General features: G+C 43.5%; 2 protein-coding genes across 2 annotated transcripts; one reads left to right on the top strand and one right to left on the bottom strand.

The window, feature by feature from the left end:
* Positions 1-23258: 23258 nt before the first annotated feature.
* On the bottom strand, positions 23259-29349 carry LOC129835528 (uncharacterized). The gene is made up of 2 exons (XM_055901203.1): positions 28524-29349; positions 23259-25767 (listed from the first exon to the last, which is right to left on the bottom strand). Exons 1-2 carry the CDS (start codon positions 28524-28526, stop codon positions 24880-24882), a joined length of 891 nt encoding a protein of 296 aa, XP_055757178.1. The 5' UTR covers positions 28527-29349; the 3' UTR covers positions 23259-24879.
* Positions 29350-29452: 103 nt separating this feature from the next.
* On the top strand, positions 29453-45036 carry ccnb3 (cyclin B3). Its single transcript, XM_055901201.1, has 11 exons — positions 29453-29541; positions 30359-30495; positions 30926-31009; positions 31710-31822; positions 32263-32392; positions 35802-35993; positions 36130-36267; positions 38305-38460; positions 41964-42113; positions 42499-42629; positions 44273-45036. Exons 2-11 carry the CDS (start codon positions 30412-30414, stop codon positions 44337-44339), a joined length of 1245 nt encoding a protein of 414 aa, XP_055757176.1. The 5' UTR covers positions 29453-29541; positions 30359-30411; the 3' UTR covers positions 44340-45036.
* The last annotated feature ends 27053 nt before the right edge of the window (positions 45037-72089 follow it).

Genomic DNA, 72089 nt, shown 5'->3' with positions numbered 1-72089 from the left:
ATTACAGACTGTACTTTTGCTGCAAAAGTTTTGCTGTTATACTGTGGTTACGAATTGGCGACCTTAAACTGTTAGGCTATACGTGATTTGTCTATAAATAATCTAACACAAATAACATGTTTGCCCACTGTTGCTAGAGAGACATTTAACCCTATTACATTTTGCGTATTGTACGCACAAGCAAAATCCATAGGTCACACCATTTCCTGACACTGTAAAATCCTGCGTAAAGTTCATCCACACAGGGCTGGAAAATCGTCAACAAATTTCATCAAGAAACTTAGTTCCAGAAGTTTGTGTTGCATGTAAATGTCCGCGGCAAAGCCAACTGTCTGCGGCCAAGAAAACACTCCTCTCCCTTCATCCCGTTTCCTTCATTGCCCAATCTCCTGAACAAAAACAAACTCCTTACCTGTGATATCGACATATTCAGGTAGACGAACAGACCTGTGGTAGAAGCAATCTGTAAAACGACCACCACAATCACCACCATAGCGACCCACATCTTGGACGGCGCGGCATCGCGACGCGTGTTTGCCGCTGCCGCCGTGGCCGGGACCATCATATACGTGGTGGATTCGCTGCTGACGCTTCTGAAGTAATCCTGCTGCTGCTGCTGAAGACTGTTCGGCGTGGCCATGGTGGCATTCCCGACGCATGAGTATCCTTAAAAAAAAACACAACAAAGAAGTGGCTGACCGGACGGGTAAATGAAATCAATGCCTAAGTTAAACGAGTGTGTCTCCTGCTATTCCGATTCCGAAAGAGTCCTTCCATTCACTTTTGAGTGGGAGGAGAAAGCAGGGTAAAAACTCCTATTCCTTTCTCTTTGGCACGATGACTGCTGTGCAAGGCGAGTTGAGAAAGAAAGTTGTCTGGTGCAAGCCACGTTCGAGAGAGAGAGCGAGAGAGAGAGAGCGAAAGAGAGAGAGAGAGAGAGAGAGAGGCAGAGAAAGTGCAGAGTGCAGAACTGAGGAAGAGAGCGAGATAGAGATTTAAAATGTCTTCATTCTTTTGGAACTTCTGAGTGTAATGTTGACTGTAAATTTGTGTTGTTTATCTCCCTTATGTTTATTATCTACTCCACTTGCTTTGGCAATGTTGACATATGTTTCCCATGCCAATAAAGCCCTTAAATTGAATAGAATTGAGAGAGAGAGAGAGAGAGAGAGAGAGAGAGAGAGAGAGAGAGAGAGAGAGAGAGAGAGAGAGAGAGAGAGAGAGAGAGAGAGAGAGAGAGAGAGAGAGAGAGAGAGAGAGAGAGAGAGAGAGCCATGCCAGTGCTCTGAACAGATTGGACTAGAGGAAGACAAATATTTAGCCAACTGGTTGGTTATTCATTTAGAAAACTTGCCTTGATTAAATATTTGAACTTTCCTGAAAACATTACATGCCCCTTGACAAAAGCTTATATATTATTGTTAGTAGGTGGAAATATGTATTTGAAATGCATGGGGACTTTTTTTTTTTATACCCATGGTCATTTAAAAGTGTTTCATCTAACATTGATTTATAAGCCCAGATGATCTGTTTAGGCCTTGTAAAGCCTAGATGATCTGTTTAGGCCTTGTAAAGCCTAGATGATCTGTTTAGGCCTTGTAAAGCTTAGATGATCTGTTTAGGCCTTGTAAAGCCTAGATGATCTGTTTAGGCCTTGTAAAGCCTAGATGATCTGTTTAGGCCTTGTAAAGCCCAGATGATCTGTTTAGGCCTTGTAAAGCCTAGATGATCTGTTTAGGCCTTGTAAAGCCTAGATGATCTGTTTAGGCCTTGTAAAGCCCAGATGATCTGCTTAGGCCTTGTAAAGCCCAGATGATCTGTTTAGGCCTTGTAAAGCCTAGATGATCTGTTTAGGCCTTGTAAAGCCCAGATGATCTGTTTAGGCCTTGTAAAGCCTAGATGATCTGTTTAGGCCTTGTAAAGCCTAGATGATCTGTAAAACTAAAAGGAAACATTTACAGGAAAAGAAACATCTTTCATCACAAACACATGAACTCTCAATGAAGATATAAAGTTGCATTTGAAAGGACTGATAAAGATGCAAAAAGATGGGAACAGAGAAGTGACTGCTTTTAGTGGTGTAAATACAGTTGAAGTCAGAAGTTTACATACACTTAGGTTGGAGTCATTAAAACTCGTTTTTCAACCACTCCACACATTTCTTGTTAACAAACTATAGTTTTGGCAAGTCGGTTAGGACATCGACTTTGTGCATGACACAAGTAATTTTTCCAACAATTGTTTACAGACAGATTATTTCACTTATAATTCATTGTATCACAATTCCAGTGGGTCAGAAGTTTACATACACTAAGTTGACTGTGCCTTTAAACAGCTTGGAAAATTCCAGAAAAGTATGTTATGGCTTTAGAAGCTTCTGATAGGCTAATTGACATCATTTGAGTCAATTGGAGGTGTACCTGTGGATGCATTTCGAGGCCTACCTTCAAACTCAGTGTCTCTGTGCTTGACATCATGGGAAAATCCAAAGAAATCAGCCAAGACCTCAGAAAGAAAATTGTAGACATCCACAAGTCTGGTTCATCCTTGGGAGCAATTGCCAAACGCCTGAAGGTACCACGTTCATCTGTACAAACAATAGTACGCAAGTATAAATACCATGGGACCACACAGCCATCATAGCGCTCAGGAATCAGAAGGGATCTGTCTCCTAGAGATGAACGCACTTTGGTGTGAGAAGTGAAAATCAATCCCAGAACAACAGCAAAGGACCTTGTGAAGATGCTGGAGGAAACAGGTACAAAAGTATCTATATCCACAGTAAAACAAGTCTTATATCGACATAGCCTGAAAGCCCGCTCAGCAAGGAAGAAGCCACTGCTCCAAAACCGCCATAAAAAAAGTCAGACTACGGTTTGCAACTGCACATGGGGACTAAGATTGTACTTTTTGGAGAAATGTCCTCTTGTCTGATGATACAAAAATAGAACTGTTTGGCCATAATGACCATCATTATGTTTGGAGGAAAAAGGGGGATCTTGCAAGCCAAAGAACACCATCCCAACCGTGAAGCACGGGGGTGGCAGCATCATGTTGTGGGGGTGCTTTGCAGCAGGAGGGACTGGTGCACTTCACAAAATAGATGATATCATGAGGACGGAAAATTATGTGGATATATTGAAGCAACATCTCAAGATATCAGTCATGAAGTTAAAGCTTGGTCGCAAATGGGTCTTCCAAATGGACAATGACCCCAAGCATACTTCCAAAGTTGTGGCAAAATGGCTTAAGGACAACAAAGTCAAGGTATTGGAGTGGCCATCACAAAGCCCTGACCTCAAACCTATAGAACATTTGTGGGCAGATCTGAAAAAGCGTGTGCGAGCAAGAAGGGCTACAAACCTGAATCAGTTACACCAGCTCTGTCAGAAGGAATGGGCCAAAATCCACCCAAATTATTGTGGGAAGCTTGTGGAAGGGAACCCAAAATGTTTGACCCAAGCTAAACAATTTAAAGGCAATGCTACCAAATACAAATTGAGTGTATGTAAACTTCTGACACACTGGGAATGTGATGAAAGAAATTAAAGCTGAAATAAATAATTCTATCTACTATTATTCTGACATTTCACATTGACATCTGACATTTTCACAAGTGGTGATCCTAACTGACCTAAAACAGGGGATTTTTACGAGGATTAAACGTCAGGAATTGTGAAAACATGAGTTGAAATGTATTTGGCTAAGGTGTATGTAAACTTCCAACTTCAACTGTATAGTCTAGTGAGTGTGCATTTAGTCAAGTGAGTGTGCAAATAGTCTAGTGATTGTGTATATGGTGTGTATATATAGTCTAGTGAGTGTGTATGTAGTGTGTATATGGTATTGTGAGTGTGTATATAGTCTAGTGAGTATATTATGTGTATATAGTCTAGTTAGTGTGTATATGGTCTAGTGAGTGTGTATATAGTGTGTATATATAGTCTAGTTAGTGTGTATATAGTCTAGTGAGTGTGTATATAGTGTGTATATATAGTCTAGTGAGTGTGTATATAGTGTGTATATATAGTCTAGTGAGTGTGTATATAGTCTAGTGAGTGTGTATATAGTGTGTATATATAGTCTAGTGAGTGTGTATATAGTCTAGTGAGTGTGTATATAGTGTGTATATATAGTCTAGTGAGTGTATATATAGTGTGTATATATAGTCTAGTTAGTGTGTATATGGTGTGTATATATTCTAGTGAGTGTGTATTTAGTCTAGTGAGTGTGTATATAGTGTGTATATATAGTCTAGTGAGTGTGTATATATTCTAGTGAGTGTGTATATAGTGTGTATATATAGTCTAGTTAGTGTGTATATAGTCTAGTGAGTGTGTATATAGTGTGTATATATAGTCTAGTGAGTGTGTATATAGTGTGTATATATAGTCTAGTGAGTGTGTATATAGTGTGTATATATAGTCTAGTGAGTGTGTATATAGTCTAGTGAGTGTGTATATAGTGTGTATATATAGTCTAGTGAGTGTGTATATAGTCTAGTGAGTGTGTATATAGTGTGTATATATAGTCTAGTGAGTGTATATATAGTGTGTATATATAGTCTAGTCAGTGTGTATATGGTGTGTATATATTCTAGTGAGTGTGTATATAGTCTAGTGAGTGTGTATATAGTCTAGTGAGTGTGTATATAGTCTAGTGAGTGTGTATATATAGTCTAGTTAGTGTGTATATGGTGTGTATATATTCTAGTGAGTGTGTATATAGTCTAGTGAGTGTGTATATATTCTAGTGAGTGTGTATATAGTCTAGTGAGTGTGTATATAGTCTAGTGAGTGTGTATATAGTCTAGTGAGTGTATATATAGTCTAGTGAGTGTGTATATAGTGTGTATATATAGTCTATTGAGTGTATATATAGTCTAGTGAGTGTGTATATAGTCTAGTGAGTGTGTATATAGTCTAGTGAGTGTGTATATAGTCTAGTGAGTGTGTATATAGTCTAGTGAGTGTGTATATAGTCTAGTGAGTGTGTATATAGTCCGGTGAGTGTGTATATAGTGTGTATATATAGTCTATTGAGTGTGTATATAGTGTGTATATGGTGTGTATATATTCTAGTGAGTGTGTATATATAGTCTAGTGAGTGTGTATATAGTCTAGTGAGTGTGTATATAGTCTAGTGAGTGTGTATATAGTGTGTATATATAGTCTAGTGAGTGTGTATATAGTCTAGTGAGTGTATATATAGTGTGTATATATAGTCTAGTGAGTGTGTATATAGTCTAGTGAGTGTGTATATATAGTCTAGTGAGTGTGTATATAGTGTGTATATATAGTCTAGTGAGTGTGTATATAGTCTAGTGAGTGTGTATATAGTGTGTATATAGTCTAGTGAGTGTGTATATAGTGTGTATATATAGTCTAGTGAGTGTGTATATAGTCTAGTGAGTGTGTATATAGTGTGTATATATAGTCTATTGAGTGTATATATAGTCTAGTGAGTGTGTATATATAGTCTAGTGAGTGTGTATATAGTGTGTATATATAGTCTAGTGAGTGTGTATATAGTCTAGTGAGTGTGTATATAGTGTGTATATATAGTCTATTGAGTGTATATATAGTCTAGTGAGTGTGTATATAGTCTAGTGAGTGTATATATAGTCTAGTGAGTGTGTATATAGTCTAGTGAGTGTGTATATAGTCTAGTGAGTGTATATATAGTCTAGTGAGTGTGTATATATAGTCTAGTGAGTGTATATATAGTCTAGTGAGTGTGTATATAGTCTAGTGAGTGTGTATATATAGTCTAGTGAGTGTGTATATATAGTCTAGTGAGTGTGTATATAGTCTAGTTAATGTGTATATAGTCTAGTGAGTGTGTATATAGTCTAGTGAGTGTGTATATAGTCTAGTGAGTGTGTATATAGTCCGGTGAGTGTGTATATATAGTCTAGTGAGTCTGTATATAGTGTATATATAGTCTAGTGAGTGTGTATATAGTGTATATATAGTCTAGTGAGTGTGTATATAGTGTATATATAGTCTAGTGAGTGTGTATATAGTGTATATATAGTCTAGTGAGTGTGTATATAGTGTATATATAGTCTAGTGAGTGTGTATATAGTGTATATATAGTCTAGTGAGTGTGTATATAGTCTAGTTAATGTGTATATAGTCTAGTGAGTGTGTATATAGTCTAGTGAGTGTGTATATAGTCTAGTGAGTGTGTATATAGTGTATATATAGTCTAGTGAGTGTGTATATAGTCTAGTTAATGTGTATATAGTCTAGTGAGTGTGTATATAGTCTAGTGAGTGTGTATATAGTCTAGTGAGTGTGTATATAGTCCGGTGAGTGTGTATATAGTGTATATATAGTCTAGTGAGTGTGTATATAGTCTAATGAGTGTGTATATAGTGTATATATAGTCTAGTGAGTGTGTATATAGTCTAGTGAGTGTGTATATATAGTCTAGTGAGTGTGTATATAGTCTAGTGAGTGTGTATATATAGTCTAGTGAGTGTATATATAGTCTAGTGAGTGTGTATATAGTCTAGTGAGTGTGTATATAGTCCGGTGAGTGTGTATATAGTGTATATATAGTCTAGTGAGTGTATATATAGTCTAGTGAGTGTGTATATATAGTCTAGTGAGTGTGTATATAGTCTAGTGAGTGTGTATATATAGTCTAGTGAGTGTATATATAGTCTAGTGAGTGTGTATATAGTCTAGTGAGTGTGTATATATAGTCTAGTGAGTGTGTATATAGTCTAGTGAGTGTGTATATATAGTCTAGTGAGTGTGTATATAGTCTAGTTAATGTGTATATAGTCTAGTGAGTGTGTATATAGTCTAGTGAGTGTGTATATATAGTCTAGTTGTCACGCCCTGGCCTTAGTATTCTTTGTTTTCTTTATTATTTTAGTTAGGTCAGGGTGTGACATGGGGAATGTTTATGTTTTGTTGGTGTTGGGTGTTTATATGGTAAAGGGGTTATGGGGTGTAGTATATGGGTTTGTGTTGAGTGTAGATGTCTAGCGTTGTCTATGTATGGTTAGTTATCTAGGAGAGTCTATGGTTACCTGAATGAGTTCCCAATTAGAGACAGCTGATTTCTGTTGTCTCTGATTGGGAGCCTTATTTAGGGTAGCCATAGGCTCTCATTGGTTGTGAGTAATTGTCTATGTCAGAACGTTTGTAGCCTGTTGTATGTGCACGACGTTTATTAGCTTCACGGTCGTTTTGTTGTTTTGTTAGTTTGTATTAAGTGTTTTGTGTTTATTTTTTCGTCATCTTTAAAAATAAAAGAAGATGGCTTATTTTCCTAAAGCTGCGTTTTGGTCCATCAATCCTCCACACGATCGTGACACTAGTGAGTGTATATATAGTCTAGTGAGTGTGTATATAGTCCGGTGAGTGTGTATATAGTGTATATATAGTCTAATGAGTGTGTATATAGTGTGTATATAGTCTAGTTAATGTGTATATGATGTGTATATATTCAGTGTGTATGTAGTGTTTATATAGTCTAGTGAGTGTGTATATAGTGTGTATATAGAGTCTAGTGAGTGTGTATATATAGTCTAGTGAGTGTGTATATAGTCTAGTGAGTGTGTATATAGTCTAGTGAGTGTGTATATAGTCTAGTGAGTGTGTATATAGTCCGGTGAGTGTGTATATAGTGTATATATAGTCTAATGAGTGTGTATATAGTGTATATATAGTCTAGTGAGTGTGTATATAGTCTAGTGAGTGTGTATATAGTCTAGTGAGTGTATATATAGTCTAGTGAGTGTGTATATAGTCTAGTGAGTGTGTATATAGTCTAGTGAGTGTGTATATAGTCTAGTGAGTGTGTATATAGTGTGTATATATAGTCTAGTGAGTGTGTATATAGTCTAGTGAGTGTGTATATATAGTCTAGTGAGTGTGTATATAGTCTAGTGAGTGTGTATATGGTGTATATATAGTCTAGTGAGTGTGTATATAGTCTAGTGAGTGTGTATATATAGTCTAGTGAGTGTGTATATATAGTCTAGTGAGTGTGTATATAGTCTAGTGAGTGTGTATATATAGTCTAGTGAGTGTGTATATATAGTCTAGTGAGTGTGTATATATAGCCTAGTGAGTGTGTATATATAGTCTAGTGAGTGTGTATATAGTCTAGTGAGTGTGTATATAGTCTAGTGAGTGTGTATATAGTCTAGTGAGTGTGTATATAGTCTAGTGAGTGTGTATATAGTCTAGTGAGTGTGTATATATAGTCTAGTGAGTGTGTATATATAGTCTAGTGAGTGTGTATATAGTCTAGTGAGTGTGTATATATAGTCTAGTGAGTGTGTATATAGTCTAGTGAGTGTGTATATATAGTCTAGTGAGTGTGTATATAGTCTAGTGAGTGTGTATATATAGTCTAGTGAGTGTGTATATATAGTCTAGTGAGTGTGTATATAGTCTAGTGAGTGTGTATATATAGTCTAGTGAGTGTGTATATATAGTCTAGTGAGTGTGTATATATAGTCTAGTGAGTGTGTATATATAGTCTAGTGAGTGTATATATAGTCTAGTGAGTGTGTATATAGTCTAGTGAGTGTGTATATATAGTCTAGTGAGTGTATATATATAGTCTAGTGAGTGTGTATATATAGTCTAGTGAGTGTGTATATAGTCTAGTTAATGTGTATATAGTCTAGTGAGTGTGTATATAGTCTAGTGAGTGTGTATATAGTCCGGTGAGTGTGTATATAGTGTATATATAGTCTAATGAGTGTGTATATAGTGTGTATATAGTCTAGTTAATGTGTATATGATGTGTATATATTCAGTGTGTATGTAGTGTTTATATAGTCTAGTGAGTGTGTATATAGTGTGTATATAGAGTCTAGTGAGTGTGTATATAGTCTAGTGAGTGTGTATATATAGTCTAGTGAGTGTGTATATGGTGTGTATATATTCTAGTGAGTGTATATATGATGTGTGTATATAGTCTAGTGAGTGTGTATATAGTCTAGTGAGTGTGTATATAGTGTGTATATATAGTCTAGTGAGTGTGTATATAGTCTAGTGAGTATATATAGTGTGTATATATAGTCTAGTGAGTGTGTATATAGTCTAGTGAGTGTGTATATATAGTCTAGTGAGTGTGTATATAGTGTGTATATATAGTCTAGTGAGTGTGTATATAGTCTTGTGAGTGTGTATACAGTGTGTATATAGTCCAGTGAGTGTGTATATGATGTGTGTATATAGTCTAGTGAGTGTATATATAGTCTTGTGAGTGTGTATACAGTGTGTATATAGTCCAGTGAGTGTGTATATAGTGTATATATAGTCTTGTGAGTGTGTATACAGTGTGTATATAGTCCAGTGAGTGTATATATATTCTAGTGAGTGTGTATATAGTCTAGTGAGTGTGTATATAGTCTAGTGAGTGTGTATATAGTCTAGTGAGTGTGTATATAGTCTAGTGAGTGTGTATATAGTCCGGTGAGTGTGTATATAGTGTGTATATATAGTCTATTGAGTGTGTATATAGTGTGTATATGGTGTGTATATATTCTAGTGAGTGTGTATATATAGTCTAGTGAGTGTGTATATAGTCTAGTGAGTGTGTATATAGTGTGTATATATAGTCTAGTGAGTGTGTATATAGTCTAGTGAGTATATATAGTGTGTATATATAGTCTAGTGAGTGTGTATATAGTCTAGTGAGTGTGTATATATAGTCTAGTGAGTGTGTATATAGTGTGTATATATAGTCTAGTGAGTGTGTATATAGTCTAGTGAGTGTGTATATAGTGTGTATATAGTCTAGTGAGTGTGTATATAGTGTGTATATATAGTCTAGTGAGTGTGTATATAGTCTAGTGAGTGTGTATATAGTGTGTATATATAGTCTATTGAGTGTATATATATAGTCTAGTGAGTGTGTATATATAGTCTAGTGAGTGTGTATATAGTGTGTATATATAGTCTAGTGAGTGTGTATATAGTCTAGTGAGTGTGTATATAGTGTGTATATATAGTCTATTGAGTGTATATATAGTCTAGTGAGTGTGTATATAGTCTAGTGAGTGTATATATAGTCTAGTGAGTGTGTATATAGTCTAGTGAGTGTGTATATAGTCTAGTGAGTGTATATATAGTCTAGTGAGTGTGTATATATAGTCTAGTGAGTGTATATATAGTCTAGTGAGTGTGTATATAGTCTAGTGAGTGTGTATATATAGTCTAGTGAGTGTGTATATATAGTCTAGTGAGTGTGTATATAGTCTAGTTAATGTGTATATAGTCTAGTGAGTGTGTATATAGTCTAGTGAGTGTGTATATAGTCCGGTGAGTGTGTATATATAGTCTAGTGAGTGTGTATATAGTGTATATATAGTCTAGTGAGTGTGTATATAGTGTATATATAGTCTAGTGAGTGTGTATATAGTGTATATATAGTCTAGTGAGTGTGTATATAGTGTATATATAGTCTAGTGAGTGTGTATATAGTGTATATATAGTCTAGTGAGTGTGTATATAGTCTAGTTAATGTGTATATAGTCTAGTGAGTGTGTATATAGTCTAGTGAGTGTGTATATAGTCTAGTGAGTGTGTATATAGTGTATATATAGTCTAGTGAGTGTGTATATAGTCTAGTGAGTGTGTATATAGTCTAGTGAGTGTGTATATAGTCTAGTGAGTGTGTATATAGTCCGGTGAGTGTGTATATAGTGTATATATAGTCTAGTGAGTGTGTATATAGTCTAATGAGTGTGTATATAGTGTATATATAGTCTAGTGAGTGTGTATATAGTCTAGTGAGTGTGTATATATAGTCTAGTGAGTGTGTATATAGTCTAGTGAGTGTGTATATATAGTCTAGTGAGTGTATATATAGTCTAGTGAGTGTGTATATAGTCTAGTGAGTGTGTATATAGTCCGGTGAGTGTGTATATAGTGTATATATAGTCTAGTGAGTGTATATATAGTCTAGTGAGTGTGTATATATAGTCCAGTGAGTGTGTATATAGTCTAGTGAGTGTGTATATATAGTCTAGTGAGTGTATATATAGTCTAGTGAGTGTGTATATAGTCTAGTGAGTGTGTATATATAGTCTAGTGAGTGTGTATATAGTCTAGTGAGTGTGTATATATAGTCTAGTGAGTGTGTATATAGTCTAGTTAATGTGTATATAGTCTAGTGAGTGTGTATATAGTCTAGTGAGTGTGTATATATAGTCTAGTGAGTGTGTATATAGTCTAGTGAGTGTGTATATAGTCCGGTGAGTGTGTATATAGTGTATATATAGTCTAATGAGTGTGTATATAGTGTGTATATAGTCTAGTTAATGTGTATATGATGTGTATATATTCAGTGTGTATGTAGTGTTTATATAGTCTAGTGAGTGTGTATATAGTGTGTATATAGAGTCTAGTGAGTGTGTATATATAGTCTAGTGAGTGTGTATATATAGTCTAGTTAATGTGTATATAGTCTAGTGAGTGTGTATATAGTCTAGTGAGTGTGTATATAGTCTAGTGAGTGTGTATATAGTCTAGTGAGTGTGTATATAGTCCGGTGAGTGTGTATATAGTGTATATATAGTCTAATGAGTGTGTATATAGTGTATATATAGTCTAGTGAGTGTGTATATAGTCTAGTGAGTGTGTATATAGTCTAGTGAGTGTATATATAGTCTAGTGAGTGTGTATATAGTCTAGTGAGTGTGTATATAGTCTAGTGAGTGTGTATATAGTCTAGTGAGTGTGTATATAGTGTGTATATATAGTCTAGTGAGTGTGTATATAGTAGAGAGTGTGTATATATAGTCTAGTGAGTGTGTATATAGTCTAGTGAGTGTGTATATGGTGTATATATAGTCTAGTGAGTGTGTATATAGTCTAGTGAGTGTGTATATATAGTCTAGTGAGTGTGTATATATAGTCTAGTGAGTGTGTATATAGTCTAGTGAGTGTGTATATATAGTCTAGTGAGTGTGTATATATAGTCTAGTGAGTGTGTATATATAGCCTAGTGAGTGTGTATATATAGTCTAGTGAGTGTGTATATAGTCTAGTGAGTGTGTATATAGTCTAGTGAGTGTGTATATAGTCTAGTGAGTGTGTATATAGTCTAGTGAGTGTGTATATATAGTCTAGTGAGTGTGTATATAGTCTAGTGAGTGTGTATATATAGTCTAGTGAGTGTGTATATATAGTCTAGTGAGTGTGTATATATAGTCTAGTGAGTGTGTATATATAGTCTAGTGAGTGTGTATATATAGTCTAGTGAGTGTGTATATAGTCTAGTGAGTGTGTATATATAGTCTAGTGAGTGTGTATATATAGTCTAGTGAGTGTGTATATATAGTCTAGTGAGTGTGTATATATAGTCTAGTGAGTGTGTATATAGTCTAGTGAGTGTGTATATATAGTCTAGTGAGTGTATATATATAGTCTAGTGAGTGTGTATATATAGTCTAGTGAGTGTGTATATAGTCTAGTGAGTGTGTATATAGTCTAGTGAGTGTGTATATAGTCTAGTGAGTGTGTATATAGTCCGGTGAGTGTGTATATAGTGTATATATAGTCTAATGAGTGTGTATATAGTGTGTATATAGTCTAGTTAATGTGTATATGATGTGTATATATTCAGTGTGTATGTAGTGTTTATATAGTCTAGTGAGTGTGTATATAGTGTGTATATAGAGTCTAGTGAGTGTGTATATAGTCTAGTGAGTGTGTATATATAGTCTAGTGAGTGTGTATATGGTGTGTATATATTCTAGTGAGTGTATATATGATGTGTGTATATAGTCTAGTGAGTGTATATATAGTCTTGTGAGTGTGTATACAGTGTGTATATTGTCCAGTGAGTGTGTATATGATGTGTGTATATAGTCTAGTGAGTGTATATATAGTCTTGTGAGTGTGTATACAGTGTGTATATAGTCCAGTGAGTGTGTATATAGTGTATATATAGTCTTGTGAGTGTGTATACAGTGTGTATATAGTCCAGTGAGTGTATATATAGTCTAGTGAGTGTGTATATAGTCTTGTGAGTGTGTATACAGTGTGTATATAGTCCAGTGAGTGTGTATATGATGTGTGTATATAGTCTAGTGAGTGTATATATAGTCTAGTGAGTGTATATATAGTCTAGTGAGTGTATATATAGTCTAGTGAGTGTGTATGTGATGTCTATATAGTCTAGTGAGTGTGTATATAGTCTAGTGAGTGTGTATATAGTGTGTGTATATAGTCTAGTGAGTGTGTATATAGTCTAGTTAATGTGTATATGATGTGTATATAGTCTAGTGAGTGTGTATATAGTCTAGTTAATGTGTATATGATGTGTATATAGTCTAGTGAGTGTGTATATAGTCTAGTGAGTGTGTATATAGTGTGTGTATATAGTCTAGTGAGTGTGTATATAGTGTGTGTATAGTCTAGTGAGTGTGCATATAGTGTAGTGAGTGTGTATATAGTGTGTATATATAGTCTAGTTAGTGTGTATATAGTGTATATATAGTCTAGTGAGTGTGTATATAGTCTAATGAGTGTGTATATAGTGTGTATATAGTCTAGTTAGTGTGCATATAGTGTAGTGAGTGTCTATATAGTGTGTATATATAGTCCAGTGAGTGTGTATATATAGTGTGTATATATAGTCTAGTGAGAGTGTATATATAGTCTAGTGATTGTGTATATAGTGTATATATAGTCTAGTGAGTGTGTATATAGTGTGTATATATTCTAGTGAGTGTGTATATAATGTGTATATAGTCTAGTGAATGTGTATATAGTGTGTATACAGTCTAGTAAGTGTGTATATTGTGTGTATATACTGTGTATATATAGTCTAGTAAGTGTGTACATTGTGTGTGAATATTGTGAATATACACTGCTCAAAAAAATAAAGGGAACACTTAAACAACACAATGTAACTCCAAGTCAATCCCACTTCTGTGAAATAAAACTGTCCACTTAGGAAGCAACACTGATTGACAATACATTTCTCATGCTGTTGTGCAAATGGAATAGACAACAGGTGGAAATTATAGGCAATTAGCAAGACACCCCCAATAAAGGAGTGGTTCTGCAGGTGGTGATCACAGACCACTTCTCAGTTCCTATGCTTCCTGGCTGATGTTTTGGTCACTTTTGAATGCTGGCGGTGCTTTCACTCTAGTGGTAGCATGAGAGGGAGTCTACAACCCACCCAAGTGGCTCAGGTAGTGCAGCTCATCCAGGATGGCACATCAATGTGAGCTGTGGCAAGAAGGTTTGCTGTGTCTGTCAGCGTAGTGTCCAGAGCATGGAGGCGCTACCAGGAGACAGGCCAGTACATCAGGAGACGTGGAGGAGGCCGTAGGAGGGCAACAACCCAGCAGCAGGACCGCTACCTCCGCCTTAGTGCAAGGAGGAGCACTGCCAGAGCCCTGCAAAATGACCTCTAGCAGGCCACAAATGTGCATGTGTCTGCTCAAACGGTCAGAAACAGACTCCATGAGGGTGGTATGAGGGCCCGACGTCCACAGGTGGGGGTTGTGCTTACAGCCCAACACCGTGCAGGACGCTTGGCATTTGCCAGAGAACACAAAGATTGGCAAATTCGCCACTGGCGCCCTGTGCTCTTCACAGATGAAAGCAGGTTCACACTGAGCACGTGACAGACGTGACAGAGTCTGGAGACACCGTGGAGAACGTTCTGCTGCCTGCAACATCCTCCAGCATGACCGGTTTGGTGGTGGGTCAGTCATGGTGTGGGGTAGCATTTCTTTGGGGGGCCGCACAGCCTTCCATGTGCTCGCCAGAGGTAGCCTGACTGCCATTAGGTACCGAGATGAGATCCTCAAACCCCTTGTGAGACCATATGCTGGTGCGGTTGGCCCTGGGTTCCTCCTAATGCAAGACAATGCTAGACCTCATGTGTCTGGAGTGTGTCAGCAGTTCCTGCAAGAGGAAGGCATTGATGCTATGGACTCGCCCGCCCGTTCCCCAGACCTGAATCCAATTGAGCACATCTGGGACATCATGTCTCGCTCCATCCACCAACGCCACGTTGCACCACAGACTGTCCAGGAGTTGGCGGATGCTTTAGTCCAGGTCTGGGAGGAGATCCCTCAGGAGACCATCCGCCACCTCATCAGGAGCATGCCCAGGCGTTGTTGGGAGGTCATACAGGCACGTGGAGGCCACACACACTACTGAGCCTCATTTTGACTTGTTTTAAGGACATTACATCAAAGTTGGATCAGCCTGTAGTGTGGGTTTCCACTTTAATTTTGAGTGTGACTCCAAATCCAGACCTCCATGGGTTGATAAATTTGATTTCCATTGATCATTTTTGTGTGATTTTGTTGTCAACACATTCAACTATGTAAAGAAAAAAGTATTTAATAAGAATATTTCATTCATTCAGATCTATGATGTGTTATTTTAGTGTTCCCTTTATTTTTTTGAGCAGTGTTTAATCTAGTGAGTGTGTGTATATATGTTTTACGCCAACCCATGTACCCCGACCAACCGCGCTCCACTTACGTACCCTACTAAATGACTGTACACAAAATTGCGCACTTTTTCGTGTGCCTGACACGGTGTTGGTGGTAATGCAAGAATGGATGCTCTTCTTTGTTCGATAATTCCTCCATCTATACATCCTTCTGCTGCGATCCCCCTTCTCCCCTTCTCCTCCCTTTTTCCTTTTGGCAGCCCACCCCCTGACACTAGCACGAGTGGTTCTCCAGATGCAGTGTGTGTGTGTGTGGGGGGGGGGGGTGCTCTGAGTATTTTGTCCACCTCTCCTCTGACACCACAGCTGGCGGCCCAGCCCTACATGGGTGGGTGTGCGTGTGTGTGTGTGTGTGTGTGTGTGTGTGTGTGTGTGTGTGTGTGTGTGTGTGTGTGTGTGTGTGTGTGTGTGTGTGTGTGTGTGTGTGTTTCTGCCCCTGCCGTGAAGCCTACTTTTCCAAACCTCTATGCGTTTCCATGTATCCGTCTAAACCTGGCCTCTTTGTATATACATTTTGCCTGTATGTTTGTGTGTGTATGTTCCTGTCCGTGTGTGTGTGTGTATATGTTCCTGTCCGTGTATGTGTGTGTGTGTGTGTGTGTATGTTCCTGTCCGTGGGTGTGTATGTTCCTGTCCGTGTGTGTGTGTGTGTCCTGCGGTGGGGCCGCCCTGTGGCCAAATATGGGAGGCAAAAGTTCACAATCTACATTCCTGCCATGTTAGGTATCTGAGCAGGGGGAATACATCAGCAAAACACACACACACACACACACACACACACACACACACACACACACACACACACACACACACACACACACACACACACACACACACACACACACAGTAGTTGAACTGGAGAACTAGACGAGGGGTCTTGATGGGACCCTATAGGCTTCCCAGTGGGCAGCATACAGGAAGGAGAGAAGGAGGGAGGGAGGGAGGAGAGAGGGAGGGAGAGAAGGGGGGAGGGAGGGAAGGAGAGAGGGGGGAGGGAGGGAGGGAGGGAGGGAGGGAGGGAAGGAAAGAGGGAGGGAGGAGAGAGGGAGGGAGGGAGAGAAGGAAGAGAGAGGGAGGGAGAGAGAGAAGGAGGGAAGGCGAGAGGGAGGGAAGGAGAGAGGGAGGGAGAGAAGGAGGGAAGGAGAGAGGGAGGGAAGGAGAGAGGGGGGGAGAGAGGGGGGAGGGAGGGAGTGAAGGAGAGAGGGAGGAGGGAGTGAGGGAAGCAAAGAAGGAGGGAGGGAGGGAGGGAGGGAGGGAGGGAGGGAGGGGGGAGAGAGGGAGGAAAGGAGAGAGGAGGGAGGGAGGGAGGGATAGAGGGAAGGAGAGAGAAAGGGAGAGAGAGAAAGGGAGAGAGAGAAAGGTCGAGAGGGGCTGTAAAGGGACAAACCTCTCACCTGCGAACTGGACATGTTTTATTGAAGGGCTCAGCAATTATTAGAAACATACACTGATGAATTACATTTCATACTTGGGGATACGTCTCAAATGGCACCCTATTCCCTATTTAGTGCACTACTTGGCACCCTATTCCCTATTTAGTACACTACTTGGCACCCTATTCCCTATTTAGTGTACTACTTGGCACCCTATTCCCTATTTAGTACACTACTTGGCACCCTATTCCCTATTTAGTGTACTACTTGGCACACTAATCCCTATTTAGTGCACTACTGGCCCTGGTATATATGGAATATTGAGCTATTTGGGACCCAATGCAAGAGTTTGGATTTTACGCTAAAATCATTGTTTTTTCTAGTCCGAGTTTTCTTGTCGTCTCAATACGCCTCCCTGTCTGAGTAACTCCACCAAAACACACAAGAACTATGGTCAGAACGTGACAACGCCTCCCTGTCTGAGTAACTCCACCAAAACAGGTCAACAGAGAGAAGAACCCAAAACACACTGACCTCATCCTCTCCCCCACTCACTGTGGCAGCTGTGGAGAGTTTGTGTGTGTGTGTGTGTGTGTGTGTGTGCATGTGTGAGTGAATGCATGAGTGATTGAGTGAGTGGGTAAGTGAGTGAGTGAGTGCATGAGTGAGTGAATACATGAGTGAGTGTGTGTGTGTGTGAGTGCATGAGTGAGTGAGTGAGTGAGTGAGTGAGTGAGTGAGTGAGTGAGTGAGTGAGTGAGTGCGTGCGTGCGTGCGTGCGTGAGTGTGTGTGAGTGCATGAGTGAGTGAGTGAGTAAGTGAGTGTGAGTGTGAGTGATTGTAAGTGTGTGTGAGTGCATGAATGAGTGAGTGAGTGAGTGAGTGAGTGAGTGAGTGGGTGAGGTGTGTGAGTGCATGAATGAGTGTGTGTGTGTGTGTGTGTGTGTGTGTGTGTGTGTGTGTGTGTGTGTGTGTGTGTGTGTGTGTGTGTGTGTGTGTGTGTGTGTGTGTGCATGAGTGAGTGAGTGAGTGTGTGTGATCGCATGAGTGAGTGAGTGAGTGAGTGAGTGAGTGTGTGTGAGTGCATGAGTAAGTGAGTGAGTGAGTGAGTGAGTGAGTGAGTGAGTGAGTGAGTGAGTGAGACCATGAGCAGTTCCTTCCCTTCTCCATACTCTTCTCCTCCCATCATCCTGGTACAAGTTGATCTTGGTTTCATCTGACCATAGGATGCCGTTCCAGAACAGTACAGGCTGTTTTAGATGTTTTTCAAACTCTAAAGTGGTCTTCCTGTTTTTGAGGCTTACCAATGGTTTACAACTTGTGGTAAACCCTCTGTATTTACTCTTGTGAAGTCTTCTCTTGATTGTTGTCTTTGACACAGATATGCCAACCTGCTGGAGGGTGTAATTCATCTGGCCAACTGCTATGAAGGGGGTTTCTTCACCAGGGAGAGAATTATTCTGTCATCCACCACAGTTGTTTTCTGTGGTCTTCCAGGCCTTTTGGTGTTCCTGAGCTCGGCAGTGTGTTCTTTCTTGTTAAGATTAAGAATGTACCAAATAATTGATTTGGCCACACCTAATGTTTTTGCTATCTCTCTGATGGGTTTGTTTTGTTTTGTCAGCCTAATGATGTCTTGCTTCACTGGCAGTGACTGCTCTTTGGACTTCATGTTGAGGGTTAACAGCAACAGATTCCAAATGCAAATGACACACTTGAAATCAACTCGAGACCTTTTATCTGCTTACTTGTAAATGAACTAATGAGGGAATAACACACACCTGGCCATGGAACAGCTGAGCAGCCAATTGTCCAATTACTTCTGGTCCCTTCAAAAAAAAGGTAGGAGGGGGGGGGGGGGGGACCACATATAAGAAGTGCTGTAATTCACCGTTCACCTGATTTGGAGGTAAATACCCTCAAATTAAAGGTGAAAGTCTGCACTTTCAGCTCATATTCATTATTTAATTTCAACTCCAATGTGTTTATGGTAGACAGCTAAAATAATAGTAACTTGGTCAATGTCCAAATATTTATGGACCTGATTGTATGTGAGTGTTAGGCTGACCCAATGAAGTGAATGAAGCTGAACCAATGATGTGAATGAAGCTGACCCAATAATGTGAATGAAGCTGACCCAATGAAGTGAATGAAGCTGACCCAATGATGTGAATGAAGCTGACCCAATGATGTGAATGAAGCTGACCCAATAATGTGAATGAAGCTGAACCAATGATGTGAATGAAGCTGAACCAATAATGTGAATGAAGCTGACCCAATAATGTGAATGAAGCTGAACCAATAATGTGAATGAAGCTGAACCAATGATGTGAATGAAGCTGAACCAATAATGTTAATGAAGCTGAACCAATGATGTGAATGAAGCTGAACCAATGATGTGAATGAAGCTGAACCAATGAAGTGAACGAAGCTGAACCAATAATGTGAATGAAGCTGAACCAATAATGTGAATGAAGCTGAACCAATGATGTGAATGAAGCTGAACCAATAATGTGAATGAAGCTGAACCAATAATGTGAATGAAGCTGAACCAATGAAGTGAATGAAGCTGAACCAATGATGTGAATGAAGCTGACCCAATGAAGTGAATGAAGCTGACCCAATGAAGTGAATGAAGCTGAACCAATGAAGTGAATGAAGCTGAACCAATGATGTGAATGAAGCTGACCCAATGATGTGAATGAAGCTGAACCAATGAAGTTGTTACAGACGAGACAAACACCTCTTCTATCAACACTGCAAAGTTGTTCCTGAGACCTGGAGATAAATAGTTTTAACCACTAACTCTAACCCTGTGTAATATCATCAGTGAGTAAACTAATACAAAGTCAGTTAGGTTTAATGTGAGGTGAAGGCTCAAGGTCATCAGTTCTGACATATTTGCATCTTCTGTCCAATTTTCACCACTAATCAACTCTAACTTGGATATATTGTCACTAGCAAGCAGTAAATCGTTGGATCTGGTTCATTTCATTATATGCAATTCAATATTTGAAGATTGCAGCCATATTACAAGAAATGCAAGTTATTTATGGAAATGATTAACAAGCCATTGTCAACTTTCTGTCATCTATGGTTATTTTGCTCGCCGTCACCCTATGTTACATATGATTGATTTTTGTTTGCAAATGCGACTGGGGCCATGTAAATAATGGCTTTGAATCCACCTGCCCCTACCTACACCTTACCTTGATAAGGCACTTCACCATAGAAATATAATTACTATTATATTGCATAATTAATTGCCTGGTAACTTGGAATTTCCAGTCAGTCCATCATTCTACAGATTCAAAATTGGTCTACTTCCTACATTATCTGCATTATGACAGCTGAATCCCCATAGTAACAGTGGCATTATGACAGCCACGTAGTAACAATGGCAAAATGACAGTCCCTACCTAATAACTGCACTGGAACACAATCATTTCGCTAAACCCGCAATAACATCTGCTAAAAATGCGTATGTGACCAATACAATTTTTGTTGTTGTTGATAACAGTGCCAATATGATAGCCCCATAGTAATAACAGTGCCATTCCAAACATGAAAACCGTGAAAATAAACCAAAATCCACAACACAGCGGAATATAAAGTGCGTGGCCAGCGGTGGCGCTTGTTTTGGTCCTAAAATGAAGAACATCTATGTGAAATGGAAGGAGTAGCCTTGACCGTCCCGCAGCTGAAAGACTTACGGTATTAGACTATAGCTAATATCGATGATTTAGCTACCATTTATAATGGTTGGATCTTGAAATGATCCTATAAACGTTATAGGCCTACTTTTTAAACGAATGAGAGCCCCATCCATGTATTTTCCCGTGTCTATTCCTTTGGTTGTCAGTGTTATAGCTATAGGTAAACGTTATGAATTAATGATTTGACGATTATATTATAGCTATAGTAAACGTTACGAATGGATGACTTGCTGTTTATATTATAGCTATAGTAAACTTTATGAATTAATGATTTGCCGTTTATATTATAGCTATAGTAAACGTTACGAATGGATGATTTGCCGTTTATAATGGGTGGCATCCAACCGTTGGAAGGAACGATTGTAGGGCTATATGAGTTCAAACTAACTATAATGATGCAATGCATCTGACTTGACTGTTGATGATAGAATGTGTCATTGTTTTAAATAAATACATTGTTTTAATGTATGTATTTATTAGGGACCAATAAAATGACTCAATGTTTTAACAGGCTAAATATGATTATCTAGGCTACGTATCTATAATTAACTCTACTGCCTAAAACTCTTCCTTATAAACCATCTAATAATAAAAAGTCAAAGTCATAACAGTTTTAGTTAAAAGCCCATCTTTTATTTAAGCAGACTTTACTAACATCGCTACATTACCAGGGTTCGGGAGGGAGAACCGGCAGGGGGCGGTTACGTCAGGTAGGTTGCCCGGCCTGTCTTAACGCCTCCTGCGGCCTCCTCTCCTGCGACGACGGGACACCCTAGGGCGGCGGCGTCTGCGGACAGGGCGGCTGCTTGATCTGCGTCTTCTGGGCATTGTGATTGATAGATAATACTATGAATGACTTTAAGACGAGCCGGGGGTCCATTTTATAGGGCTGGAGGGGGCGGGCGTGACGTCACCATGGGTTAAATGATGACGCAATAATTATTAATGACTGTTTGAATTTTGAAAACTACTGTCTTCAGTGACGTCATAGTAGCATTGGCAGGATGACGCAATGGTGATCTTTTTTGTTTTGCAAATTTAAATAGTGTTTGTTCTTTGTCATTCCATCAGTTCGGTGCCTTTTGAGAAGTGTTACTTTTCATTTCAAGTAAATGTAACATACTGTCATAAAGAAAACATGTTCAACTTCAGAAAAAACATGTTTTCCCATCTCAAGAGGGTCAATATACAAATGAGTAACAGGTTAGACATGTGCTCAGTTCTCCACCACAAAAATCCCTAAAAGTGTAGAGCCAGCTCACCTGCTTTTACACTTGATTTGATTGTTCGATGTTCAATGTTTCTGTTGAAAATATATATATTTTAATCGAATAATGTTAAGTTTCACCATATTAAAACGAGAGTTCAGTTCACGTAACAGGGTTGACTTTAAAATGAGGGAAATATACACACTCCCGTTCAAAAGTTTGGGGTCACTTAAAAATGTCTTTGTTTTTGAAAGAAAGCACATGTTTTGTCCATTAAAATAACATAAAATTGATCAGAAATACAGTGTAGACATTGTTAATGTTGTAAATGACTACTGAAGCTGAAAACAGCTGATTTTTAATGGAATGTCTACATAGGTGTACAGAGGCCCATTATCAGCAACCATCACTCCTGTGTTCCAATGGCACGTTGTGTTAGCTAATCCAAGTTTATCATTTTAAAAGGCTAACTGATCATTAGAAAACCCTTTTACAATTATGTTAGCACAGCTGAAAACTGTTGTTCTGATTAAAGAAGCAATAAAACTGGCCTTCTTTAGACTAGTTGAGTATCGGGAGCATCAGCGTTTGTGTGTTTGATCACAGGCTTAAAATGGCCAGAAACAAAGACCTTTCTTCTGAAACGTGTCAGTCTATTCTTGTTCTAAGAAATGAAGGCTATTCATGTGAAAAATTGCCAAGAAACTGAAGATCTCGTACAACGCTGTGTACTACTCCCTTCACAGAACAGCGCAAACTGTCTCTAACCAGAAAAGAAAGAGGAGTGGGAGGCCCCGGTGCACCACTGAGCAAGAGGACAAGTACATTAGAGTGTCTAGTTTGAGAAACAGACACCTTACAAGTCCTCAACTGGCACCTTCATTAAATAGTACCCGCAAAACACCAGTCTCAACGTCAACAGTGAAGAGGCGACTCTGGGATGCTGGTCTTCTAGGCAGAGTTCCTCTGTCCAGTGTCTGTGTTCTTTTGTCCATCTTAATCTTTTCTTTTTATTGGCCAGTCTGAGATATGGCTTTTTCTTTGCAACTCTGCCTAGAAGGCCAGCATCCCGGAGTTGCCTGTTCACTGGGACTTGTAAAAATGCTGAATTTTGGCAATTTAGCAAGTCTTTATTCATATAAATAAATCAGATTTATTGAATTCTCCACATGTTCTATATTAAAGAGCACTTCATATAATATAACTGACTTTTAAAATGCAATACTGATGCACAGTTTCTATTTACAACATCAAAGGGCCCTCTTTACATGGAATAAATTGACCCTTCTGTTTCTTTGAACCCTGGAACAAATAATCACTCAGGGCCTAATCACTCAGGGCCTAATCACTCAGGGCCTAATCACTCAGGACCTAATCACTCAGGACCTAATCACTCAGGGCCTAATCACTCCAGGGCCCGGTTTCCCAAAAGCATCGTTGGGCTAAAGATCCTATGGTTCTAACAATGAATTTATCCTTAAGGTGCTTTTGGGAAACCGAGCCCAGGGCTTTAGTGATTTGGAATGTAAAGTCAATGAGCATTATGGGTAAAATGTACAAAACACAACAGAAGAGGACAACACTATTATTTTGATCCTGAAAGGGATCAAATCTGAGCCAAACTGTAGAATATCATTTTTGGTTGTTGTATAACCCATATACGTCAAGCTCATCAGTTCTGACAACATTGTCCGACCACTAACTCTAACCGTGTTGCATCGTCAGTAAGCAAATATAGCGCTACAATAAATGATCTTTTAATTTTGGGTTGAGCTTATTAAACTCTAAAGTTCTATCAACTTTGCAAAGTTGCCCCTGAGACCTGGAGCTAAATCATTTGAATCATTAACCCTAACCTTGTGGTAATATCGTCAGTGAGTAAACAAATACAAAGTCAATTTAATCCCAGGTTTAGTTTGAAGTTCAGGTTATGGCTCAAGATCATGGATTAAATTTAGTCCAATTTTGACCACTAACTCTAACCTTGTGGCAAGCAATATTGTCAGCAAGCAATTATACATAAGCAATGCTATAACTCATGAATATCAAGCTCATCAGTTCTGAAAACACTTATCCAACAGTTACTGCAGGAGCTGAATAACTACCGAGATGGCGCCCTCTTGTGGTCATTCTGTGTCATTACCACCAGGCCTCCCACTCAGTGTAGTTCAACCACTCTGGAGAACTATGTCAATCAATCAATCAAATGTATTTATAAAGCCCTTCTTACATCAGCTGATATCTCAAAGTGCTGTATAGAAACCCAGCCTAAAACCCCAAACAGCAAGCAATGCAGATGTAGAAGCACGGTGGCTAGGAAAATACTCCCTAGAAAGGCAGGAACCTAGGAAGAAACCTAGAGTGTAAAATATTTCTAGTTTCTATTGTCATGTGTACAAGTACATTGAAATGCCTTTATTGAAACTCTTTACCAGTAATCAATATGAGTAGTACTGTAAAGTAAAACAGAACGTAAACAGAGAGAACAGTCTATGGCTTGGATGGCTGGAGTCTAACCATTATCCTGGCCTTCCTTTCACACACCGCCTGATATAGAGATTGTGAATGACAAGGAGCTCAGCTCTAGTGATGCACTGGAGATAAAGAGTACATATGGCCACTGAACTACATACACTGCTGCCTTTTGGGGGCCCTAAGCTAGATTTGTTTGTGGGCCTTATGGGCAAAACATTTTTGTGGCCCCCTCTCTTGACGGCGGAGAGAACACTTTAAGTTTTAAAGTGAATTTCCTGAAATTCTACACATTCGGCCATGGGGAGTAGAGGACATTTTGCAGTTTTAAAGAAGGTGTTCTGCAATTCTACACATTTTGCCATGAGGTGAAGAGACATTTTTGCAGTTTTAACATACAGAAAATGGGTCGGGGCCACCTAGTGGCCAGGGGCCCTGTCACTTATGCCACAACACCTCACCACAGCTTAGGCCAAGCACTCAACAGCGGAGTGACTGGGATGAAGAGTGGGATGAAGAGTGTGCTGTCATGTTGGGGGTCCGATCTGAATTCAACTCATAGGTTTTGGGTGAACCGAGCTGGATTCTGGATGACTGGCTGGGAGTGGGTAGACAGGGATATGGATAGACAGTGGTGTGTTTAGGTCAACGTTTGTCCATTGGACTTGGTTCCCCTCTCCCCTTCTGCTCCTGTTGGAGAACCAGGGAGTCATGGAGAGAGGCCCTCTTCAGCTCCGCTCTAGCCAGAGAGAGTGCACCGGAGACCAGCCTTCCAGCATAGTTGGTGGTTGGATGTAGAACCAGGGTGTCCTGGACTGAGGCTATCTTTAGCTCTCTCCAACCCAGGGAGAATACATCCGAGACCAGCCTTCCAGCATACCCCCTCAACCTCACCTCAGTTAATAACGACGTGATGATGTCATCAGACAGTTGATCAGCTAACAGACAGAGAGCGTCAATATTTGTTATGTTATTGTTCAGCCATGTGATGATGTCATCAGAGATCGCCTCTGCGTACGTCATCAGCTTGGCACTCCTTCCGTGGAGTCTTCGCTCTTCATAACTGACCTCGCCGGAGGAGTGGGTGCCCTTGGAGGGGCGGAGAGTGGAGCTGGAGGGTCCAGAGGAATAGTACTTGATGGTCCCGTTGAATTGATGTGTCTCACCATTCCCACTCATCTCTGTATCCATATGAACCTCCCTTTGTCTTGTACTGTGTAGAACCGTCTTCCTTCTATCTGAGGGTGAGCTGGCATTGCAATAGGACAAAGATCTTGTGCTGAATGAAGAGGGTATGTTGGACCAAAAGCTCTCACTTCCAACTGCTTCCTTAAAGGCAGCTATGATGGCCAGAGAGGCTAGCTTCTCAGCCGATCTCTCCCTAACTGGAAGACAGATGAATGAGGACAGGTAATATGTAGCTGAGTGTACTACATCTTCAGCCATGGTGTGGGCCAAACAGTGAATGATCCATCCATTGTCTTGGCTGGGTTCTAGAACATTCTGGAACCCACTCATTGCCTCCATTGGAACCTATAAGAGAACAACGAGAATCCAAAAGAGACACATTTGTTTCAATTTGTATTATATGATTATGTTATAATAGGCCTATATTATTTCAATTTGTGTGTAGAAAGACCATAATTGAATGTTTAAGTTGTCTGTGTGTGTTCCTGGCTTCAGACCAGGTGTGGAAGCCAGGAACACACACGGAAAGCACAGCCACTGTGTGTGTCTATGTGTGTGTGCATGGTGCGTGAAAAAGACACTGGTTGGAAACCCAGAGCCAGACTGCCAATCACCACATGAGCTCTCAAGGTTCCAGGAAGTCAGAGAGTCACATGACAGACTGACAGGAAGTGTTTGATTTAGATCAAAAGACGAAAGAGAACCCGTATGGCCTTCTGTAACTGCCAGAGAAAGTCTAATGAAATGTATATGAGAGAACACAGAATTGAATTGACACAGTCAGGCTGGTAATTCCCTTCTATGTTCTTACAGGGAACTGACCTGGAACCCAGGAGGTGTTCTGATAGATGATGGAATTGTGTGTGTGTGTGTGTGTGTGTGTGTGTGTGTTGGATAATTTGGCAGATGTAATAGATGTCAATAAAGGATCATTCACAACAGAGTGTCAGGCTGTTCCAAGCTGTAACTGTATCCACGTGTGAAATGAATGTGGTGTTCGTGTGTTCTGTGTGTTCTGTATGTTCTGTGTGTTCTGTGTGTTCTCTGTGTCTGTATGTTCTGTCTGTTCTGTGTGTTCTGTGTGTTCTGTCTGTTCTGTGTGTTCTGTGTGTTCTGTATGTTCTGTGTGTTCTGTGTGTTCTGTGTGTTCTGTCTGTTCTGTGTGTTCTGTGTGTCTGTGTGTTCTGTGTGTACTGTGTGTTCTGTCTGTTCTGTGTGTTCTGTGTGTTCTGTCTGTTCTGTGTGTTCTGTGTGTTCTGTGTGTACTGTCTGTTCTGTGTGTCTGTATGTTCTGTCTGTTCTGTGTGTCTGTCTGTTCTGTGTGTTCTGTCTGTACTGTGTGTTCTGTCTGTTCTGTGTGTTCTGTCTGTTCTGTGTGTCTGTCTGTTCTGTGTGTTCTGTGTGTCTGTCTGTGTGTTCTGTGTGTCTGTCTGTGTGTTCTGTGTGTTCTGTCTGTTCTGTGTGTTCTGTGTGTACTGTCTGTTCTGTGTGTCTGTATGTTCTGTGTGTCTGTGTGTCCTGTGTGTTCTGTGTGTCTGTCTGTTCTGTGTGTCTGTCTGTTCTGTGTGTCTGTGTGTTCTGTGTGTCTGTGTGTTCTGTGTGTCTGTGTGTTCTGTCTGTTCTGTCTGTTCTGTCTGTGTGTCTGTGTGTTCTGTCTGTTCTGTGTGTCTGTCTGTTCTGTGTGTTCTGTGTGTTCTGTCTGTTCTGTGTGTCTGTGTGTTCTGTGTGTCTGTCTGTTCTGTGTGTTCTGTCTGTTCTGTGTGTCTATCTGTTCTGTGTGTCTGTCTGTTCTGTGTGTTCTGTCTGTTCTGTGTGTTCTGTCTGTTCTGTGTGTTTGTGTGTCTGTGTGTTCTGTGTGTTCTGTCTGTTCTGTGTGTCTGTCTGTTCTGTCTGTTCTGTGTGTCTGTCTGTTCTGTGTGTTCTGTGTGTGTGTGAATATATTTGATTATCCATAGCTAAAACACACGCCTTAACCATCCTCTCAGACAGGGATATCTCTTTAGCCTCTCAGACAGGGATATCTCTTTGGCCTCTCAGACTGGGATATCTCTTTGGCCTCTCAGACAGGGATATCTCTTTGGCCTCCCAGACAGGGATATCTCTTTGGCCTCCCAGACAGGGATATCTCTTTGGCCTCCCAGACAGGGATATCTCTTTGGCCTCCCAGACAGGGATATCTCTTTGGCCTCCCAGACAGGGATATCTCTTTGGCCTCTCAGACAGGGATATCTCTTTGGCCTCCCAGACAGGGATATCTCTTTGGCCTCCCAGACAGGGATATCTCTTTGGCCTCCCAGACAGGGATATCTCTTTGGCCTCCCAGACAGGGATATCTCTTTGGCCTCCCAGACAGGGATATCTCTTACTACATTCAAACATAATGAGGAAGACACATACTACACCCCAAATGGCACCCTATTCCCTACATAGTGCACTACTCTACCGCCCCTGTTCAAAAGTAGTGCACTATGTAGGGAATAGGGTGCCATTTCAGAGGCACACAGAGATAAAGACCACAAGGAGAAATGAAAAAATTCCCTTTGAGGTGTTTGATGTCTAGGAAGTCGTATTTCTCTTACTCTTGATATCTATACAATGTTTTGGATTACTTATCAAAGGATGCACTGGTTTGAAACATGCACGCACGCACGCACACACACACACATAGCCCTCTCATATCGCTATTGACCCTATCAAAGCCAGGGTAGACTCTTCATGCTTTAACAAGAGGTACCCTGATGCCTGTAAGGATAAGAACCAGACAGCCAAAAGCCAAATCTGTCATATTTATTGTGTGTGTATGTTATCGTCCGTATGTGTGAGTTTGAGTGTGTGTATGTACATAACTAAATTGATATTCCGACATGTATTGCCCTATCATATTGAGCGTTGAAAGATTGAGACAGCATGAAAATATTTTCTCATTTCATTGACAACTGGACACATTCTCTCAGTCCCACAATTTAAACTGTTGTTGTTCAGCTTGAAGTTATAAGCTTCATGTCAAATGTTTCAGGAGGAACAGAAGAGTTAGGAAATAAAGAAAGAGATTGAGATGAAACCAGTTTTACTAAAGAAAGTTTCCTTAGATATGTACTTACCATGTTCCTCTTGTGAAAGACAACAGAAGACAAGACAAGGCCGGTTTGCTGTAGCTGAGATGCAAATGGCCATGATGGGGAAATAGATATGCTGTTGTGGACCTATAGTCACTTCCTGAATGCGTGTGTGAGTGAGAAACATTAACATATTAAAGGTGGGTCCAATCTGGCCCTTGGGTGGTTTGAGTAAAATATACTTTAAAATGACTTAAACCAAATGGAAACTGTGTAGAAATGATAATGGTACTATAGTCATACCGTTTCTTGACTGTCCAGTTCACTAATAATCACTAGACAGTCAGGGAGCATCCTTGAAGATTGAATGCATACCCCTGGGAAAAATGAGTTTGACACCCCTGTTATTGAGTTGTTAGTTGCCATTTTTTCTTAAAATACAATATAATTCCATTTTATTTAACTCTAGCAAATGAAAATAGGGCCTGCCATTTAGTTTACAGAATCCTAGGGACATTTTGTAACCCAAACATATGAATAGCAGAGTGACTGTTTTAACAGTTTTAGCAGTTCTTTAAAACCAGACTTGTTTCAAGACAGAGGGTTTAACATTTTCACAGTTGTAAAGCTATAGCTTGCTAACGTTATGTAGAATGTGCAAATGAAATCGCATCCAGAAACTGTTATTTGTAGGTCTTGTGAAAGAAAGCAAAAATATAGTTCGTAGAATTTTCACAAACGCTCTAAGAAATTTCACCGCGGTACCGTTCACAACAACATTTCGTGTATAAACGCATTTACGTCAGCAAACACCAACGAGCTCCCATTGGTTGCTAAGAAGTTTGAAAATTCTAAAGACTCCGCCCCTAACAACGGCATCATAGCTGAGCGATGATAGGCGAACAATAGACGAATTCCAACCAATCAGCACCTACCACACGGTGTTTGGACGCAGTTTTGCTTACAAACGTGTGTTAGCTCGCCGCCGGACCTGTGTTGAATGTTGTATTTTTCGCTCAGAAACTTTCGCAACCAATTTTGCAAGCACGGAAAATACGATAAGGTAAGATGTTGTTTCATTGACGGAGAAGCTAGTTTTCTCTCTATATAGCGTGCTACCCTTTCGAAATAATGCCAGTCGAATCACGTGCGGTCGGGTGCAGGACCCTTTGCACAGTAGGCTAACCAACGTTAACGTTAGATCCTTCTACACAATTTACGTTTTCTGCTTCTGATACCAACATATTGCCTTTTGAACCAGTATCTGGGTGTGAGGAGGCGAGATTTTATCTGATGTCCACGGTCCTTCTATTCAAAGTCCCAATAACCAGCTCTGCAGACTTTATAAGGTCAAAATACGATCGGTAACGTTACAGTACGCGTCAGAATATGGAGTTTCGTAGAGTAACTCGTAATTTCTGCCACTCTGCACGGTATGTATAAAAATAAAAAAAAGTCTAAATCAAAGTTTTGTTTTTGACGAAGTTCACATGCCCAAATCCACCTTCTGGACCTCCAATATAATCACTCATTACCGCCGCCCGCAGGTCGGCTGATCCAGCAGCAGGACAGTATCCGGAAAGAATATTGTTCTATTTATTATTTTTTGGGAAGTACATAATGCCGTTCCGCACAGTAATGATGATAGTTGCACTGCGAAACTCCATATTTTGGTGCGTAACGAATGTGTTTTGACAACGTTTGCACAGCTGGTTAAAGGGACTTGGAATTGAAGGATCCTGAGAATCAGAGGCGATCTCGGCTCCCTCAACTCCAGTTAACAAGCTATTATGCTTTGAAGATCTCAGAAGCAGGCATAGAAGCAGGCATAAAAACATAGTTTTTCTTAGCGCATGCCAATTTAATGTTTTCTCTTGCAGGATACAACCACTGACTGTCTGAACCCATTTGGTGAAAACTCCAAGGTGAAGTCATGCCTTTTCCCAGAGGGAAGAAACCAAGTGTTACTGCTGGCAGTAAAATACCCAAATTACTTGGCAAAGGGATGGAGAATCAGGTAATTTGACTAATAATAGCCTCCCACTGTTGATTAGGGATGGTGTTTTTAGTGTAGTGCTGGAACAAAAACGTGCATCATCCAGTTGCTAACTAGTTCTCCAGGAGGAGGCAGCTCTGCCTCTGACGGTTTTCTTTTTTATATTGTTGTTGTCTGTATCCAGCTTTGTATCCAGCCAACATATGTATTGCATGTCTAGGTACATCATTTGGGGTAAGCGTGCTCATTGTTTTGTCTGTGTTGCCAGGGCATATTGCATAACCCACAACGTTTTGGAAGTGAGTCTGTCTGATATCTGCTGGTCAACTTAACCCCTCTTATCGCTCAATGAAACTGCTGGTCCTGCGAGAACTAAACTAACCCCAACGGTGTCTTGCTATCACTCTTCATTGCATAGCTCCATATCTAATAACATAGCTCTGTGTTTTAGGAGGAAGGCCCCCAGGTCAAGAGGTCGTCCTCCTCTCCCCAAGGAGCCCCTAAGAAGAGGACAGCCTTCGTAGACATCACCAATGTAAGTCTCTGTCCTCTTTGGGTCGTATTCACTAGAACCAAACAGAACCTAATTCAACTGGGAGGGACTAACCTGAATTTGTCCAACAAACTTGTTTTCCGTTGCGAAATGTTTTTGACTGCTTGCTCCACGCGTTGACTGCTTGCTCCACATAGCAGACATTGTGGACTAGGTTAGGAATGCTGTGCTGCACTATATTCATGGCGTCATTACGTTATATAGGTACGCACGTCAGCTTTGACATCGGGTTTACACATCGGAGTTAAACTAGACACCGGGATGATTTTTTGGCATTTTTAGCAAAATGTCGTCCGATTCCAATATGATTTTTGCTATATCGTGCATTCTTAGTTTTTGCAACTGTTTTCTATGGTCTTGGTTTGAAATGAATACACCACAGAACAGGGTCTGAATGGTTTCCTGGGGAATGAGACTCTACCAGAGCCTTCCACTGGGTTTTCTGGTGTTCACTGCAGACTGGCACCAAAAGCCACTTCCGGTCTTGTTTGGCAGTTGGTTGTATGGTGGGGTAGATCTCAACTTGAGAAACAATTACTTAACTTCTGTCTTGGCAGGGGCTTGGTGTCAAACGTACGAGTAACGTGACACACAGGCCGATCTATAACAAGTGAATAATCTGCCTCATCTGCACACTATGAAAAGACTGTGGCGTTGACTCTCTGGTCTCCTTGGCTTCCAGGCACACAAGGTTCACATCAGCCTTCCGGGTACGAAGAAGAGCTCCCTTAAGAAGACGCAGAAGAAGAAGGCCACCACCTCGGTGTCAGACAAGAATGAAGCCAACCTTAAAAAGTAACTCCTTTTTCTAGACCCCCTCCTCCTCTCTCCATCTGTGCTGTCGTTAGCTTTGATGGGCTGTGAAGAACGGTGTAGTTAATCTGTGAAGGTGAGAGAGAATAGAGAAAGAGGGGCCACATTATAAAGGGATGGAGTCATTGTATATGTTTATGATGCTTGTTATGGGGGCAGTGAAATATGCCCGTTAGGATACTGAGTTCCTTGATCACTCATCTCTTATTGAGATACGGTGGAAGTTTGTCCTTTTTTTGAGTTCATCAATACAATAGATTCACAACATTCCACATCACAGCAATACATCAAAACAGGAACTTTCTCTGCCTTCTACTGAGGGCCGTTTGCTTGCAGTGACTGCTATATAGACACGGACTGTTGTTCTGGACAAGAACAGATGTGAAATCTAAACCCTTCAACCTATTCCTACCCGTCTCCAGGTCTGAATCAGTGAGCTCAGAGAGTCCGGAGGAGAAACAGAGGGGGGTGGAGGAGAGCCCAGTTGAAGAGCTTGTGGTGGTGGAGGCTGTTCCACCTAGGGAGTTGCCCCCCCACCTCCGGAGACCACAGGTAGGCTAATGGAGCGCCACAGTGGGATCTACAGTACCAGTCAAAAGGTTGGACACCTCATTCCAGGGTTTTTTCTTTATTTTTTACGGTTTTCTACGTTGTAGAATAATAGTGAAGACGTCAAAACTTTGAAATTACACATGGAAGTCATGTAGTAACCAATAAAGTGTTAAACAAATCAAAATGTATTTTATATTTGCGATTCTTCAAAGTAGCCACTTTTTTTGCTTTGACAGCTTTGCACACTCTTGGCATTCTCTCAACCAGCTTCACGAGGTAGTCACCTGGAATGCATTTCAATTAACAGGTGTGCCTTGTTACTAGGTCATTTGTGGAATTTATTTCCTTCCAAATCCGTTTGTGCCAATCACTTGTGTTACAAGGTAGGGAGAGTATACAGAAGATGGTAAAAGACCAAGTCCATATTATGGCAAGAACAGCTCAAATAAGCAAAGAGAAACAACAGTCCAACTTCTTGAGAATACAGGGGGTGCTATTTCGCATTAGCATAATTGCCTCTACAGACTAAACTGCCTCTTATTCAATTATTGCTGTTACTATATGCATATAACCATATAGCATTGGATAGAAAACAAGCTATGGTTTCTAAAACCGTTCCAATTGAGTCTCTGAGTCAAACACAGGTCATTTCACAGCACTTTCCCTGAGCCTGAAAAAGATTGCAAGATGTGTATGCTCGCTTCAAAGCTCTGCCTATATATGGTCACGCCACCTATGACCCGAATGACACTTCCTACTTCTTCCTATGGGTGTTTGGAAGACGTCAGAGGAGAAATTTTTTGTTTATCTTGTACTGACGTGAAATAAGACTTATTTCTTTAGCGTGACCGACAACTTCCGGTTTCTGAGATGCGCGTTTTCAGAGGTGGCATTGTCTTTTGTTATGCTGACGTTACGGATGAAAACTATCTCCGTGTCGAAGTTTGTTTGATACATGTGACCATATCACCGTAATGTATGTTTTTTCAATATAGTTTAATCAGATTATTAGAATTTTTTCGGGAGTTTTGCCGTGTTCCGTTCTTTGAGTTTTTTAACTTTGGGAATTGACCGTGCCAGTCGACCAGTACCAGGCTAAATGAAGAGGGGAGGTTGCCATTGTGAATGGATTGAACGACTCATCAGGACTAAGGACACCTTGATCAACATTCTGATGAAAGACCAGCAATAGTAAGACCCAATTTACGATGTTATTTCATATATCTGTCGTGCATGTGAACTGGTCGGGCGCGTCCAGCCGGTTCTGGCTGGCCTGGTTATGCTAATTAGCGATACATTTTGTTTTCGCTATAAAACATTTAAAAAATCTGAAATATTGTTTGGATTCACCAGATGTTGGGCTTTCAATGTCTGTACGCTGTATATTTTTTCTGAAATGTTTTAAGACAAGTAATTAGTTATATAACGTTGGTCTCTGTAATTGTTCTAGCTGCATCAGCACTATATCAGATTGCAGCTGCAATGTAGAACTGTGATTTATACCTGAAAAATGCACATTTAAAAAAAAAAAACTATGCTATACCATAAATATGTTATCAGACTGTCATCTTAAGAATTTTTTTGTTGGTTAGTGGCTATCAATATCTTAGTTTAGCCGAATTGGTGATAGCACCTGATGGAGTAAGAAACTGTTGGAGTAAGAAAATGGTGTCATTTTGCTAACGTGTTTAGCTAATAGATTTACATATTGTGTCTTCCCTGTAAAACATTTAAAAAATCTGAAATGGTGGTTTTATTCACAAGATCTGTGTCTTTCATTGGGTGTCTTGGACTTGTGATTTAATGATATTTAGATGCTACTATTTAATTGTGACGCTATGCTAGCGATGCTAATCAGTGTGGGGGGTGTGGGGGGTGCTCCCGGATCCGGGTTAGGTACTCTGTAGAGGTTTTAAGACAGGCCTTCATGGTCGAATTGCTGCAAAGAAACCACTACTAAAGTACACTAATAAGAAGATGTGCTTGGGCCAAGAAACACGAGCAATGGACATTAGACCGGTGGAAATCTGTCCTTTAGTGTGATGCGTCCTAACCGCCGTGTCTTTGTCAGACGCAGAGTAGGTGAACGGATGATCTCTGCATGGAGGAGGAGGTGTGGGAGGTGCTTTGCTGGTGACACTGACTTATTTAGAACTCAAGGCACACGTCGCCAGCATGGTTACCACAGCAGTCTGCAGCTATACGCCATCCCATCTGGTTTGCGCCTAGTGGGACTATCATTTGTTTTTGTAAAGGACAATCACCCCAAACACTCCTCCAGGCTGTGTAAGGGCTATTTGACCAGTGCTGCATCAGATGACCTGGCCTCCACAATCACCTGACCTCAACCCAATTCAGATGGTTTGAGATGAGTTGGACCGCAGAGTGTTGGAAAAGCAGCCAACAAGTGCTCAGCAATGTGGGAACTCCTTCAAGACTGTTGGAAAAGCATTCTTAATGAAACTTGTTGAGAGAATGCCAAGAGTCTGCAAAGTTGTCAAGGAAAAGGGTGGCTACTTTAAAGAATATAAAATATATTTGATCACTTTATTTTTTGGTTATTACATGATTCCATATGTGTTACTTCATAGTTTTGATGTTTTCACTATTATTCTACAATGTAGAAAATATTAAAAATAAACCCTGGAATGAGTAGGTGTCCAACCTTTTGACTGGTGTTGTACATGGGGACAGTCAGGAATAGTTCTATGGAACTCATTGTCGAGCACTGTTCTGTACAGCTGGTTTGTACTGCACCTAAATATCACTCTTCCTTCCTTCCCTCTCTCTCCTTTCCTCTGTCTCTCTCTCCTTTCCTCTGTCTCTCTCTCCTTTCCTCTGTCTCTCTCTCCTTTCCTCTGTCTCTCTCTCCTTTCCTCTGTCTCTCTCTCCTTTCCTCTGTCTCTCTCTCCTTTCCTCTGTCTCTCTCTCCTTTCCTCTGTCTCTCTCTCTCCTTTCCTCTGTCTCTCTCTCCTTTCCTCTGTCTCTCTCTCCTTTCCTCTGTCTCTCTCTCCTTTCCTCTGTCTCCCTCTCTCCTTGCCTCTCTCTCTCCTTGCCTCTCTCCCTCCCTCTCTCCTTGCCTCTCTCTCTCCTTGCCTCCCTCTCTCCTTGCCTCTCTCTCTCCTTGCCTCTCTCTCTCCTTGCCTCTCTCTCTCTCTCTCTCTCTCTCTCTCTCCTTGCCTCTCTCTCTCTCTCTCCTTGCCTCTCTCTCTCCTTGCCTCTCTCTCTCTCTCTCTCTCTCTCTCTCTCCTTGCCTCCCTCTCTCCTTCCCTCTCTCTCTCTCTCTCCTTGCCTCCCTCTCTCCTTGCCTCCCTCTCTCCTTCCCTCTCCCTCTCTCTCTCCTTCCCTCTCTCTCTCTCCTTGCCTCTCTCTGTCTCTCTCTCTCTCTCCTTGCCTGTCTCTGTCTCAGATCCCTGAGGAGTTTGATATAGACGCCCAGCACCAGGACGACCCCACTCTGACTGCTCAGTACGCCAAGGAAATCTTTGATTATCTCAAGGCCAGAGAGGAGAAGTTCATCCTGTCTGACTATATGTCCATCCAGCCCAGTCTGAACGCTGGGATGAGGGCCATCCTGGTGGACTGGCTGGTCGAGGTGCAGGTCAGGAATCCACTATACTTGCTACTATAGTAACACTACAGCGCAATATGCCCGTAGTACAGAGCATTTTAAATGGGAGGGAAGATGAGACACTGGTTCTTTATGTGATGGAGAAAGTGTGTTACTCTGTTTCCAGGAGAACTTTGAGCTGAACCATGAGACTCTGTACCTGGCTGTGAAGGTGACAGACCACTTCCTGTCCACTGCTCCGGTCATCAGAGAGAATCTACAGCTTATAGGTTCTACAGCCATGCTCATAGCATCCAAGTTTGAGGTGAGGGATATTAAACACACACACACTACCTGTCCTCTGCTCCGGTTAACGGTAGGAGAGGGGAGGGATATTAAACACACACACACTACCTGTCCTCTGCTCCGGTTAACGGTAGGAGGGGGAGGGATATTAAACACACTACCTGTCCTCTGCTCCGGTTAACGGTAGGAGAGGGGAGGGATATTAAACACACTACCTGTCCTCTGCTCCGGTTAACGGTAGGAGAGGGGAGGGATATTAAACACACACTACCTGTCCTCTGCTCCGGTTAACGGTAGGAGGGGGAGGGATATTAAACACACTACCTGTCCTCTGATCCGGTTAACGGTAGGAGAGGGGAGGGATATTAAACACACACACACTACCTGTCCTCTGCTCCGGTTAACGGTAGGAGAGGGGAGGGATATTAAACACACACACACTACCTGTCCTCTGCTCCGGTTAACGGTAGGAGAGGGGAGGGATATTAAACACACACACACTACCTGTCCTCTGATCCGGTTAACGGTAGGAGAGGGGAGGGATATTAAACACACACACACTACCTGTCCTCTGATCCGGTTAACGGTAGGAGAGGGGAGAGATATTAAACACACACACACTACCTGTCCTCTGATCCGGTTAACGGTAGAAGAGTTGAGGGATATTAAACACACACTACCTGTCCTCTGCTCCGGTTAACGGTAGGAGGGGGAGGGATATTAAACACACTACCTGTCATCTGCTCCGGTTAACGGTAGGAGAGGGGAGGGATATTAAACACACACTACCTGTCCTCTGATCCGGTTAACGGTAGGAGAGGGGAGGGATATTAAACACACTACCTGTCCGTTGCTCCGGTTAACGGTAGGAGGGGGAGGGATATTAAACACACTACCTGTCATCTGCTCCGGTTAACGGTAGGAGAGGTGAGGGATATTAAACACACACTACCTGTCCTCTGATCCGGTTAACGGTAGGAGAGGGGAGGGATATTAAACACACACTACCTGTCCTCTGATCCGGTTAACGGTAGGAGAGGGGAGGGATATTAAACACACACTACCTGTCCGTTGCTCCGGTTAACGGTAGGAGGGGGAGGGATATTAAACACACTACCTGTCATCTGCTCCGGTTAACGGTAGGAGAGGTGAGGGATATTAAACACACTACCTGTCCTCTGATCCGGTTAACGGTAGGAGAGGTGAGGGATATTAAACACACACTACCTGTCCGTTGCTCCGGTTAACGGTAGGAGAGGGGAGGGATATTAAACACACTACCTGTCCGTTGCTCCGGTTAACGGTAGGAGAGGTGAGGGATATTAAACACACTACCTGTCCGTTGCTCCGGTTAACGGTAGGAGAGGTGAGGGATAGTAAACACACACTACCTGTCCTCTGCTCCGGTTAACGGTAGGAGAGGTGAGGGATATTAAACACACTACCTGTCCGTTGCTCCGGTTAACGGTAGGAGAAGTGAGGGATATTAAACACACTACCTGTCCGTTGCTCCGGTTAACGGTAGGAGAAGTGAGGGATATTAAACACACTACCTGTCCGTTGCTCCGGTTAACGGTAGGAGAGGTGAGGGATATTAAACACACTACCTGTCCGTTGCTCCAGTTAACGGTATGAGAGGTGAGGGATATTAAACACACTACCTGTCCTCTGCTCCGGTTAACGGTAGGAGAGGTGAGGGATATTAAACACACTACCTGTCCTCTGCTCCGGTTAACGGTAGGAGGGGGAGGGATATTAAACACACTACCTGTCCGTTGCTCCGGTTAACGGTAGGAGGGGGAGGGATATTAAACACACTACCTGTCCTCTGATCCGGTTAACGGTAGGAGAGGGGAGGGATATTAAACACACTACCTGTCCTCTGATCCGGTTAACGGTAGGAGAGGTGAGGGATATTAAACACACTACCTGTCCGTTGCTCCGGTTAACGGTAGGAGAGGTGAGGGTTGGAGGACAGGGGTTCTCTCACTTGGGCTCTCTTCGCTCTGTTTGTGTAATTCTCTTACCCACCATCCTTTCTCTCTCCCTCCATCAGGAGCGCTGTCCGCCCTGCGTGGACGACTTCCTGTACGTCTGTGACGATGCGTACAAGAGGGAGGAGGTTATTGCTATGGAGACGAGCATCCTGCAGGCGCTGGCGTTCGACATCAACATCCCCATCCCCTATCGCTTCCTCAGGCGATATGCCAAGGTACAGGGTTTTTCCTGGGTCAAAATGAGGCTACGGTGGTGGTGGGTGTGGCCATTTCACTGCAGCTAATGTAGAAGGAAAAGCTGTGTACATTTTGTAAATACTGTGCTGAATCATATGTGAAGAATGCAACAAAGATGCAGAATCATCTGGCCAAGTGCATAAAGTTCCCTCAGCGCTCACAACAAGCAACCTCTGACAAAAGTCCCTCTACTTCTATTCGAGGTGAAAATGATGAATCAGACACCTTATCGATAGCAACAGCTCACGGTCCTCCTGGAATCAGAAGTTTTTTTTGACTCAATGGGGGAACGTAGTCAGAGAAATGCTGATGGATGTCTTGCTCGAACTGTGTATGCAACTGGTTCACCTCTGATGCTCACAGGCAATGTGTATTGGAAGAGACTGCTGAATGTTCTTTGCCCAGCATACACCCCTCCAACCAGACATGCTTTATCTACTCATTTGCTGCATGCAGAGTTCAAGTGAAGGTCAAGCAAATCATAGAGAAAGCAGACTGTATTGCAATCATCTCTGATGAGTGGTCGAATGTTCGTGGGCAAGGAATAATTAACTACATCTCCACCCTTCAACCAGTATTCTACAAGAGCACAGACACAAGGGACAACAGACACACCGGTCTCTACGTTGCAGATGAGCTGAAGGCCGTCTGAAAGCAACGTGAGAGGAATAAGAGCACCACATTGAAGCTGCCCAGCAACACCCGTTTGGGGTGGGGTTGTCATCCTGACAGTCTCCTGGAGGTCAAGGAGTCCAAAAAATGGCCATTTCAGTCGGCTGATATCAAGAGGATCCTCCTGGATAATGTATTTTGGGCGAGAGTGGTAAGCAGCCTGAAACTCCTGAAACCTATAGGGGTAGCAGTTGCACGGATTGAGGGAGAGGACTCCATCCTGTCTGATGTTCAGACTCTGCTTGCAGATGTAAGAGAAGAAATCTGTATTGCCCTGCCCACTTCACTGTTGCTCCAATCAGAGGAAACTGCAGTTCTGAAATACATGAAAAAGCGTGAAGACTTCTGCCTGAACCCCATACACGCCACAGCGTTCATGTTGGACCCCAAGTATGCTGGCAAGAGCATCCTGTCTGGTGCAGAGATCAACAAGGCCTATGGTGTGGTCACTACTGTGTCTCGCCACCTTGACCTGGATGAGGGCAAGGTTCTAGGCAGTCTGGCGAAGTACACTTCCAAGCAAGGGCTTTGGGATGGAGATGCAATATGGCAGTCGTGCCAACATATCTCATCAGCCACCTGGTGGAAGAGACTTTGTGGATCTGAGGCTCTTTCCTCTGTTGCCTCCATCATCCTCCAAATCTCACCAACATCAGTCTCCTCAGAGCGCAACTGGTCCTTGTTTGGGAACACACACACCAAAGCACGCAACAGGCTGACCAATACAAGGGTTGAAAAATTGGTGGCCTGACAACGAACCATCCTCAACAAGGTTGGAAAGTGACAGTGAAGATGGGGCCTCAGAGTCTGATGTTCAAGAGGTGGACATTGAGGAGATCCAGGGAGAAGACATGGAAGCCTGAGAGGAAGACAACCAAAGCTTTAGTTTCTAGACTATCATTTTACAGATCTATGTTGAAAACGTTTTTGGGGGACGTGATGGATCATTCAATGTTCCCTTTTGTTGTTCAGTGAAATCATCCAATGTGACGTCAACTCATTTAATTTGTAATTTCTGTTAGGATTTTATCATTTGTAACCGTCTGCTTATGATAAACCTTTTACCTTACGTTTGTCTCCATATTATAAATATATCCAATGCAAAAAACATCTGCATTTAAATGGTATTAATTTATTTGCATATATTTCCGTTAATTCCCACGGAAAGTGTCCACCTCTGAATATTCCCCAAATGTGTAACACTATGCATGTTGATCCAGTGTGTAAACCATCTCTCTCTCTCTCTAGTGTGTAAACCATCTCTCTCTCTAGTGTGTAAACCATCTCTCTCTCTAGTGTGTAAACCATCTCTCTCTCTAGTGTGTAAACCATCTCTCTCTCTCTCTAGTGTGTAAACCATCTCTCTCTCTCTCTAGTGTGTAAACCATCTCTCTCTCTCCAGTGTGTAAACCATCTCTCTCTCTCTAGTGTGTAAACATCTCTCTCTCTCTAGTGTGTAAACATCTCTCTCTCTCTAGTGTGTAAACATCTCTCTCTCTCTAGTGTGTAAACCATCTCTCTCTCTCTAGTGTGTAAACCATCTCTCTCTCTCTAGTGTGTAAACCATCTCTCTCTCTCTAGTGTGTAAACCATCTCTCTCTCTCTAGTGTGTAAACCATCTCTCTCTCTCTAGTGTGTAAACCATCTCTCTCTCTCTAGTGTGTAAACCATCTCTCTCTCTCTAGTGTGTAAACCATCTCTCTCTCTCTAGTGTGTAAACCATCTCTCTCTCTCTAGTGTGTAAACCATCTCTCTCTAGTGTGTAAACCATCTCTCTCTAGTGTGTAAACCATCTCTCTCTAGTGTGTAAACCATCGCTCTCTCTCTAGTGTGTAAACCATCGCTCTCTCTAGTGTGTAAACCATCGCTCTCTCTAGTGTGTAAACCATCGCTCTCTCTAGTGTGTAAACCATCGCTCTCTCTAGTGTGTAAACCATCTCTCTCTCTCTCTAGTGTGTAAACCATCTCTCTCTCTCTCTAGTGTGTAAACCATCTCTCTCTCTCCAGTGTGTAAACCATCTCTCTCTCTCTAGTGTGTAAACATCTCTCTCTCTCTAGTGTGTAAACATCTCTCTCTCTCTAGTGTGTAAACATCTCTCTCTCTCTAGTGTGTAAACATCTCTCTCTCTCTAGTGTGTAAACCATCTCTCTCTCTCTAGTGTGTAAACCATCTCTCTCTCTCTAGTGTGTAAACCATCTCTCTCTCTCTAGTGTGTAAACCATCTCTCTCTCTCTAGTGTGTAAACCATCTCTCTCTCTCTAGTGTGTAAACCATCTCTCTCTCTCTAGTGTGTAAACCATCTCTCTCTCTCTAGTGTGTAAACCATCTCTCTCTAGTGTGTAAACCATCTCTCTCTAGTGTGTAAACCATCTCTCTCTAGTGTGTAAACCATCTCTCTCTCTCTAGTGTGTAAACCATCGCTCTCTCTCTAGTGTGTAAACCATCGCTCTCTCTCTAGTGTGTAAACCATCGCTCTCTCTAGTGTGTAAACCATCGCTCTCTCTAGTGTGTAAACCATCGCTCTCTCTCTAGTGTGTAAACCATCGCTCTCTCTCTAGTGTGTAAACCATCGCTCTCTCTCTCTAGTGTGTAAACCATCGCTCTCTCTCTAGTGTGTAAACCATCGCTCTCTCTCTAGTGTGTAAACCATCGCTCTCTCTCTCTAGTGTGTAAACCATCGCTCTCTCTCTCTAGTGTGTAAACCATCGCTCTCTCTCTCTAGTGTGTAAACCATCGCTCTCTCTCTAGTGTGTAAACCATCGCGCTCTCTCTCTAGTGTGTAAACCATCGCTCTCTCTCTCTCTCCAGTGTGTGAGTGCCAGTATGGAAACTCTAACCCTGGCCCGGTATGTGTGTGAGCTGAGTCTTCAGGAGATGGATCTGGTCCCAGAGAGAGGATCATTACTGGCCTCAGCCTGTCTGCTGCTGGCTCTAGTCACCAAGGAGCTGGGAGGATGGGTGAGCTTCTACACTCACACACGTCTCCTGCCCTTCATCTACACTGATTGAAGTGGATTTAAAACGTGACATCAATAAGGGATCATATCTTTCACCTGGTCAGTCTATGTCATGGAAAGAGCAGGTGTTCCTAATGTTTTGTACACTCAGTGTATTTCTGTGCCGTTCTGTCTACACTTTCTGCTCTCTCCTACGAATTTATTACACGTCCCATTCTCAATGAGCCGATAACTGTTATAGTCTGAAAACGTACCCTGGTTCTTCAATGCCTTGTCTGACATCTTACTGTCCCCCTCTCCTCCCTCTCCAGTCCCCCATAGTCGGTACAGCGGGGCTGGTAATACTTTATAGTCTGTATTTAATCGCCCACCCCTCTGTACTCTAGACCCCCATCCTGGTTTTCCACTCTGGGTACGGTGTGTCAGAGCTGGCACCCGTTGTCCGGAGGCTCCATTCCATGCTCACCTCCCCGCCAGACGACAAACTCATGGCCGTCCGGAGCAAGTACACTCACAAGTAAGTGTACTGTGTAAACTAGGTATTATAGTACTCTCACAAGTAAGTGTACTGTCCGTCAGCTCCCAGGCTTTGCTCACTTTCAAAATAAGGTATGAATAGAGTGACTGAATAAAATATATATATATATATTTACCCTTTTTCATCACCCCACAACATGATGCTGCCACCGCCGTGCTTCACGGTTGGGATGGTGTTCTTCGGCTTGCAAGCCTCCCCCTTTTTCCTCCAAACATAACGATGGTCATTATGGCCAAACAGTTCTTTTTTTTGTTTCTTCAGACCAGAGGACATTTCTCAAAAGTATTATCTTTGTCCCCATGTGCAGTTAAAAAAGCCAGACTACGGTTTTCATGGCGGTTTTCATGGCGGTTTTGGAGCAGTGGCTTCTTCCTTGCTGAGCGGCCTTTCAGGTTATGTCGATATAGGACTCGTTTTACTGTGGATATAGATACTTTTGTACCTATTTCCTCCAGCATCTTCACAAGGTCCTTTGCTGTTGTTTTGGGATTGATTTGCACTTTTCACACAACTACTTTCATTTCTAGGAGACAGAACGCGTCTCCTTCCTGAGCAGTATGACGGCTGCGTGGTCCCATGGTGTTTATACTTGCGTACTATTGTTTGTACAGATGAACATGGTACCTTCAGGCGTTCGGAAATTGCTCCCAAGGATGAACCAGACTTGTGGAGGTCTACAATTTTCTTTCTGAGGTCTTGGCTGATTTCTTTATATTTTCCCATGATGTCAGGCAAAGAGGCACTGAGTTTGAAGGTAGGCCTTGACACACACCCACAGGTACACCTCCAATTTTCTCAATTAGCCTATCGGAAGCTTCTAAAGCCATGACATCATTTTCTGGAATTTTCCAAACTGTTTAAAAGACACAGTCAACTTAGTGTAGGTAAACTTCTGACCCACTGGAATTGTGATACAGTGAAATAATCTGTCTATAAACAATTGTTGGGAAAATGTCTTGTGTCGTGCACAAAGTAGATGTCCTAACCGACTTACCAAAACTAGTTTGTTAACAAGAAATGTGTGGAGTGGTTGAGAAACGAGTTTTAATGACTCCAACCTAAGTGTACGTAAACTTCCGACTCCAACTGTATGTTAAAATGGTGCGTTTCTACTTGTTGAAGAAAGAAAATCAAGTTGTATCTGACATCATCACAAGGTGAAACATTTTGAAAGATTTGTGACGAGCAAGAAAATACCGTCCCTCTGACTAAACACGTTTCAGGTTTTTGAATATCAGTTTCTTTGAATCCTACCCCATAGAAACACTGGTTTTACGTATGTAGACACTGTTTTGGTGCTGGAGGTAATGAGGTAGAGAAGTGTTGGAATGGACAGTGGATATTGACAAGCCAGGTGGACGGAGGGCGTTGTGTGAAGAGCCCACGTTCAATTAGCAGGCCGCCATCCCTCGTCTTTCCACGCTTTGAGGCAGTCACTTCCATGCTGGCGCTGGTGTCAATTGTTCCGCAGTGGGCCTACAAAAAGCCTGCGCCTACACTTGGTGACGTCATTCCCTTAGGTGTCTATCGTAACAGCACATGGCAATGTGGTGGGAGGGGGGGGGGGATTGCGTTTTGTAAGTGAATACTTTCAATGGAGACTTTTCCTTTTTTGCCACCAGGGTATTCTTTGAAGTCGCGACAATTCCGACGGTGGACCTGGAGACGTTGGAGGGGGCGTTGAAGTGACCCATAGAAACTAGTTGGTGGGAGAATATGTACATATTCTAAGGAGACACTGTATATATTTTGTAATAATTATATATATCACTGTTAATCTTTTATAATGAAGGGATGGCATCTACTGTTGTATAATCAAGTGTAGATTATTATTATTTTTTTAGCAGCAATGTTTTTTTTACATGTTCATGTTGTATCTGTTTTTACACTTTAAGAAAAAAACATGTTACCTTTTTATACAAGTGTTTGAAGTTTAATCTAAAAGTTAAAGGTATTTTTAGAAGTGTGTAGTGAGAGGGGAAAAAAAGTAAATAGATTTACTATTAATATCACTGACCATTTTGATATTGTTGTGTAACCCACGGTAACAGTGTTCTTTATCGGTATAAACGATGGCTGTCCGTCGTGAGTTGTCAAGGTTTTGCTCCAGCCCTGCTCTAATTTACACTTCATTCTGCTAATCGGCTTCTCGTCAGGACCTTGGTTAGCGGAAGCAGGTGTGTTAGACTGGTGCTGGAACAAAAGCCTGCATACTACTCGGTTCCAGGTCTGTCTGCCTTCCAAAGTGTATTTTATGTTGTACAGTGTGTATCATGTATAAAGTCTTTAACATTTTGAACAAAGAGGATTTTACTGTTACGCTATTTTTAAATGGCTCAGACCTCTGAAGATTTAAATAAATCCTGTTTTATTGTTTATAAAACAAATGATCTTGTCATTTTTTTTGTTGCCCTTACTCTAAGGTGTGACGCTTGCACGGGGAAGTCCATCGCAACTTGCAACAATTCACCTCGCTTTTTGTTTACGATTCCAGTTAAAGGCTGGAGAAAAGTAACTGCTCAGATTCATACGCGGGCCAGACATCATGATTATTTACTTTGTAAAAACAAGCTCATATTTTGGGTTCTGATGGGGTATGACAGATTTAAATAAACCTATGAGGTTTTTTTCTCCGACAGTCAATGGGTACGTGTCTGTAAATGGATGTGCCACCTGCAGATGGCCCTTTATTTAAGTAAAGCTGATTGAAGTGGCTTGTATGACGGGGTGGTGGGGGGGTGTGAGCATATAGTGATACATGTTGCGAAGGCTGATTGAGAACACACCATCCGGTGAGTTCTGGATAAAAGTTGTCCCTAGACACACAGCTGGGATTGGTTTCCTGTGGGAACACCGGACTCAAATGCACTTCCTCTGACCCTTTTTATTTTTTATTTTTTTTCATCCAAAGGGTTTTGAGAAGGAAGCAAGGAAATGTAAGTGAGATGCTTCAATCAATCAAGTTTATTTTATAAAGCCCTTCGTACATCAGCTAATATCTCGAAGTGCTGTACAGAAACAAAGCCTAAAACCCCAAACAGCAAGCAATGCAGGTGTAGAAGCACGGTGGCTAGGAAAAACTACCTAGAAAGGCCAGAACCTAGGAAGAAACCTAGAGGGGAACCAGGCTATGAGGGGTGGCCAGTCCTCTTCTGGCTGTGCCGGGTGGAGATTATAACAGAACATGGCCAAAATGTTCATAAATGACAAGCATGGTCAAATAATAATCAGGAATAAATGTAAGTTGGCTTTTCATAACCGATCATTAAGAGTTGAAAACAGCAGGTCTGGGACAGGTAGGGGTTCTTTAACTGCAGGCAGAACAGTTAACAGTTCCCATATTTGGATCATTGAGAGCTCAATTGCATACTCATTCTCTCTCAACCCATTGGTGGAGAAAGCCAGAAACCACTCTGTCCTCATCCAATGGGTTTTGAGAAGGAGAGACGACTTGAGGAGGTAATTGAGATCTTTCAAGGGACCATGTCATCTGACCTCCGTCTCCTTTTTGGGATGTAGTACACCCATTGGGCCAGTAGGTGGCAGTGCAGCTTCACAATTTATGGATGCCTAGTCAATTGTACAACTGAATGCATTTAACCCAATGCCTCTGAATCAGAGAGGTGGGGGGGGGGGGGGCTGCCTTAATCGACATCGGCGTTCAGGGAGCAGTTGGTGGATAACTGCATTCATTCTGATTGGCTGGGCTTGAACTCAAGGGCAGGACGGAATACTTTTCCACCTTGCCTGCTCAGGCACTCGACCAGTGACCATCACTGGCCCAAAGCTCTCCCTGATATCTCTACACCTGTACTTTGACAACAGAAGGATGATAACTGACTTTATGAAAATGAATCGTCCCTGGCTGTTTTTATTGAGCCGTCTGACTGGCAAAGTTTTCAACAGGTTGGAATAGTCCTGCAGAGTCCCACTGTCTACATTTTAATGAACAAAAATATGAAACACAATTTCAAAGATTTTACTGAGTTACAGTTCCTATAAAGAAATCACTCAATTGAAATAAATGAATTAGGACCTAATCTATTTGATTTCATGGACATGACTGGGGAGACAGGAGTGGGTCTGGGAGGACATGGGCCCACCCACTGGGAGCCAAGAGTAGTTCTGGGAGGGCATGGGCCCACCCACTGGGGAGCCAGGAGTGGGTCTGGGAGGGCATGGGCCCACCCACTGGGGAGCTAAGAGTGGGTCTGGGAGGGCATGGGCCCACCCACTGGGGAGCCAAGAGTGGGTCTGGGAGGGCATGGGCCCACCCACTGGGGAGCCAGGAGTGGGTCTGGGAGGGCATGGGTCCACCCACTGGGGAGCCAAGAGGGGGTCTGGGAGGGCATGGGCCCACCTACTGGGGAGCTAAGAGTGGGTCTGGGAGGGCATGGGCCCACCCACTGGGGAGCCAAGAGTGGGTCTGGGAGGGCATGGGCCCACCCACTGGGGAGCCAGGAGTGGGTCTGGGAGGGCATGGGCCCACCCACTGGGGAGCCAGGAGTGGATCTGGGAGGGCATGGGCCCACCCACTGGGGAGCCAGGAGTGGGTCTGGGAGGGCATGGGCCCACCCACTGGGGAGCCAGGAGTGGGTCTGGGAGGGCATGGGCCCACCCACTGGGGAGCCAGGAGTGGATCTGGGAGGGCATAGGCCCACCCACTGGGGAGCCAGGAGTGGGTCTGGGAGGGCATGGGCCCACCCACTGGGGAGCCAGGAGTGGGTCTGGGAGGGCATGGGCCCACCCACTGGGGAGCCAGGCTCAGCAAATCAAAATGAGTTTTCCCCTTAAAAGGGCTTTATTACAGACAGAAATACTCCAGTTTCATCAGCTGTCCAGGTGGCAAATCTCAGACAATCCCGCAGGTGAAGGAGCATGATGTGGAGGTCCTGGGTTGGCGTGGTTACACAGGGTCTGCGGTTGTCTGGTTGGACGTACTGCCAAATTCTCTAAAACGATGTTGGAGGCAGCTTATGGTAAAGAAATTAACATTAAATTCTCCGGCAACAACTCTGGTGAACATTCTTGCGGTCAGCATGCCATTTGCACACTCCCACAAAACTGTTGTGACATAACTGCACATTTTAGAATGTCCATTTATTGTCCCCAGCACAAGGTGCACCTGTGTAATGTTCATGTTCACACACAGTGACTAGCTGATTACAATCTATCAGTGAGAACTATTGTTTAAGACAAATAAGCTTTTTGTGGGTCTGGAACATTTCTGGGATGTTTTATTTCAGCTCATGAAACATGGGACCAACACTTTACATGGTGCGTTTTATATTTTTTATTCGGTATAGTTTGTTTCCTCTGCAGTACCAGCAACACACTCCTCCTCTTTATTCCTCCTCCCTCTGTTCCTCCTCTTTATTCCTCTCCTCTGTTTCTCCTCTCCTCTGTTCCTCCTCTCCCCTGTTCCTCCTCTCCTCTGTTCCTCCTCTCTTCTGTTCCTCCTCTCCTCTGTTCCTCCTCTCTTCTGTTCCTCCTCTCCTCTGTTCCTCTTCTCCTCTGTTCCTCCTCTCTTCTGTTCCTCCTCTCTCTGTTCCTCCTCTCCTCTGTTCCTCCCTTCCTCTGTTCCTCCTCTCTTCTGTTTCTCCTCTCTTCTGTTCCTCCTCTCTTCTGTTCCTCCTCTCTTCTGTTCCTCCTCTCTCTGTTCCTCCTCTCTTCTGTACCTCCTCTCCTCTGTTCCTCCTCTCCTCTGTTCCTCTGTTCCTCCTCTCTCTGTTCCTCCTCTCTTCTGTTCCTCCTCTCCCCTGTTCCTCCTCTCCTCTGTTCCTCCTCTCTTCTGTTCCTCCTCTCCCCTGTTCCTCCTCTCCTCTGTTCCTCCTCTCTTCTGTTCCTCCTCTCCTCTGTTCCTCCTCTCCTCTGTTCCTCCTCTCCTCTGTTCCTCTTCTCCTCTGTTCCTCCTCTCCTCTGTTCCTCCTCTCCTCTGTTCCTCCTCTCCTCTGTTCCTCCTCTCTTCTGTTCCTCTTCTGTTCCTCCTCTCTTCTGTTCCTCCTCTCCTCTGTTCCTCCTCTCTTCTGTTCCTCCTCTCTTCTGTTCCTCCTCTCTTCTGTTCCTCCTCTCCTCTGTTCCTCCTCTCCTCTGTTCCTCCTCTCTTCTGTTCCTCCTCTCCTCTGTTCCTCCTCTCTTCTGTTCCTCCTCTCCTCTGTTCCGCCTCTCTTCTGTTCCTCCTCTCTTCTGTTCCTCCTCTCCTCTGTTCCTCCTCTCCTCTGTTCCTCCTCTCCTCTGTTCCTCCTCTCTTCTGTTCCTCCTCTCCTCTGTTCCTCCTCTGTTCCTCCTCTCTTCTGTTCCTCCTCTCCCCTGTTCCTCCTCTCCTCTGTTCCTCTTCTCCTCCTCTCCACGGATCAATTAAAGTGATTGATAGCCCAGTGAGTCCATTGACCTACTATCTATCGAACCAATTTCTACGCACACACACACACACACACACACACACACACACACACACACACACACACACACACACACACACACACACACACACACACACACACACACACACACACACACACACACACACACACACACACACACACACACACACACACACACACACACACACACACACACACACAAGCTGATTACAATCTATAAGTGAGAACTATCATTGTAGCAGGGTAGACATAATCAGAGATATCGATTGGATGATGGGAGTAGATTGTTTACGTCCCAGGAAGTTGATTCTGAGTTCTAAGTACTCATCTGTTCTGACATAGAATTATGGTTTGTGCAGTCTGTGTGCATCTTTGTGTGTGTGTCTGTGTATGTATTCAGTAGTCTGGCTCCATTGATGTGTTAGCATTCCCTGGTCAGGAAAGGGCAACCTCTCCTTAGGAGGAAACAAGGAAAGAAGAGGAATATATCAAAGGATCTGTCCTCCAGGCCCCCACTGGCCCTAGTCAACAACCCACCAATCAAATCACTAGATGAATATGGAAACAGTAAGATTTGTGTGACTCAGACCCAATAGGGTCCTGGTCTTTTGTCACTCGCCATGCAGCTTTAATATGACCTTTTCAAATATCATTAAACCTCTGTGTCCACAGTACACACACAGATATCATTAAACCTCTGTGTCCACAGTACACATGCAAATAGCATTAAACCTCTGTGTCCACAGTACACACACAAACATCATTAAACCTCTGTGTCCACAGTACACACACAAACATCATTAAACCTCTGTGTCCACAGTACACACACAAACATCATTAAACCTCTGTGTCCACAGTACACACACAGATATCATTAAACCTCTGTGTCCACAGTACACATGCAAATAGCATTAAACCTCTGTGTCCACAGTACACACACAAACATCATTAAACCTCTGTGTCCACAGTACACACTCAAATAGCATTAAACCTCTGTGTCTTCAGTACACAGACAAATATAATTTGACATTGTGCGGACTAACAAAATGTCCCCAGTTGTTCACATTTTTGTTTGTTTACTATTCGTGTGGGGACTTCTGGTCCCCACAAGACTAGATAAACATGTCCACACACACCAATCTCTCTCTCTCAATTATTTGGTCTGGGTGTTATATTCTCCTACCATATCTATTGTGTTATATTCTCCTACCATATCTAGTGTGTTATATTCTCCTACCATATCTATTGTGTTATATTCTCCTACCATATCTATTGTGTTATATTCTCCTACCATATCTATTGTGTTATATTCTCCTACCATATCTATTGTGTTATATTCTCCTACCATATCTATTGTGTTATATTCTCCTACCATATCTATTGTGTTATATTCTCCTACCATATCTAGTGTGTTATATTCTCCTACCATATCTAGTGTGTTATATTCTCCTACCATATCTAGTGTGTTATATTCTCCTACCATATCTATTGTGTTATATTCTCCTACCATATCTATTGTGTTATATTCTCCTACCATATCTATTGTGTTATATTCTCCTACATTATTTTAACATTTCTACAAACTTCAAAGTGTTTTCTTTCCAATGGTACCAATTATATGCATATCCTGGCTTCTGGGCCTGAGTAACAGGCAGTTTACTTTGGGCACGTCATTCAGACAGGAAGTGGAGAAAAAAAGAGCCCTAAGAAGTTAAACTAACATCAAATTGATCAGAAACACAGTGTAGACATTGTTAATGTTGTAAATGACTATTGTAGCTGGAAACAGCTGATTTTTAATGGTATATCTACATAGGCGTACAGAGGCCCATTATCAGCAACCATCACTCCTGTGTTCCAATGGCACGTTGTGTTAGCTAATCCAAGTTTATAATTTTAAAAGGCTAATTGATCATTAGAAAACCCTTTTGCAATTATGTTAGCACAGCTGAAAACTGTTGTACTGATTAAAGAAGCAATAAAACTGGCCTTTTTTAGACTAGTTGAGTATCTGGAGCATCAGCATTTGTGGGTTCGATTACAGGCTCAAAATGCCAGAAACAAATAACTTTCTTCTGAAACTCGTCAGTCTATTCTTGTTCTTGTTCTGAGAAATGAAGGCTATTCATGTGAGAAATTGCCAAGAAACTGAAGATCTCGTACAGCGCTGTGTACTACTCCCTTCACAGAACAGCGCAAACTGTCTCTAACCAGAGTAGAAATAGGAGTGGGAGGCCCCGGTACACAACTGATCAAGAGGACAAGTACATTAGTGTCTAGTTTGAGGAACAGACACCTTACAAGTCCTCAACTGGCAGCTTCATTAAATAGTACCCACAAAACACCAGTCTCAACGTCAACAGTGAAGAGGCGACTCCGGGATGCTGGCCTTCTAGGCAGAGTTGCAAATAAAAAGCCATATCTCAGACTGGCCAATAAAAATAAAAGATTAAGATGGGCAAACGAACACAGACACTGGACAGAGGAAGGTTGGGAAAAAAAGTGTTATGGTGTTCAGATCACAAAGAACATTCATGAGACGCAGAAAAAATGAAAATATGCTGGAGGAGTGCTTGACGCCATCTGTTAAGCATGGTGGAGGCAATGTGATGGTCTGGGGGTGCTTTGGTGGTGGTAAAGTGGTAGATTTGTACAGGGTAGAAGGGATCTTGAAGACGGAAGACTATCACTCAATATTGCAACGCCATGCCATACCCTGTGGATGGTGCTTAATTGGAGCCAATTTCCTCCTACAACAGGACGATGACCCAAAGCACAGCTCCAAACGATGCAATAGCTATTTCGGGAAGAAGCAGTCAGCTGGTGTTCTGTCTATAATGGAATGGCCAGCACAGTCACCGGATCTCAACCCTATTGAGCTGTTGTGGGAGCAGCTTGACCGTATGGTACGTACGAAGTGCCCATCAAGCCAATCCAACTTGTGGGAGGTGCTTCAGGAAGCCTGGGGTGAAATCTCTTTAGATTACCTCAACAAATTGACATATAAACTCAGCAAAAAAATAAACGTTCTCTCACTGTCAACTGTGTTTATTTTCAGCAAATTTAACATGTGTAAATATTTGTATGAACATAACAAGATTCAACAACTGAGACATAAACTGAACAAGTTCCACAGACATGTGACTAACAGAAATTGAATAATGTGTCCCTGAACAAAGGGGGGGTCAAAATCAAAAGTAACAGTCAGTATCTGGTGTGGCCACCAGCTGCATTAAGTACTGCAGTGCATCTCCTCCTCATGGACTGTATCAGATTTGCCAGTTCTTGCTGTGAGATGTTACCCCCCTCTTTCACCAAGGCACCTGCAAGTTCCCGGACATTTCTGGGGGGAATGGCCCAAGCCCTCAAGACACTGACATTCCTGTCTTGCAGGAAATCACGGCATTGTCAGGCAGGAGGGTCATGTCAGGATGAGCCTGCAGGAAGGGTACCACATGAGGGAGGAGGATGTCTTCCCTGTAACGCACAGCGTTGAGATTGACTGCAATGACAACAAGCTCAGTCCGATGATGCTGTAACACACCACCCCAAACCATGACGGACCCTCCACCTCCAAATCAATCCCGCTCCAGAGTACAGGCCTCGGTGTAACGCTCATTCCTTCGACGATAAACGCAAATCCGACCATCACCCCTGGTGAGACAAAACCGCGACTCGTCAGTGAAGAGCACTTTTTCCCAGTCCTGTCTGGTCCAGCGATGGTGGGTTTGTGTTCATAGGCAACGTTGTTGCTAGTCCTGTCTGGTCCAGCGATGGTGGGTTTGTGTTCATAGGCGACGTTGTTGCCGGTGATGTCTGGTGAGGATCTGCCTTACAACAGGCTACAAGCCCCCAGTCCAGCCTCTCTCAGCCTATTGCGGACAGTCTGAGCACTGATGGAGGGATTGTGCATTCCTGCTGTAACTCGGGCAGTTGTTGTTGCCATCCTGTACCTGTCCTGCAGGTGTGATGTTCTGATGTACCGATCCTGTGCAGGTGTTGTTACACGTGGTCTGCCACTGTGAGGATGATCAGCTGTCCGTCCTGTCTCCCTGTAGCGCTGTCTTAGGCGTCTCACAGTATGGACATTGCAATTTATTGCCCTGCAGTCATCATGCCTCCTTGCAGCATGCCTAAGGCATGTTAACGCAGATGAGCAGGGACCCTGGGCATCTTTCTTTTGGTGTTTTTCAGAGTCAGTAGAAAGGCCTCTTCACTGTCCTAAGTTTTCATAACTGTGACCTTAATTGCCTACCGTCTGTAAGCTGTTAGTGTCTTAACGACCGTTCCACAGGTGCATGTTCATTAATTGTTTATGGGTCATTGAACAAGCATGGGAAACAGTGTTAAAACCCTTTACAATGAAGATCTGTGAAGTTACTTGGATTTTTACGAATTATCTTTGAAAGACAGGGTCCCTTTTTTTGCTGAGTCTAGAATGCCAAAGGTCTGCAAGGCTGTAATTGCTGCAAATGGAGGATTCTTTGACTAAAGCAAAGTTCGAAGGACACAATTATTATTTCAATTAAAAATCATTATTTATAACCATGTCAACATCTTGACTATATTTCCTATTCATTTTACAACTTATTTCATGTATGTTTTCATGGAAAACAAGGACATTTCTAAGTGTCCCCAAACCTTTGAACGGCTGTGTGTGTGTGTGTGTGTGTGTGTGTGTGTGTGTGTGTGTGTGTGTGTGTGTGTGTGTGTGTGTGTGTGTGTGTGTGTGTGTGTGTGTGAGAGAGAGAGAGAGAGAGAGAGAGAGAGAGAGAGAGAGAGAGAGAGAGAGAGAGAGAGAGAGAGAGAGAGAGAGAGAGAGAGAGAGAGAGAGAGAGAGAGAGAGAGAGAGAGAGAGAGAGAGAGAGAGAGACAGAGACAGAGACAGAGACAGAGACAGAGACAGAGAGAGAGAGAGAGAGAGAGACAGAGACAGAGACAGAGACAGAGACAGAGACAGAGACAGAGACAGAGACAGAGACAGAGAGAGATGTGTGTGTCTGAGTCTGAGAGAACAAGAGAGATGTAGCAGTACCGGTTTAAAAATACAGACAGAACACACACCCAGTCAGCAAAGCACTCCCATTGCTTCTCAACTATTCATGATGCCCAATCTGGTTCTAAGCAGGTTGCTGTTCCGATGAGGTTAGAGAGATGGGGAGGGGAGAGATGAGGGGGGAAAGAAGTGGGGGTAGGAGCGTGAAGTGAGTGTCTGTAAGGGGAGATGGGATAAAGAGAGGTCGGAGATACGGGGAGAGAGAAGGGGAGAAGAGTAAGAGTGGTTTTATGGAAGGAGTTGAAGGGAAAGAAGTGCTAAAGAGGAAGGACAGAGAGAGAACTGAGAAGTCTGGTAGAGGAGGAGAAAGGACAGAGAGAGAACTGAGAAGTCTGGAAGAGGAGGAGAGAGGACAGAGAGAGAACTGAGAAGTCTGGAAGAGGAGGAGAGAGGACAGAGAGAGAACTGAGAAGTCTGGAAGAGGAGGAGAGAGGACTGAGAAGTCAGGAGGAGAGAGGACAGAGAGAGAACTGAGAAGTCTGGAAGAGGAGGAGAGAGGACAGAGAGAGAACTGAGAAGTCTGGAAGAGGAGGAGAGAGGACTGAGAAGTCAGGAGGAGAGAGGACAGAGAGAGAACTGAGAAGTCTGGAAGAGGAGGAGAGAGGACAGAGAGAGAACTGAGAAGTCTGGAAGAGGAGGAGAGAGGACAGAGAGAGGACGGAGAAGTCAGGAAGAGGAGGAGAGAGGACAGAGAGAGAACTGAGAAGTCAGGAAGAGGAGGAGAGAGGACGGAGAAGTCAGGAAGAGGAGGAGAGAGGACAGAGAGAGAACTGAGAAGTCTGGAAGAGGAGGAGAGAGGACAGAGAGAGAATTAAGAAGTCTGGAAGAGGAGGAGAGAGAACTGAGAAGTCATAAAGAGGAGGAGAGAGGACGGAGAGAGAACTGAGAAGTCAGGAAGAGGAGGAGAGAGGACAGAGAGAGAACTGAGAAGTCTGGAAGAGGAGGAGAGAGGACAGAGAGAGAATTGAGAAGTCTGGAAGAGGAGGAGAGAGAACTGAGAAGTCAGGAAGTGGAGGAGAGAGGACGGAGAGAGAACTGAGAAGTCTGGAAGAGGAGGAGAGAGGACAGAGAGAGAATTGAGAAGTCTGGAAGAGGAGGAGAGAGGACGGAGAGAGAATTGAGAAGTCTGGAAGAGGAGGAGAGAGGACTGAGAAGTCTGGAAGAGGAGGAGAGAGGAGAATGAGGGAACTGAGAAGTGTGGAAGAGGAGGAGAGAGGAGAAAGAGGGAACTGAGAAGTGTGGAAGAGGAGGAGAGAGGAGAAAGTGAGATGAAAGAGATCTAGGAGAGAGAAAGTGAAGGATGAGGAGGAGGCGTTAAAAGGAAAATATAACAAGCAGTCCCACCCAGCTGCCCAGGCACATCCTAATTAAAGTTGTTATAAAAATCTATCCACTGGGAAAGCACATATATACTTCAGACACTTCATTTTGACTAATGTTCTCTCACTCTACCTCCAGCTCTGCCTCTTTCTTCCGGTCACACTTCACATCACTCTCTAGTTGCTCTTCATGTTGCTCCTCTCTGCCTCTTTCTACCGGTCACACTTTACATCACTCTCTAGTTGCTCTTCATGTTGCTCCTCTGCCTCTTTCTACCGGTCACACTTTACACCACTCTCTAATTGCTCTTCATGTTGCTCCTCTGCCTCTTTCTACCGGTCACACTTCACATCACTCTCTAGTTGCTCCTATCTGGCTCGAGGGACCAGGAGAAGTTGTTGTGAGCTGATTTCTAATAGACTATAGAGTAATAGATCACAGTCTGTCTGTAGTGTTCAGTGTGTGCTTTTCTGAAGCAGTAGCTTCTCAGAGGAAGTTAGCGGACGCTGCAAGGAGACGGTACTAATGCAATTTACTGCTGTTTCAGAATCAGTAGATTCAGCTCTTAAGTTCATCTGTTAGCAGCAGTGTGTGTGTGTGTGTGTGTGTGTCTCTCTTCTCTCTCTCCTTTCTCTCTTCTCATCTCTCATGGGTAAACACTGATAAAATGAACAAGGGAGGGAAGGAGGGAGGGATAGAAAAGGATAAACTAACTCTCTCAGAGGGTATCTGAAAGGCTCAGACGACAGATCCCATAATTATGTGTTTCCCACAGGACTCAAAAACAAAACCCCCAACAAGCGCAACGACCCCACAGTACATCAAGATATTACACATCAAACCAACTCTAAACTCCCTGAGAGAGAGAGAGAGAGAGAGAGAGAGAGAGAGAGAGAGGGGAAGAGAGGAAGAGACAGAGACAGAGAGAGGAAGAGAGAGAAAGAATGAAATATATTTTCCTTTATTATTTTCCCCTAACTCCACCATCCCTCTCCTAATTGGAGTAAACTAATGGACAACAACACTTCTATTTCCAGCTCATACATACTATATGCATTTTATGGACACAGTATATTTTACAATAGTTATCATTGTTTGTTTTTAGTCCCACCCTTCAGCTCCACTCAACTCCTCCCATCTATCTCTGAACTCCATCCAGTTTTGATTTCTATTTGCCATATATTTTTCAACTGTGCTGTGATGTTTCACGAAAGTTCTGAACCTTTCTATTCTCATAGCTTCTAAGATTGTAAATGAAAAATAAAACGTTTTTTGCTAAGAGTATTATTATATTATTGATCTATTGAATGTGATTTTTCAAATCAAGATGAACGGTGTTACAGACAGAGAGAAAAAGACACAGAGAGAAACAGAGAGAGAGAGAGAGAGAGAGAAAGAAAAAGACACAGAGAGAAACAGAGAGAGAGAGAGTATAATGAGTTCTCGCACCGCATTTCTCAGCCGGAGAATTCAGGCTCAATTGACTCTGTGGGAACGTCCTAAGTGGTACCCTATTTCCCATAGAGCTCTGGTCAAAAGTAGTACGGTAGATAGGGGATTGGGTCCCATAGAGCTCTGGACTAAAGTAGTGCACATGATAGGGGATAGGGTCCCATAGAGCTCTGGACTAAAGTAGTGCACTAGATAGGGGATAGGGTCCCATAGAGCTCTGGACTAAAGTAGTGCACTAGATAGGGGATAGGGTCCCATAGAGCTCTGGACTAAAGTAGTGCACTATGTAGGGAATAGGGTCCCATCGAGCTCTGGTCTAAAGTAGTGCACTAGATAGGGAATAGGGTCCCATAGGGCTCTGGTCTAAAGTAGTGCGCTAGATAGGGAATAGGGTGCCATTTGAGATGCTTTCTAACTCAGAATATGTCGGGGGAAGACTAGAAGCAACTGTATCTGGCGCGTCTCCACCAGGTGTTCTCACCATCTGTGTTTATAACACACACACACACCGTGAGGCGCTCGAAGCCACGCACACACACACACACACACACACACACACACACACACACACACACACACACACACACACACACACACACACACACACACACACCTTGAGGCGCTCTAAGCCACACGCACGCACACACACACACACACACACACACACACACACACACACACACACACACACACACACACACACACACACACACACACACCTTGAGGCGCTCTAAGCCACACACGCACACACACACACACACATACGGGCACGCACACACACACACACCTTGAGGCGCTCTAAGCCAACCACGCACACACACACACACACCTTGAGGCGCTTTAACCCCCTCCACACACACACATTATTGATGATTGAACTGCAACGTGATCATCAGGGGTTTTTGGGACCATTACTGCAAGATGTGTCTGTGAGCATCTGTATGTCTGAGTGTATATATTAATAACACAGGTAGCTGTGCTGCAGAGCAAATGATTTCCATCCTTTTCCCCCCTATTGAGGCTGCTGGGGCACAATGTGACTGTGTGACCGTGTGACCGTGTGACCTTGTGACCGTGTGGCCGTGTGGCCGTGTGGCCGTGTGACCGTGTGGCCGTGTGACCGTGTGACCGTGTGACCGTGCAATTTATTTTTGGTACTTTTTACTCTTTTTTTTCTCCCCAATTTTGTGATCTCCAAATTGGTAGGTACAGTCTTGTCCCATCACTGCAACTCCCCTACGGACTCGGGAGAGGTGAAGGTCGAGAGCCATGCGTCCACCGAAACACCACCCTGCCAAGCCGCACTGTTTCTTGACACACTGCTCGCTTAACCTGGAAGCCAGTCGCACCAATGTGTCGGAGGAAACACCATCCAACTGGCGAATGAAGTCAGCTTGCACGCGCCCGGCCAGCTGACATGATTATAGACATCCCCGCTGGCCAGCTGACATTATTATAGACATCCCCGCTGGCCAGCTGACATGATTATAGACATCCCCGCCCGCTGGCCAGCTGACATGATTAAAGACATCCCCGCCCGCTGGCCAGCTGACATGATTATAGACATCCCCGCTGGCCAACTGACATGATTATAGACATCCCCGCTGGCCAGCTGACATGATTAAAGACATCCTTGCTGGCCAGCTGACATGATTATAGACATCCCCGCTGGCCAGCTGACATTATTATAGACATCCCCGCTGGCCAGCTGACATGATTAAAGACATCCTTGCTGGCCAGCTGACATGATCAAAGACCTCCCCGCTGGCCAGCTGACATGATTAAAGACATCCCCGCTGGCCAACTGACATGATTATAGACATCCCCGCTGGCCAGCTGACATGATTAAAGACATCCCTGCTGGCCAGCTGACATGATCAAAGACCTCCCCGCTGGCCAGCTGACATGATTATAGACATCCCCGCCCGCTGGCCAGCTGACATGATTAAAGACATCCCCGCCCGCTGGCCAGCTGACATGATTATAGACATCCCCGCTGGCCAACTGACATGATTATAGACATCCCCGCTGGCCAGCTGACATGATTAAAGACATCCCTGCTGGCCAGCTGACATGATCAAAGACCTCCCCGCTGGCCAGCTGACATGATTAAAGACATCCCCGCTGGCCAGCTGACATGATTAAAGACATCCCCGCTGGCCAGCTGACATGATTAAAGACATCCCCGCTGGCCAGCTGACATGATTAAAGACATCCCCGCTGGCCAGCTGACCTGATTAAAGACATCCCCGCTGGCCAGCTGACATGATTATAGACATCCCCGCTGGCCAGCTGACATGATTAAAGACATCCCCGCCCGCTGGCCAGCTGACATGATTAAAGACATCCCCGCTGGCCAGCTGACATGATTATAGACATCCCCGCCCGCTGGCCAGCTGACATGATTAAAGACATCCCCGCTGGCCAGCTGACATGATTATAGACATCCCCGCTGGCCAGCTGACATGATTATAGACATCCCCGCTGGCCAGCTGACATAATTAAAGACATCCCCGCTGGCCAGCTGACATGATTAAAGACATCCCCGCTGGCCAGCTGACCTGATTAAAGACATCCCCGCTGGCCAGCTGACATGATTATAGACATCCCCGCTGGCCAGCTGACATAATTAAAGACATCCCCGCTGGCCAGCTGACATGATTAAAGACATCCCCGCTGGCCAGCTGACATGATTATAGACATCCCCGCCCGCTGGCCAGCTGACATGATTAAAGACATCCCCGCTGGCAAAAATCTCCCCAAACCTGGACGACGCTGGGCCAATTGTGCGGCGCCTCATGGGTCTCCCAGTCACGGCCGGCTGCGACAGAGCTTGGACTCGAACCTGGATCTGTAGTGATGCTGCTTGTGATTCAGTACGTTAGAACGCTGCGCCACTCGGGAGGCCTGTGATCCCATACTGAGCCTGACTAAAAACATCAACCAGTGGAATACTAAACCTATTCCCTCATCAACCAGTGGAATAATAAACCTATTCCCTCATCAACCAGTGGAATAATAAACCTATTCCCTCATCAACCAGTGGAATACTAAACCTATTCCCTCATCAACCAGTGGAATACTAAACCTATTCCCTCATCAACCAGTGGAATACAAAACCTATTCCCTCCTCAACCAGTGGAATACAAAACCTATTCCCTCATCAACCAGTGGAATAATAAACCTATTCCCTCATCAACTAGTGGAATAATAAACCTATTCCCTCATCAACTAGTGGAATACAAAACCTATTCCCTCATCAACCAGTGGAATACTAAACCTATTCCCTCATCAACCAGTGGAATAATAAACCTATTCCCTCATCAACCAGTGGAATAATAAACCTATTCCCTCATCAACCAGTGGAATACTAAACCTATTCCCTCATCAACCAGTGGAATACTAAACCTATTCCCTCATCAACCAGTGGAATACAAAACCTATTCCCTCATCAACCAGTGGAATACAAAACCTATTCCCTCATCAACCAGTGGAATAATAAACCTATTCCCTCATCAACTAGTGGAATAATAAACCTATTCCCTCATCAACTAGTGGAATACAAAACCTATTCCCTCATCAACTAGTGGAATACTAAACCTATTCCCTCATCAACCAGTGGAATACTAAACCTATTCCCTCATCAACTAGTGGAATAATAAACCTATTCCCTCATCAACCAGTGGAATACTAAACCTATTCCCTCATCAACCAGTGGAATAATAAACCTATTCCCTCATCAACTAGTGGAATAATAAACCTATTCCCTCATCAACCAGTGGAATAATAAACCTATTCCCTCATCAACCAGTGGAATAATAAACCTATTCCCTCATCAACCAGTGGAATACTAAACCTATTCCCTCATCAACCAGTGGAATAATAAACCTATTCCCTCATCAACCAGTGGAATACTAAACCTATTCCCTCATCAACCAGTGGAATACTAAACCTATTCCCTCATCAACCAGTGGAATACTAAACCTATTCCCTCATCAACCAGTGGAATAATAAACCTATTCCCTCATCAACTAGTGGAATAATAAACCTATTCCCTCATCAACCAGTGGAATAATAAACCTATTCCCTCATCAACCAGTGGAATAATAAACCTATTCCCTCATCAACCAGTGGAATAATAAACCTATTCCCTCATCAACCAGTGGAATACTAAACCTATTCCCTCATCAACCAGTGGAATAATAAACCTATTCCCTCATCAACCAGTGGAATACTAAACCTATTCCCTCATCAACCAGTGGAATACTAAACCTATTCCCTCATCAACCAGTGGAATAATAAACCTATTCCCTCATCAACTAGTGGAATAATAAACCTATTCCCTCATCAACCAGTGGAATAATAAACCTATTCCCTCATCAACCAGTGGAATAATAAACCTATTCCCTCATCAACCAGTGGAATAATAAACCTATTCCCTCATCAACCAGTGGAATACTAAACCTATTCCCTCATCAACCAGTGGAATAATAAACCTATTCCCTCATCAACCAGTGGAATACTAAACCTATTCCCTCATCAACCAGTGGAATACTAAACCTATTCCCTCATCAACCAGTGGAATACTAAACCTATTCCCTCATCAACCAGTGGAATAATAAACCTATTCCCTCATCAACTAGTGGAATACTAAACCTATTCCCTCATCAACCAGTGGAATAATAAACCTATTCCCTCATCAACCAGTGGAATACTAAACCTATTCCCTCATCAACCAGTGGAATACTAAACCTATTCCCTCATCAACCAGTGGAATAATAAACCTATTCCCTCATCAACCAGTGGAATACTAAACCTATTCCCTCATCAACCAGTGGAATAATAAACCTATTCCCTCATCAACCAGTGGAATACTAAACCTATTCCCTCATCAACCAGTGGAATAATAAACCTATTCCCTCCCGAATGGTGCAGCGCTCTGAGGTACTGCATCGCAGTGCCGGCAGCGTCACTACAGATCCGGGTTCGAGACCAGGCTGTGTCGCAGCCGGTAGCGATTGCACCCACACATCCTCTCACTCAATGCCCTGCCATCCAATCTATGTCGGCGCATTAGGGTGTCTTTGTGAAAAGTCTTGGGGTCTAAATTGAAGGCAGGAGCCTTAAGGACCATAGTCTGCAAGTAAGCATTTCACTGTTAGTTTACACCCGTTGTTTACAAAGCATGTGACACTAAAAATGCTATTTGACAGAAAGACAGAGAAGGAAAGGGTTGGTAGGGAGAGATAAATATATAGAGAAAGATGGAGTGCCAGGGGAGAAAGAGAGAGGGTGAGGTGGGGTATAGAGGGAAAAAGAGGAGGGGTAGATGTGGGGTATAGAGAGAACGGGAGGAGGGGTAGATGTGGGTATAGAGAGAATGAGATGTGGGGTATAGAGAGAAAGAGAGGAGGGGTAGATGTGGGGTATAGAGGGAAAGAGATGAGGGGTAGATGTGGGGAAAAGAGAGAAAGATATGAGGGGTAGATATGGGTATAGAGAGAAAGAGATGAGGGGTAGATGTGGGGTATAGAGAGAAAGAGATAAGGGGTAGATGTGGGGTATAGAGAGAAAGAGATGAGGGGTAGATGTGGGGTATAGAGAGAAAGAGATGAGGGGTAGATGTGGGGTATAGAGAGAATGAGAGGAGGGGTAGATGTGGGGTATAGAGAGAAAGAGATGAGGGGTAGATGTGGGGTATAGAGAGAAAGAGAGGAGGGGTAGATGTGGGGTATAGAGAGAAAGAGATGAGGGCTAGATGTGGGGTATAGAGAGAATGAGAGGAGGGGTAGATGTGGGGTAAAGAGAGAATGAGATGTGGGGTAGATGTGGGGTATAGAGAGAAAGAGAGGAGGGGTAGATGTGGGGTATAGAGAGAAAGAGATGAGGGATAGATGTGGGGTAAAGAGAGAAAGAGATGAGGGGTAGATGTGGGGTATAGAGAGAAAGAGAGGAGGGGTAGATGTGGGGTATAGAGAGAAAGAGAGGAGGGGTAGATGTGGGGTATAGAGAGAAAGAGAGGAGGGTTATAGAGAGAAAGAGAGGAGGGGTAGATGTGGGGTATAGAGAGAAAGAGAGGAGGGGTAGATGTGGGGTATAGAGAGAGTGGAGGGGTAGATGTGGGGTATATAGAGAAAGAGAGGAGGGGTAGATGTGGGGTATAGAGAGAAAGAGATGAGGGCTAGATGTGGGGTATAGAGAGAAAGAGAGGAGGGGTAGATGTGGGGTAAAGAGAGAATGAGATGTGGGGTATAGAGAGAAAGAGATGAGGGGTAGATGTGGGGTATAGAGAGAAAGAGAGGAGGGGTGGATGTGGGGTATAGAGAGAAAGAGAGGAGGGGTATAGAGAGAAAGAGAGGAGGAGTAGATGTGGGGTATAGAGAGAAAGAGAGGAGGGTAGATGTGGGGTATATAGAGAAAGAGAGGAGGGGTATAGAGAGAAATAGATGAGGGGTAGATGTGGGGTATAGAGAGAAAGAGAGGAGGGGTAGATGTGGGGTATAGAGAGAAAGAGAGGAGGGGTAGATGTGGGGTACAGAGAGAAAGAGATGAGGGCTAGATGTGGGGAATAGAGGGAAAGAGATGAGGGGTAGATGTGGGGTATAGAGAGAAAGAGAGGAGGGGTAGATGTGGGGTAAAGAGAGAAAGAGAGAAGGGTTATAGAGAGAAAGAGAGGAGGGGTAGATGTGGGGTATAGAATGAAAGAGAGGAGGGGTAGATGTGGGGTATAGAGAGAAAGCGATGAGGGGTAGATGTGGGGTATATAGAGAATGAGAGGAGTGGTAGATGTGGGGTATAGAGAGAAAGAGATGAGGGGTAGATGTGGGGTATAGAGAGAAAGAGAGGAGGGGTAGATGTGGGGTATAGAGAGAAAGCGATGAGGGGTAGATGTGGGGTATAGAGAGAAAGAGATGAGGGGTAGATGTGGGGTATATAGAGAATGAGAGGAGTGGTAGATGTGGGGTATAGAGAGAAAGAGATGAGGGGTAGATGTGGGGTATAGAGAGAAAGAGAGGAGGGGTAGATGTGGGGTATAGAGAGAAAGAGAGGAGGGGTAGATGTGGGGTACAGAGAGAAAGAGTGGAGGGGTAGATGTGGGGTATAGAGAGAAAGAGAGGAGGGGTAGATGTGGGGTACAGAGAGAAAGAGTGGAGGGGTAGATGTGGGGTAAAGAGAGAAAGAGAGGAGGGGTAGATGTGGGGTATAGAGAGAAAGAGTGGACGGGTAGATGTGGGGTAAAGAGAGAAAGAGAGGAGGGGTAGATGTGGGGTATAGAGAGAAAGAGAGGAGGGTTATAGAGAGAAAGAGAGGAGGGGTAGATGTGGGGTATAGAGAGAATAAGATGAGGGGTAGATGTGGGGTATAGAGGGAAAGAGAGGAGGGGTAGATGTGGGGTATAGAGAGAAAGAGATGAGGGCTAGATGTGGGGTATAGAGAGAAAGAGATGAGGGCTAGATGTGGGGTATAGAGAGAAAGAGAGGAGGGGTAGATGTGGGGTATAGAGAGAATGAGATGAGGGGTAGATGTGGGGTATAGAGAGAAAGAAAGGAGGGGTAGATGTGGGGTATAGAGAGAAAGAGATGAGGGCTAGATGTGGGGTATAGAGAGAAAGAGATGAGGGGTAGATGTGGGGTATAGAGAGAAAGAGAGGGGGGGTAGATGTGGGGTAAAGAGAGAAAGAGATGAGGGGTAGATGTGGGGTATAGAGAGAAAGAGAGGAGGGGTAGATGTGGGGTATAGAGAGAAAGAGAGGGGGGGTAGATGTGGGGTATAGAGAGAAAGAGAGGAGGGGTAGATGTGGGGTATAGAGAGAAAGAGAGGAGGGTTATAGAGAGAAAGAGAGGAGGGGTAGATGTGGGGTATAGAGAGAAAGAGAGGAGGGGTAGATGTGGGGTATAGAGAGAGTGGAGGGGTAGATGTGGGGTATATAGAGAAAGAGAGGAGGGGTAGATGTGGGGTATAGAGAGAAAGAGATGAGGGCTAGATGTGGGGTATAGAGAGAAAGAGAGGAGGGGTAGATGTGGGGTAAAGAGAGAATGAGATGTGGGGTATAGAGAGAAAGAGATGAGGGGTAGATGTGGGGTATAGAGAGAAAGAGAGGAGGGGTGGATGTGGGGTATAGAGAGAAAGAGAGGAGGGGTATAGAGAGAAAGAGAGGAGGAGTAGATGTGGGGTATAGAGAGAAAGAGAGGAGGGTAGATGTGGGGTATATAGAGAAAGAGAGGAGGGGTATAGAGAGAAATAGATGAGGGGTAGATGTGGGGTATAGAGAGAAAGAGAGGAGGGGTAGTTGTGGGGTATAGAGAGAAAGAGAGGAGGGGTAGATGTGGGGTACAGAGAGAAAGAGATGAGGGCTAGATGTGGGGAATAGAGGGAAAGAGATGAGGGGTAGATGTGGGGTATAGAGAGAAAGAGAGGAGGGGTAGATGTGGGGTAAAGAGAGAAAGAGAGAAGGGTTATAGAGAGAAAGAGAGGAGGGGTAGATGTGGGGTATAGAATGAAAGAGAGGAGGGGTAGATGTGGGGTATAGAGAGAAAGCGATGAGGGGTAGATGTGGGGTATATAGAGAATGAGAGGAGTGGTAGATGTGGGGTATAGAGAGAAAGAGATGAGGGGTAGATGTGGGGTATAGAGAGAAAGAGAGGAGGGGTAGATGTGGGGTATAGAGAGAAAGCGATGAGGGGTAGATGTGGGGTATAGAGAGAAAGAGATGAGGGGTAGATGTGGGGTATATAGAGAATGAGAGGAGTGGTAGATGTGGGGTATAGAGAGAAAGAGATGAGGGGTAGATGTGGGGTATAGAGAGAAAGAGAGGAGGGGTAGATGTGGGGTATAGAGAGAAAGAGAGGAGGGGTAGATGTGGGGTACAGAGAGAAAGAGTGGAGGGGTAGATGTGGGGTATAGAGAGAAAGAGAGGAGGGGTAGATGTGGGGTACAGAGAGAAAGAGTGGAGGGGTAGATGTGGGGTAAAGAGAGAAAGAGAGGAGGGGTAGATGTGGGGTATAGAGAGAAAGAGTGGACGGGTAGATGTGGGGTAAAGAGAGAAAGAGAGGAGGGGTAGATGTGGGGTATAGAGAGAAAGAGAGGAGGGTTATAGAGAGAAAGAGAGGAGGGGTAGATGTGGGGTATAGAGAGAATAAGATGAGGGGTAGATGTGGGGTATAGAGGGAAAGAGAGGAGGGGTAGATGTGGGGTATAGAGAGAAAGAGATGAGGGCTAGATGTGGGGTATAGAGAGAAAGAGATGAGGGCTAGATGTGGGGTATAGAGAGAAAGAGAGGAGGGGTAGATGTGGGGTATAGAGAGAATGAGATGAGGGGTAGATGTGGGGTATAGAGAGAAAGAAAGGAGGGGTAGATGTGGGGTATAGAGAGAAAGAGATGAGGGCTAGATGTGGGGTATAGAGAGAAAGAGATGAGGGGTAGATGTGGGGTATAGAGAGAAAGAGAGGGGGGGTAGATGTGGGGTAAAGAGAGAAAGAGATGAGGGGTAGATGTGGGGTATAGAGAGAAAGAGAGGAGGGGTAGATGTGGGGTATAGAGAGAAAGAGAGGGGGGGTAGATGTGGGGTAAAGAGAGAAAGAGATGAGGGGTAGATGTGGGGTATAGAGAGAAAGAGAGGAGGGGTAGATGTGGGGTATAGAGAGAAAGAGAGAAGGGTTATAGAGAGAAAAAGAGGAGGGGTAGATGTGGGGTATAGAGAGAAAGAGAGGAGGGGTAGATGTGGGGTATAGAGAGAAAGCGATGAGGGGTAGATGTGGGGTATATAGAGAATGAGAGGAGTGGTAGATGTGGGGTATAGAGAGAAAGAGATGAGGGGTAGATGTGGGGTATAGAGAGAAAGAGAGGAGGGGTAGATGTGGGGTATAGAGAGAAAGAGATGAGGGGTAGATGTGGGGTATATAGAGAATGAGAGGAGTGGTAGATGTGGGGTATAGAGAGAAAGAGATGAGGGGTAGATGTGGGGTATAGAGAGAAAGAGAGGAGGGGTAGATGTGGGGTAGAGAGAAAGAGATGAGGGGTAGATGTGGGGTAGAGAGAGAAAGAGATGAGGGGTAAATGTGGGGTATAGAGAGAAAGAGATGAGGGGTAGATGTGGGGTATAGAGAGAAAGAGATGAGGGCTAGATGTGGGGTAGAGAGAGAAAGAGATGAGGGGTAGATGTGGGGTATAGAGAGAAAGAGAGGAGGGGTAGATGTGGGGTATAGAGAGAAAGAGATGAGGGGTAGATGTGGGGTATAGAGAGAAAGAGATGAGGGGTAGATGTGGGGTATAGAGAGAAAGAGAGGAGGGGTAGATGTGGGGTATAGAGAGAAAGAGAGGAGGGGTAGATGTGGGGTATAGAGAGAATGAGATGAGGGGTAGATGTGGGGTATAGAGAGAAAGAGATGAGGGGTAGATGTGGGGTATAGAGAGAAAGAGAGGAGGGTAGATGTGGGGTATAAAGAGAATGAGATGAGGGGTAGATTTGGGGTATAGAGAGAAAGAGAGGAGGGGTAGATGTGGGTATAGAGAGAAAGAGAGGGGGGTAGATGTGGGGTATAGAGAGAAAGAGATGAGGGCTAGATGTGGGGTATAGAGAGAAAGAGAGGAGGGGTAGATGTGGGGTATAGAGAGAAAGAGATGAGGGCTAGATGTGGGGTATAGAGAGAAAGAGAGGAGGGGTAGATGTGGGGTATAGAGAGAAAGAGAGGAGGGGTAGATGTGGGGTATAGAGAGAATGAGATGAGGGGTAGATGTGGGGTATAGAGAGAAAGAGATGAGGGGTAGATGTGGAGAAAAATAGAGATGTAAAGAGCATTGATTGGAAAGTAGTGCCCCTGAAGAGTAGGATGTGGGAATCATTCACAGAGGGAGAGAGGGGAGGAGGAGGAGAGAGAGGGGAGGAGGAGAGGTGAGAGAGGGGAGGAGGAGAGGTGGAGGAGGAGAGAGAGGGGAGGAGGAGGAGAGGGGGAGGAGGAGGAGGAGAGGTGGAGGAGGAGGAGGAGAGGGAGAGAAAGAGAGTGAGGAGGAGGAGGAGGAGAGAGAGAGGGGAGGAGGAGGACAGAAAGGGGAGGAGGAGGATAGAAAGGGGAGGAGGAGGAGAGAGAGGGGGAGGAGGAGGAGGAGAGGGAGAGAAAGAGAGTGAGGAGGAGGAGGAGAGAGAGAGAGGGGAGGAGGACGACAGAAAGGGGAGGAGGAGGACAGAAAGGGGAGGAGGAGGAGAGAGAGGGGAGGAGGAGGAGAGAGAGGGCAGTAGGTAGTATATTGATTGGATGGACACTGAGAAAGAAAAAAAGCGATTTTGAGAAATTGATTTCTGAGAGGAGTCCCGCAGTGAGACTTGCTATGGTCCCACTCTTAATGTCAGAATAAGTATGCACGCCACGCAGACGCACAAACACGCACACACACACACAAACAACTCCGTCTGTGAGCGAAGCATACTGGAAAATAGTCACAGATGTCGTCAGATATTTAGAAAAGAGTCAGAGATGTATGTACAGCCATCAGACAGACTGAGTGATTGGATGATGAATGTACTCTGTTCTCAGAAAACAATCATGTACAGTCTGCATAAATGTGAACGCTGCGTCTTGACGGAGTGATTGCATAATGTGTTTTGATAGCCAGCTAGGGGGAAAATACAAAAATATTGTTATATTATACAGCGCATTCAGAAAGTATTCAAACCTCTTGACTTTTTCCACATTTTGTTACGTTACAGCCTTATTCTGAAATTGATTAATGCTGTAATGCCAGTTTTGTTGGCTGGCTTTTAGTCTGTGGTTGGGTTCTGGCTTGCTGCCTGGAACTGTGGTGATCCTACTAACTGTGTGATTCAATCTAACTAACTCTCACACTGTGTGGTTTGATTGACTTTTAGCTGATTCCTCGCCAACCTATTTTATCCGTGTGGACTTTTTCTAAAATGGCTCCCTCCCACCCACTTTCCTCCATATGGGGAAACAGACGTCATGCAGAATGGCGGCACCACCTTCCAAGTCTACGGTGATCTATTCCATGTAGCAGCTGCACCTATTCTGCACAGTTCTGGGATAATAATGTCTGAGCTGGACGTCCAGAGGAAACAAATTGAGACTTTACAGTGTATCCTGGATAGGACCCACTCTAAGACATTACAGTGTATCCTGGATAGGACCCACTCTAAGACATTGTTAGAGTCTATCCTGGATAGGTCCCACTCTAAGACATTACAGTGTATCCTGGATAGGTCCCACTCTAAGACATTGTTAGAGTCTATCCTGGATAGGTCCCACTCTAAGACATTACAGTGTATCCTGGATAGGTCCCACTCTAAGACATTGTTAGAGTCTATCTTGGATAGGACCCACTCTAAGACATTACAGTGCATCCTGGATAGGACCCACTCTAAGACATTGTTAGAGTCTATCCTGGATAGGACCCACTCTAAGACATTACAGTGATCCTGGATAGGACCCACTCTAAGACATTACAGTGTATCCTGGATAGGTCCCACTCTAAGACATTACAGTGTATCCTGGATAGGTCCCACTCTAAGACATTGTTAGAGTCTATCTTGGATAGGACCCACTCTAAGACATTACAGTGTATCCTGGATAGGACCCACTCTAAGACATTACAGTCTATCCTGGATAGGTCCCACTCTAAGACATTACAGTGTATCCTGGATAGGTCCCACTCTAAGACATTACAGTGTATCCTGGATAGGTCCCACTCTAAGACATTGTTAGAGTCTATCCTGGATAGGTCCCACTCTAAGACATTACAGTGTATCCTGGATAGGTCCCACTCTAAGACATTACAGTGTATCCTGGATAGGACCCACTCTAAGACATTGTTAGAGTCTATCCTGGATAGGACCCAGTCTAAGACATTGTTAGAGTCTATCCTGGATAGGACCCACTCTAAGACATTACAGTGTATCCTGGATAGGACCCACTCTAAGACATTACAGTGTATCCTGGATAGGACCCACTCTAAGACATTGTTAGAGTCTATCCTGGATAGGTCCCACTCTAAGACATTACAGTGTATCCTGGATAGGACCCACTCTAAGACATTACAGTGTATCCTGGATAGGACCCACTCTAAGACATTACAGTGTATCCTGGATAGGACCCACTCTAAGACATTACAGTGTATCCTGGATAGGACCCACTCTAAGACATTGTTAGAGTCTATCCTGGATAGGTCCCACTCTAAGACATTACAGTGTATCCTGGATAGGTCCCACTCTAAGACTTTTTCCTTTTCTACTCCTCAGCCTGGTCGTCATGACACTGCCTCACCATCGTGTCGCCTCTCTGCGACTGACTGGCCAGGGCTGCCTTGCTGAAAACCCTCCCTAGTGAAGTCACCTCTCCCCTCCCATCTCAACCGCCCTTCTCATTGAGCTAATCATCAGCCGATTATCTCTGGTCCCGTGCCGTTGCTGGGTCGCAGATGTCAAAGTTTATTGAACTGATCAACACGCAGAATACTTTTGCAAGGCACTGTATATTCCACTCTGCATCTCACTGCTGGCTTGCTTCTGAAGCTTAGCACGGTCGATCCTGGTCAGTCCCTGGATGGGAGACCAGATGCTGCCGGAAGTGGTTTTGGAGGGCCAGTAGGATGCACCCTTTCCCCAGGTCTAAAAAAAATATCCTTATGGCCCAGGGCAGTGATTGAGGACATTGCCCTGTGTAGGGTGTTGTCTTTCAGATGGGATGTTAAATGGGTGTCCGGACTCTCTGTGGTCACGAAAGATCCCATGGCACTTATTGTAGGAGTGTTAACTCTGGTGTCCTGGCTGAATTCCCAATCTGTCTGTCACCCTGACCAACTTTTTAGAGTACCAGACGCGCGTGGCAAATTGGAGATTCAACTCACCACCGAATATGGAAGTATGCCAAATTGGGGTTTTCTTCCCCAGTGCGCTGTTTGTGAGTCTCATCGCAAATAGAGAATTGTACCAAAATCAAGTCTATAAAAGGTTGGAATACTTGACAGCATTCCATTTTACACACACGGTGTAATCAGGCAGAACACACACGGTGTAATCAGACAGAGCACACACGGTGTAATCAGACAGAGCACACACGGTGTAATCAGACAGAGCACACACGGTGTAATCAGACAGAGCACACACGGTGTAATCAGGCAGAACACACACGGTGTAATCAGACAGAGCACACACGGTGTAATCAGACAGAGCACACACGGTGTAATCAGATAGAGCACACACAGTGTAATCAGACAGAGCACACACGGTGTAATCAGACAGAGCACACACGGTGTAATCAGGCAGAACACACACGGTGTAATCAGACAGAGCACACACGGTGTAATCAGACAGAGCACACACGGTGTAATCAGACAGAGCACACACGGTGTAATCAAACAGAACACACACGGTGTAATCAGACAGAACACACACTGTGTAATCAGACAGAGCACACACGGTGTAATCAGACAGAGCAAACACGGTGTAATCAGACAGAACACACACGGTGTAATCAGGCAGAACACACACGGTGTAATCAGACAGAACACACACGGTGTAATCAGGCAGAACACACATGGTGTAATCAGAAAGAACACACACGGTGTAATCAGACAGAACACACACGGTGTAATCAGACAGAGCACACACGGTGTAATCAGGCAGAACACACACGGTGTAATCAGACAGAGCACACACGGTGTAATTAGACAGAGCACACACGGTGTAATCAGACAGAACACACACGGTGTAATCAGACAGAACACACACGGTGTAATCAGACAGAACACGGTGTAATCAGACAGAACACACACGGTGTAATCAGACAGAACACACACGGTGTAATCAGACAGAGCACACACGGTGTAATCAGACAGACACGGTGTAATCAGACAGAACACACACGGTGTAATCAGACAGAGCACACACGGTGTAATCAGACAGATCACACGCGGTGTAATCAGACACACACGGTGTAATCAGACAGAACACACACGGTGTAATCAGACAGAACACACACGGTGTAATCAGACAGACACGGTGTAATCAGACAGAACACACACGGTGTAATCAGACAGAGCACACACGGTGTAATCAGACAGAGCACACACGGTGTAATCCGACAGATCACACACGGCGTAATCAGACAGATCACACGCGGTGTAATCAGACAGACACGGTGTAATCAGACAGAACACACACGGTGTAATCAGACAGAACACACACGGTGTAATCAGACAGAACACACGCGGTGTAATCA

The sequence above is a fragment of the Salvelinus fontinalis genome, chromosome 36, assembly GCF_029448725.1.
Source record: "Salvelinus fontinalis isolate EN_2023a chromosome 36, ASM2944872v1, whole genome shotgun sequence".
Taxonomy (NCBI): domain Eukaryota; kingdom Metazoa; phylum Chordata; class Actinopteri; order Salmoniformes; family Salmonidae; genus Salvelinus; species Salvelinus fontinalis.
The sequence above is the reverse complement of the archived record's forward strand: the minus strand, read 5'-3'. Positions and strand labels throughout refer to the sequence as shown.

Bases quoted from the DNA above. Each gene is read 5' to 3' on its own strand.
- ccnb3 (XM_055901201.1), top strand. From the start codon at position 30,412: ATGCCTTTTCCCAGAGGGAAGAAACCAAGTGTTACTGCTGGCAGTAAA. The intron at 31,823-32,262 runs GTAACTCCTTTT...ACCCGTCTCCAG, and splicing joins AATGAAGCCAACCTTAAAAA to GTCTGAATCAGTGAGCTCAG. The intron at 42,114-42,498 runs GTGAGCTTCTAC...TCTGTACTCTAG, and splicing joins CCAAGGAGCTGGGAGGATGG to ACCCCCATCCTGGTTTTCCA.